This window comes from Schistocerca cancellata, chromosome 7 (genome assembly GCF_023864275.1).
Source record: "Schistocerca cancellata isolate TAMUIC-IGC-003103 chromosome 7, iqSchCanc2.1, whole genome shotgun sequence".
Lineage (NCBI taxonomy): Eukaryota > Metazoa > Arthropoda > Insecta > Orthoptera > Acrididae > Schistocerca > Schistocerca cancellata.
The window spans coordinates 253,003,303-253,075,391 of NC_064632.1; the positions used below are offsets into that span (position 1 = coordinate 253,003,303).

Genomic DNA, 72,089 nt, shown 5'->3' on the forward strand with positions numbered 1-72,089 from the left:
ATTGGTTATGAACTGTAGATTAAAACTGAAGAAACTGCAAAAAGGTGGGAATTTAAGGAGATGGGACCTGGATAAACTGACTAAACCAGAGGTTGTACAGAGTTTCAGGGAGAGCATAAGGGAACAATTGACAGGAATGGGGGAAAGAAATACAGTAGAAGAAGAATGGGTAGCTCTGAGGGATGAAGTAGTGAAGGCAGCAGAGGATCAAGTAGGTAAAAAGACGAGGGCTAGTAGAAATCCTTGGGTAACAGAAGAACTATTGAAATTAATTGATGAAAGTAGAAAATATAAAAACGCAGTAAATGAAGCAGGCAAAAGGGAATACAAAGGTCTCAAAAATATCAACAGGAAGTGCAAAATGGCTAAGCAGGGATGGCTAGAGGACAAATGTAAGGATGTAGAGGCTTATCTCACTAGGGCTAAGATAGATACTGCCTACAGGAAAATTAAAGAGATCTTTGGAGAAAAGAGAACCATTTGTATGAACATCAAGAGCTAGATGGAAACCCAGTTCTAAGCAAACAAAGGAAAGCAGAAAGGTGGAAGGAGTATATAGAGGGTCTATACAAGGGCGATGTACTTGAGGACAATATTATGGAAATGGAGTAGGATGTAGATGAAGATGAAATGGGAGATACGATACTGCGTGAAGAGTTTGACAGAGCACTGAAAGACCTGAGTCGAAACAAGGTCCTGGGAGTAGACAACATACCATGAACACGTGAGGCAATACTGACCCTACGACTTATCGTAGAAAATAGATTAAGGAAAGGCAAACCTACATTTCTAGCATTTGTGGACTTAGAGAAAGCTTTTGACAATGTTGACTGGAATACTCTCTTTCAAATTCTAAAGGTGGCAGGGTAAAATACAGGGAGCGAAAGGCTATTTACAATTTGTACAGAAACCAGATGGCAGTTATAAGAGTCGAGGGGCATGAAAGGGAAGCAGCGGTTGGGAAGGGAGTGAGACAGGGTTGTAGCCTGTCCCCGATGTTATTCAATCTGTATATTGAGCAAGCAGTAAAGGAAACAAAAGAAAAATTCAGAGTAGGTATTAAAGTCCATGGAGAATAAATAAAAACGTTGAGGTTCGCCGATGACATTGTAATTCTGTCAGAGACAGCAAAGGCCTTGGAAGAGCAGTGGAACGGAATGGACAGTGTCTTGAAAGGAGGATATAAGATGAACATCAACAAAAGCAAAACGAGGATAATGGAATGTAGTCGAATTAAGTCTGATGATGCTGTGGGAACTAGATTAGGAAATGAGACACTTAAAGTAGTAAAGGAGTTTTGCAATTTGGGGAGCAAAATTGATGATGTTCGAAGTAGAGAGGATATAAAATGTAGATTGGCAATGGCAAGGAAAGAATTTCTGAAGAACACAAATTTGTTAACATCGAGTATAGATTTAAGTGTCAGGAAGTCGTTTCTGAAAGTATTTGTATGGAGTGTAGCCATGTATGGTAGTGAAACATGGATGATAACTAGTTTGGACAAGAAGAGAATAGAAGCTTTCGAAATGTGATGCTACAGAAGAATGCTGAAGATTAGATGGGTAGATCGCATAACTAATGAGGAGGTATTGAATAGAATTGGGGAGAAGAGGAGTTTGTGGCACAACTTGACAAGAAGAAGGGACCGGTTGGTAGGACATGTTCTGAGGCATCAAGGGATCACAAATTTAGCATTCGAGGGCAGCGTGGAGGGTAAAAATTGTAGAGGGAGACCAAGAGATGGATACACTAAGCAGATTCAGAAGGATGTAGGTTGCAGTAAGTACAGGGAGATGAAGAAGCTTGCACAGGATAGAGTAGCATGGAGAGCTGCATCAAACCAGTCTCAGGACTGAAGACAACAACAACAACATTCTAAACCCCGGACCCGCAGGGAGTAGAGACTGGGTAAAGGACTGGTCCTGGATAATGCGAGATGCCACACTGCTGTCAGTGTCACAAACACCTTGAAAAATGTATGGATCCTGGACTTACCTGCATGGTCGCCTGATTTGTCACCCAAAGAGCATGTAAGAAATGCGATGGAAAGACATATATTTTCATACCAGTCATGCCACCAATATTTGTGAGTTAATATGTCATACCTTTCAGGCATGGCAAGTACTTTCTCAATATGACATTCAGCGTCTGTCTGCTTCAGTGCCACAATAAATACAAGAGTACATTTGTGCTTGTGGGAGTCACGACTAACACGGATGCTGATGATGGACATTAGTTCCAAACAGAATTACATCTGATACAAACAGAATTACATCTGCTATGTGTTGAACATCTATAGGAAGTTTGGTACATGTTGTAATGATGGCTTGTGGTGTGTTTCCACTTCCATCAGTGTATTTTGATGTTTTAATTATCTTGCTTAGAATTTTACCATGAAATTTGTAAAGTGCTGATTCCTTTGATGCAAAAAGAAGTCCTCTCTTAGTTTTTCATACTACTCTGATTCCATATGTAACCCAGGATTTAGGAGTATTTAATCTACTTACATAAGTTAATTTAAGGCAAACAGCCTTTGACTATGATACAGAAACACTGTTTTCATCTACACTAGGCATGTTGTGTGCATCTTTCCAATCTGTATCTTTTAAACACTTTCTAGAAGTTATTTCTCATTTATTACCACTGTAGTTTACTACTTATTATTGATGGCATGCACCATGATATTAAATGTCTGGAGTACAGCAGCATTATTGGAGAGAATTCTAACTCAAGTGGTTGCGCCATGAGATGTCTACTGCCAAAGGGGCCACAGTAAGAGACAAGTTCGTCGAGTAGTGAAGTTCCAGTGCCAAATGTCGATCGCCTTATTGCTAAAAGTGCGCAACATTGGTGGTTCAGTCTGCAATGTATGTGCCAGCCAATGTGCTTACAAGCTGCTGCACCTTCTACTGGCAAGCATATAGTATTGGATTTACATTTTGAATTTTCAGCCTCAGTAATGTTTACATTTAATGACAGCTTTGAAAGCCATATGCATAGACAGATCAGTTATACTGCCATGTGAACAAGAATGCCACTTCCCTACACCAAGCTTTTCGTGAAGCAGAAAGATTAGGATCTGAAGTATATGATACCTCAACACAAGTGTTTACAGGTACTTAAGCTGTCTTATTTGGCTCACATATCAACTCATTCATAATGCATATAAGTGACAAAGTCTCAGACTTATCTGTGTAAAAAACTGCCTTATGACAAATGTGCCCACTAATATAGATGTGCTTTCGTATCCGCTGTTACAATCATATGTCGAATGGAAATTGTGGTCAATGCAGAAATGTTGTTGACACATATGTATATACAAGTATCACTTGAAAATGGCTTGAATGCTGAAACATGCGAATAGTAAATAAATTTGTAAGTCTGACACAATATTTACAGTCTCATTGGAATTGATTTTAACCTTCAATGAACTCTTAACTGTGGAACCCAGTGCAAAGACAATGGTTTACAGCTTTTATCTTCCTTCATTTTGATTTCACTTTTACTTTTGTGGCAAAACTTAAGTAATGTGACTTTCTGCTACAAAGGAAATACTTCAGTTCATGAAGGATGGATGCCAACAATGCAAAAAAAAAAAAAAAAGTTTTTTCCATGTAGAATATTATAGCTCACACAATAACATGCTTTGGCAAAGTCTGACTTATCTCTACCAAGACTTTAGATGTCCTAACAGAAAATCTATATCAAACAAAGACCCTTGAATTAATTCTGTGTAACCTTACTAATACTGCCCTGCCTCTCACTGATAAAACAGAAGATTTTTAACACTGTCATGCTGTTAAATGGTAGTAATCAGTACCAACAGGCTGTATGTCTCCAGATCTAGACTTGAAAGAGCTATTTAGAAGAATGTACATTAAATAGTAGCTCCTAGGACTTTGCTCAGATTTTTAGGTGAAGGGCCAACATGTCCCCTCAAAATCTTTTAATTACTGGATAATCATATATTAGCTTTGTACATCTGTTCAAAATTCACGGTTTTCAAGAAAAATCTGATAATTAGAATACTTCTATGGCATTCCATTTACTCTTCCATTCTGCAGAATTTATATTTCACATTCATTTTTTTTTCCATTTAGACAAATTATGTTCTGGTCAAATATACATAAGAAGGGTGTTTTCAACCTGCTGTTTTGTACAAGACACATGGTTGTGGTCTGCTAGTAACCATTTTATCTGAAATTACATTTTATTTGCAGTTTTGTCTTCCTCTAAAGCACAGACTACAAACAGTGAAGATCACTCTGGCTGGACAGACCCTTTTGATCAGGTTGACTACAGATATATCTGTCAGAACAATTCTAATGTCATTATCCTACATTTCATGTAAGGACTGCACCAACAAGGTAAGAGAAACTAGGGCTCATATGGGGGTAATCATACTTTTTTTAGATACTTAACACTTAGCAATATTTTCAAACTTGAATGCCTGTTGCTCCAGTTGATGCTGTTTTGTCAGATGGAAAGTAATCATTTCTCATTGTTGTAAATATTTTTAATGTTGTTTTTTAGTTTTCTTGTAAGTAAATTAAGAACATGAATTTTGCAAGTGCAACAGGAAAGCAGATGACAAGTCTTGGTACAAGGTACCCTCCACCATGTATCCCATCGTGGCTAGCAGGGTATGTATGTAAATTTAGTGGTGTCAAACTGCATATGGAAGTTTAATCTGAACTCATACAGGGCTCTTGCCAATTATCTAGTTTTGTTTATTTTAGTCCTTGATTTCTGACATACAACCTACATCCTCACATTTGCATGTTTACATTCAGCATATCTGCCTCTGTATTTTACCTTGCACTATCCAGTGCCACCACCAACAGTTCTTTTTTCCTTAAAAAATTATTTTTAAAGCTCTTCTTGCTCCACTCCAACCAATTTTTGATCATGTTGCTTTTGAGTTTGCTTTCACTTTGTCTGGATTTGCACTTTTATTTTTAATCTATTTCCAATCTAATCTATTTTTAATCTATTTCCAGCTCTAGAGATGGACTTCTGGAGAAGATCGGCAAGAATCTCCAGGAAAGAAAAGATAAGGAACACCGAAATAATAAGGAGAATGGAAATAAAAGAAAGAATATATGACATTATGGATAGGAAGAAATTACAGTGGTACAGGCATGTACGACGAATGGAGAAAACCAGAATACCAAAATTGATACTGGAGTGGGAACTGGAGGGGAGAAGAAGAAGAGGACGACCAATGACCGACCACCTAGCTCCAAAATGTACAGCATACAATGAGGAGAATGGGCGCAGAGGAAGAGGACACACAAGATCGAAACACCTGGAGGAATATTTTGAAAATATAGTTTAAGAACGTTTATTATTTGTATTGTAATTTCCAAGTAAATTATTATGTTGGAGAGAAGCCTCTGTACTGAGGAAAGCTCAAAATAATAATAATAATAATATTTCCAACTCATTAACTGTCCCAGGTATATAACCTGATACAGTGATTAACACAAGTTTTTGTTTCTTTAAATTAATGCTTTATTTTATCCTTTCCTAACGGAGATAATTTAAAAATTTAGATACTTAACACTTAGCAATATTTTCAAACTTGAATGCCTGTTGCTCCAGTTGATGCTGTTTTGTCAGATGGAAAGTAATCATTTCTCATTGTTGTAAATATTTTTAATGTTGTTTTTTAGTTTTCTTGTAAGTAAATTAAGAACATGAATTTTGCAAATTAGAAATTGAGATAACAACAAACAATACTACAAAGAGCAATGAAGCAGAATTAGGGAAATCTGAAACAAAAACACTTGTGTGAAGTGGCCTCAAAAGCTACAAGGCATAATACAGCATTCTTATGTTCATGAAGCACTGAATCGTGTAGTGAAACTGTGGAACTAAGGCTTCACAAAGGATTAGTGGCATGAATTTCAGAAATACACTCCTGGAAATTGAAATAAGAACACCGTGAATTCATTGTCCCAGGAAGGGGAAACTTTATTGACACATTCCTGGGGTCAGATACATCACATGATCACACTGACAGAACCACAGGCACATAGACACAGGCAACAGAGCATGCACAATGTCGGCACTAGTACAGTGTATATCCACCTTTCGCAGCAATGCAGGCTGCTATTCTCCCATGGAGACGATCGTAGAGATGCTGGATGTAGTCCTGTGGAACGGCTTGCCATGCCATTTCCACCTGGCGCCTCAGTTGGACCAGCGTTCGTGCTGGACGTGCAGACCGCGTGAGACGACGCTTCATCCAGTCCCAAACATGCTCAATGGGGGACAGATCCGGAGATCTTGCTGGCCAGGGTAGTTGACTTACACCTTCTAGAGCACGTTGGGTGGCACGGGATACATGCGGACGTGCATTGTCCTGTTGGAACAGCAAGTTCCCTTGCCGGTCTAGGAATGGTAGAACGATGGGTTCGATGACGGTTTGGATGTACCGTGCACTATTCAGTGTCCCCTCGACGATCACCAGTGGTGTACGGCCAGTGTAGGAGATCGCTCCCCACACCATGATGCCGAGTGTTGGCCCTGTGTGCCTCGGTCGTATGCAGTCCTGATTGTGGCGCTCACCTGCACGGCGCCAAACACGCATACGACCATCATTGGCACCAAGGCAGAAGCGACTCTCATCGCTGAAGACGACACGTCTCCATTCGTCCCTCCATTCACGCCTGTCGCGACACCACTGGAGGCGGGCTGCACGATGTTGGGGCGTGAGCGGAAGACGGCCTAACGGTGTGCGGGACCGTAGCCCAGCTTCATGGAGACGGTTGCGAATGGTCCTCGCCGATACCCCAGGAGCAACAGTGTCCCTAATTTGCTGGGAAGTGGCGGTGCGGTCCCCTACGGCACTGCGTAGGATCCTACGGTCTTGGCGTGCATCCGTGCGTCGCTGCGGTCCGGTCCCAGGTCGACGGGCACGTGCACCTTCCGCCGACCACTGGCGACAACATCGATGTACTGTGGAGACCTCACGCCCCACGTGTTGAGCAATTCGGCGGTACGTCCACCCGGCCTCCCGCATGCCCACTATACGCCCTCGCTCAAAGTCCGTCAACTGCACATACGGTTCACGTCCACGCTGTCGCGGCATGCTACCAGTGTTAAAGACTCCGATGGAGCTCCGTATGCCACGGCAAACTGGCTGACACTGACGGCGGCGGTGCACAAATGCTGCGCAGCTAGCGCCATTCGACGGCCAACACCGCGGTTCCTGGTGTGTCCGCTGTGCCGTGCGTGTGATCATTGCTTGTACAGCCCTCTCGCAGTGTCCGGAGCAAGTATGGTGGGTCTGACACACCGGTGTCAATGTGTTCTTTTTTCCATTTCCAGGAGTGTATTTCCAGAAAGAAAAACCATATGGTCACAAATGCTGCTGCTGATTATGAGTTGAAGAACGCTAAACATTTATCTCCTATCTGCTGCCCAGGATGGAATCAGTGCACCCCATTTGTCTGTGTCTAAAGTAAATTCCATATGCAAGTGTGAGAGAGTCTTATAAATGTTTGTATAGTGCGTTTCTGTAGAGGGAATGTGGGAAACCATCTTCAACTACATCCAGGCTGGCTGGCACACATCATTAATCCACAGGTGAATTTGAACAGGGGGCCTTGTGGCAGTGTGCCCCCGTCCTGAAAGCGGATTCTTTAAGGCATGCGGTTATCTGGGAATGGGTCACAAATACAAAACAGGATGGGCACACAGGTAATTTTGTTACAAAATATATCTGACAGTCAAAAGTTGCATTTTTTCTATTGCCTGACAAACCTATGGAAGAATTTTCCACATTTAATGCAATCAGACACACACACTACATACAGATATGTTACCAACTTTTTACGATCACATATTTACTTAACTCTTTGATAGTTCACCATTCTATTTGATTCAAAGATCATCACGTCTGTCAATTTTGACGAGCTCTACTTCAAAGATCAGAGTTGCATGCTTGGGTATTTTTGGAGGTGATCCACTGGCCCCATACCCTAGCTCTGGAGGTATTACAAGTTTCCGTTTCTCCCCTTCACACATCCCGATAAGTCCTTTGTCCCATCCTCTGATGACTTGCCCAGAGCCAAGAGTGAAAGTTAGGGGCTGTCCTCGACCATAGCTGCTGTCAAATTCATTTCCATCCTCCAATGAACCCTGAAATAAAAATTATGGTCAAACATTAGTAATGTTCATACACTTGCAAAATCCGCGAAGTCTATGTCTACAACTACACTCCAGTAGCCACCTTGCAGTGTGTGTCTCTTTTAGCTCTGCAGAAGAATGACTTACAGAAAACTTGGTTATCACTGAAACACATGTATTTGTGATGATTTAACGTCTCTTGCCACAATATTTTCAGTATCAAAAGCAAGTTTGAGAATTTGTGATTTATACAGTTCATGAACTCATATTACTCTTAACTCACTGCAAAAATACATGTACACTACACGCCATTAAAACTGCTACACCAAGAAGAAATGCAGATGATAATCAGGTATTCATTGGACAAATATATTATACTAGAACTGACATGTGATTACATTTTCCTGCAGTTTGGATGCATAGATCCTGAGAAATCGGTACCCAGAACAACCACCTCTGACCATAATAATGGCCTTGATACACCTAGGCATTGAGTCAAACAGAGCTTGGATGGCGTGTACAGATACAGCTGCCCATGCAGCTTCAACACGATACCACAGTTCATCAAGAGTAGTGACTGGCGTATTGTGACGAGCAGTTGCTCGGCCACCATTGACCAGACATTTTCAATTGGTGAGATATCTGGAGAATGTGCTGGCCAGGGCAGCAGTCGAACATTTTCTGTATCCAGAAAGACCCGTACAGGACCTGCAACATGCGGCCGTGCATTACCCTGCTGAAATGTAGGGTTTCGCAGGGATCGAATGAAGGGTAGAGCCACGGGTCATGACACATATGAAATGTAATGTCCAGTGTTCAAAGTGCCGTCAATGCGAACAAGAGGTGACAGAGACGTATAACCAATGGCACCCCATACCATCACGCCGGGTGATATGCCAGTATGGCGATGACGAATGCACGCTTCCAATGTGCGTTCACCGCGATGTCGCCAAACACGGATGCCACCATCAAGATGCTGTAAACAGAACTTGAATTCATCCAAAAAAATGACTTTTTGCCATTCTTGCACCCAGGTTTGTCGTTGAATACACCATCGCAGGTGCTCCTGTCCGTGATGCAGTGTCAAGGGTAATCGCACTCATGGTCTCCGAGCTGATAGTCCATGCTGCTGCAAACATCGTCGAACTGTTTGTGCAGATGGTTGTTGTCTTGCAAACGTCCCCATTTGTTGACTCAGGGATCGAAACGTGGCTGCACGATCCGTTGCAGCCATGTGGCTGTCATCTCGACTGCTAGTGATACGAGGCCGTTGGGATCCAGCACGGCGTTCCGTATTACCCTCCTGAACCCATCAATTCCATATTCTGCTAACAGTCATTGGATCTCGACCAACGCGAGCAGCAATGTCGTGATACGATAAACCGCAATCCTGATAGGCTACAATTCGACCTTTATCAAAGTCGGAAATGTGACGGTACGCATTTCTCCTCCTTACACGAGGCATTACAACAACATTTCACCAGGCAACACCGGTCAACTGCTGTTTGTGTACGAGAAATCAGTTGGAAACTTTCCTCACGTCAGCACGTTGTAGGAGTCGCCACTGGCGCCATCCTTGTGTGAATGCTGTGAAAAGCTAATCATTTGCATATCATAGCATCTTCTTCCTGTCAGTTAAATTTCACGTCTGTAGCACGTCACCTTCGTGGTGTAGCAATTTTAATGGCCAGTAGAGTACTACTCTAATGGCAGCTTGGGAAAAAGTCAACACTTCACCATATGACATGTCTCACAATAAGAACAAGCAGAACCTATTAGAGATCCGCTGAACTCACATTGGCTAACAACAGATTTGTGTAATCTACTTGGCCTAGATGGGTTTCATAATACATGGAGCAATGGGGTGGTTTTAATTTAACTAAACATTGTAGTGAAACACTAAAAAAACCTAAAATATGCAACTGTTGATATCCCAGTTTGATGCCACCTTCACTTGAGGTAAGACAATTTGCAGCACTAACTTCAGTTGAGAACTTTCCACTTCTAATACAAAAAACACTCAGAGGAAAAGACTATATACTGAAGTATTCCCTCAGGCACAGCATGTGAGGGATGTGGATAACTGCGGCACTGTTGGCACCATTAGATATAGGTATTTTATGTATTATGTGAATTGTTCATTGCAACCTTCCAGGGTGTACATAAAGTGTGGGAACACTTTCAATTATTTATTGCACAAGAACTAAACATTGCACAGATGTTATACATATTGCGTTTGATGAGAAACTCTGAAAGTTATTTTTACATACATTCGATATGCGAACCATGAGTGACCCGGCAGACATCAAATGGTAGTTGAATTCTTGCCATACCCGTCCCAGCATGGCATCGTTGACTGTGGCAGTCGCTTCCTGTATTCTCTCCCAGAGCTCTGCTACATCATGTGGTAGAGGCGGTACATACACCAGATCTTTAATGTGTTCCCACAGAAAAAAGTCACAGTGTGAGATCTGGTGATCGGGGAGGCCATTTCATGAAACAGCTGCCGTCTTCTGTAGCACAGCCAATCCATCGATGCGGCACTCTGGGTTCAAGTAACCACGAACTTCACAATGAAAATGAAGTTGACCCCCATCCTGCTGAAAGATGAACAGAGAGTCCGATTGCATTTGAGGCATCAGCCATTGCCGCAACATGTCCAAGTAGGTATGTCTCACATATGCATTCCACATTCACTTCACTGACACTGGGACGTCCGCTTCTCTTTGCCGGGCACAAGCAACCCATCATAACAAATTGTTGTACCAGTGGTAAATGGCCTGCCTTGGTGGCTTCTTACTGTAATTGGTTCAAAACATCCATTGAACAGCTGTAGCACACTTGTTTTTGTCAAACTTCAACACACAGAAAGCTCGCTCTGCACCTGAACTCACCATGTTTGCGACTAGCACTGACTATCAGAAAATTACCAAACTACGCTGTGGCGGTATGCATGAAAAAAACTTTCAGGGTTTCTCTTCAAAATGACATATGTATGATATCTGTACAATGTTTGGTTCTCATGTAATAAATAATTGAAAGTGTTCCTGGACTTTACGTACACCCTGTATTTCATACAGCATGAAAAGAAGGAGATGGGATTGCAGGTCGATTATTGTGACTGACAAGGCTGGATTGATTATTATTGTTCAATGTAAATGAGACAGATGAATGAAATCATCCCATTTTTGAGTCTGGACACACAACATACAGCCAGTCATGAAGAGTAAACAAACGAGAACTTAGCCCAGCCAAGGGGAGGCCAGAAGAGTGGGTCACAGAACGTACGTCTCCTCCTCACAGAGCTGGCAGCCTAAATCTATGTTCTGTGTTCTTGTGAAAGCCTGCCAATTCATTCTGGTGTTGTGAGAATCATACTTGAATGTCTTTGTGGATGAGGATAATTCTCTTCACTCATTTCAACACAAGAAAAGAAGATAATGAGCAACACACAACATAAAGCAAAGTGTGGTACACTATGCATTTAATAACTGCTGCAGCGCAATGTTTGCTGAGGTTTTCAGTGTCGTAAATGTGGAAGTTTAGGCCCGACCTCTAACGGTGTCTTACACAACCATACTTCAAAACACACTCCACCTAAAGCTGCCACATTAAAGATCCGCATAATACCATGTAGCTCAAATTGAGAAAATTGGAACAAGAATGCACTCTTAATTATTGTGAATGTCTGAACTGTTTTTCTTCAAAACTAATAAAAATTGGGGTAAACCAGAACTGAAGACAGATTAAAGATGACAGACTGGCCAATAAACTCCTGGCAAGAAAGATGGAAATGGCTAATCATCTGACTAATGAGGTGTACAACATGATATCTGTCTCATCTCATGCACTGTTAAGTTATCATGCATAATAGTGATAAAGTCACGATTTTTTTACACAGGCAATTGTCTGAATTGATTAAGATAGGAGAGAAAGAAAATATGGAAAAAAGAGAAAGAAGAAACTTGTCTGACAAATATTGTAGGTTCTTATACAGCCATTTGTCTAGAATGGATACAGGGAACCTAGACTCACTTCCAGTTAATATTTTATTTTTTGTTATGCAGTGCAACAATTTGTGTTGCTTGAGGCTTTCCCAATGGACTAGTCGTAGATATGGTTGTGAAATTCACACAATTCTTCATTGCTGCAGCTGACCGACATCTTTAAGTATGACAAAACACTGCTGAGTAATGACTTAAATCTTCTATTCATGCCAGTCTCAGTAGGAAATGCGCTAGCATTGAAGATGCCAAAACTGGTGGCCAATAGTTAAGATTTTGAACTATTGGTCATATGAAGGACGACGCATTGCTGGCAACATAGATATTCGGCTGACCACACCAAGAACAGTCACAAACCAGTGCGGGCACTTGGTATGTGACTCCTGACGGAGGGCGCTGGGGTGGCCGATGGCAGTGCACAGCGTGAATGACAGCCTTTGATCGTGTGCTGAAGCTCTTAGTTCATCGCCCAACAAGTGGCGTACATATCTTTCTTGCTTCCAGTCAAAGAATCTTTGCTATTAACCACTGATTTTGGCACCATCATGCCTGCATGTTTTCTACTTAGACTGGTATAAATAGGAGGCTCCACTCACAGCTCAGCAGTGTGTTTGTCACACCTGAAGATGTAGGAAAAATGCAGTGATGAAATATTGTGAGGATTTGATGACAATGTCAACAATTTGTTCCATCAATGCATCACTTGGCATTGAGCATTTTTCCTCTAACGATGGGACTATCTACTGCAGCTCAGCGTACTGTCTGCTCTAAAACCAATGATTTGTAATATCTGATTTGACTGACTGGCAGGCTGGGATAAATGCTGAAATTCATCTGCATGGTTATCAAACAATCCCTGACATCATTAAAACCCAGGCAGAGAGTGAAATTGTTAGGCAACAACAACCAATGTCATGTGATGCACTTTGTTACTTATAATTTTAAAACAATTATTGCTACATTTTTTCTTGTAGTGCAACATTACTGAAAGAAAATTCACAAAATTAGAGCTCTGGGTAGCACCAAGTCACCAAATGTAAAAACAGTAAGAAGAGCTTGATCAACAAATTTTCTTGGGCATCTATATACATAAATCCAACTTGCCACTGTAACAAACATTAATGATGCCAAACAATATTAAAATCTTTCAGTCACTATTATCACTTTTGCTTGCTTTTTACATTATTGTATCATATTGCTGTAAAAAATAACTTCAGTCTATCATTGAAGGTTTACTTTTATCCACAACTATTGATTTTTGTTGATAATACCTTGCCATGAGATGTGTACAATGGAACTTTGATTTTACATTCCCCAATTTTATGTTTTTTGTGATCCTACACCATAAATTCATAGCCCCTAAGATCAATGCTAAAAATTCCTAGTAAGGTTAACCTCGATTTTAATTTCTTATTCGACGTCTCACTTGCCTTTCTCCCGTTTTCTTCCTGTTGGCATCTGGTGTGATTGAACAAGTTATAAGTGGCTCAAAAGACAGACTGTTCACACCACAGTTGTTGGCAGAATTAAGGGAATATTTTAAGCCGTTTTGGAGACGGGAGATAGGAAATGCTGATGTAATCCACAATCAGTGTCACCAACACAACTTAGAACATTCACCACACAATTATGATACAACTACTGCTAGGTTGCAGCAGCACTGAAAAAACAAGACAGTCGACAGGAAGTGTTCTGGATCAAAACAATATGTGACGAAGGGGACCACTCACCACCTTCCTTGTTCCACTTATAATTCAGTTTCATGTTTTTACATGTATTTCCAATGTACTGTATTCAGCAGCAATATCAATCATCAGTCTTTTAAATTCAAACACTGAGCTCGAAGAACATCCTCGGTCATAAGCAAGGAAACACCATCAATTTCCAACTAGTGAACTCTTATTGGCTGGCGACATGTTCAGTCACCCAATAGCCAGCGCAGCCATCACCCCACACTAACACATGTTAAATGAGCTCACCTACTGGATGTGTGGAGGGAGGAGTGGCCCTTCAGCGACGGGAGTACAGGGGGGGGTACAGGGTAGCGACAGGAAGGGCATCCGGCACCCCTTAAATTAACATGCCAAATCTGGTTAGCCATAACAGCAGACCCCACAAGCTGGGATTAATGCTTGGAAAGAGATACTGTTTTTTCAGTGTTCAGCTTGAACGGTAGGGGTGAGAGACTACAACCCTGTCTTACACCCTTTTTAATCCAAGCAATTTCTTCTTGGTCTTCCACACTTATCGCTCCCTCTTGGTTCTTGTGCATATTGTATATTACCCTTCTTTCCCTACAACTTACCCCTATTTATTTTAGATATTGCACAAGTCAGATTAGACAAGCATAAAATTGCTGATGTACTTTAGTACATTAATGCAGGAATAAAGACCTGCTTCTTTGTAACTACTTCAGTGTCCATTACAGATGCATATTAATTTATACACGCTGCTTACACACTGAAGCGCCAAAGAAACTGGTATAGGCATGCGTATTCAAATACAAAGATATGTAAACTGGCAGAACACAGCCCTGAGGTTGGCAACACCTATATAAGCCAACAGGTGTCTGACGCAGTAGTTAGATTAGCTACTGCTGCTACAATGGCAAGTTATCAAGATTTTAAGTGAGTCTGAACGTGGAGTTATAGTCGGCACATGGGCACTGGGACACTGCATCTCTGAGGTAGCGATGACGTGGGGATTTTCCTGAAAGACCATTTCACGAATGTACGATGAATATCAGAAATCCGGTAACCATCAAATCTCCGCCATTGCTGTGGATGGAAAAAAAGATCTTGCAAGATCTGGACCAACAATGACTGAAAAGAATCATTCAATGTGACAGAAGTGCAACCGTTCTGCAGATTGCTGCAGATTTCAATGCTGGGCCATCAATGAGTGTCAGCGTGCGAACCATTCAATGAGACATCTTTGATAAGAGTTTTTGGAGCCGGAGACGCCCTCGTGTACCCTTGACAACTGCACAACACGCAGCTTCATGTCTCGCTTGGGCCTGTTAGTGCCAACATTGGACTGTTGTTGACTGAAAACATGTTGTCTGGTCGGAGTCTCATTCAAATTGTATTGAGCAGATGGACATGTATGGGTACTGAGACAACCTCATGAATCCATGGACCCTGTACATCAGAAGGGGACTGTTCAAGCTGGTGGAGGCTCTGTAATGGTGAGGGGCATGCACAGTTAGAGTGACTGGGACCCCTGATATGTCTAGATATGACTCTGGCAGGTAACACATACTTCACCATCCTGTCTGATCACCTGCATTCATCCATGTCCGCTGCATTCCAACGGACTTGGCCAATTCCAGCAGGACAATGCAACACCCCATACATCCAGAATTCCAACAGGTTGGCTCCAGCAACACTCTTCCAAGTTTAAACACTTCCACTGGCCACCAAACTCCCCAGACATGAACATTATGAGCATATCGGGAATGCCATGCAACATGCTGTTCAGAAGAGATCTCCGTCCCCTCATATGCTTACAGATTTATGGACATCCCTGCAGGATTCATCGTGTCAGTTCCCTCCAGCACTACTTCAAACATTAGTCCAGTCCATGCCATGTCTTGTTGCGGCACTTCTGTGTGCTCATGGGGGATATTAGGGAGGTGTACTAGTTTCTTTGGCTCTTCAGTGTATATTTTGCTAAATTTGCAGTAATGCATAGTTACACTTATTAGCAATTTAAAATTGAACAATATTCTGCACGGTCTGTTTCACTCATTAATTGCAAGGCCCTATTTTGAAGAAGTCTGACACTTTCACAACTATTCCACAATACATATATTCTTAAAATTTAATCTTTGTTGTCATTACCAATATCTGTCTTTTCTCATAAAAAATTTACTACAAATGACTTATGATATAAGGACCAAAATGAACTTGTGCCTGTAAAGACTTCAAGATTAAAATACAAACAAATCGGGTAAATGTATAGGCACTGCCCCAATATTATTCAACTACATACTATAGCATTTGAAATGTCTTCAAAGTAACGTAATTCAGTTAAAGGCCGAATTAAAGAGCTCTCGGCAGGAGTACTCTCTTTTCCTCCATGGAAGAGTATCACTATAGATTTCTTAAATAGGTCATATTATTATTATTATTATTATTATTATTATTATTATTATCATCATCATCATCATCATCTATTTTTGCACAATAACTTACGATAAAGAAAAGTCATTTCATTGTATCGTATTGTAATTAAGTAAAATACACATCCTTGACTTTTTCCACATCTCAGAGAACCCTCTATGTGAATCCATGGAAAACGATTCATCATTCACAGACCTTGCTGAGGCGGGGTGGCTTGCATGCCTCATCAATAGAGACAGCTGTACTATAGGTGCAACCACATGGAGAGGTATCAGTTGGGAGGCCAGACAAACGTGTGGCTCCTGAAAATAGGCAGCAGTCTATTTAATGGTTGTAGGGGAAACAGTCTGTACGATTGACTAATCTGGTCTTGTAACATCAGCCAAATGGCCTTGCTACGCTGGTACTGTGAATGGCTGAAAGCATGAGGAAACTACGGCCACCATTTTTTCTGAGGGTATGTAGCTGTACTACATAAATGGTTAAACGATGATGGCACCCCTTGAGTAAAATATTCTGGAGGTAAGACAGCCCCTATTTGAATCTCCAGGCAGGGACTACTCATGAGAACGTCCACATCAGGAAAAACAAAACTGGCACTCTATGGGTTGGAGCATGGAACATTAGATCCCTTAATAAACGGGTAGGTTAAAAAATTTAAAAATGGAAATTGGTAGGCTGAAGTTAGATGAAGTGGCCAATAGTAAAGTTTGGTGGCAGGATGAATATGACTTGTTGCCAGATGAGTGCAGAGGTATAAATACAAAATCAAATGGAGGTAATGCAGGAGTTGGTCTAATAATGAGTAAAAAATTGGAATACGGGTAAGCTACTATGAACAGCATGTTGTTGTTGTTGTGGTCTTCAGTCCTGAGACTGGTTTGATGCAGCTCTCCATGCTACTCTATCCTGTGCAAGCTTCTTCATCTCCCAGTATCTACTGCAACCTACATCCTTCTGAATCTGCTTAGTGTATTCATCTCTTGGTCTCCCTCTACGATTTTTACCCTCCACACTGCCCTCCAATGCTAAATTTGTGATCCCTTGATGCCTCAAAACATGTCCTACCAACCGATCCCTTCTTCTAGTCAAGTTGTGCCACAAACTTCTCTTCTCCCCAATCCTATTCAATACCTCCTCATTAGTTACGTGATCTACCCACCTTATCTTCAGCATTCTTCTGTAGCACCACATTTCGAAAGCTTCTATTCTCTTCTTGTCCAAACTAGTTATCGTCCATGTTTCACTTCCATACATGGCTACACTCCATACAAATACTTTCAGAAACGACTTCCTGACACTTAAATCTATACTCGATGTTAACAAATTCCTCTTCTTGAGAAACGCTTTCCTTGCCATTGCCAGTCTACATTTTATATCCTCTCTACTTCGACCATCATCGGTTATTTTACTCCCTAAATAGCAAAACTCCTTTACTACTTTAAGTGTCTCATTTCCTAATCTAATTCCCTCAGCATCACCCGACTTAATTTGACTACATTCCATTATCCTCGTTTTGCTTTTGTTGATGTTCATCTTATATCCTCCTTTCAAGACACTGTCCATTCCGTTCAACTGCTCTTCCAAGTCCTTTGCTGTCTCTGACAGAATTACAATGTCATCGGCGAACCTCAAAGTTTTTACTTCTTCTCCATGAATTTTAATACCTACTCCGAATTTTTCTTTTGTTTCCTTTACTGCTTGCTCAATATACAGATTGAATAACATCGGGGAGAGGCTACAACCCTGTCTTACTCCTTTCCCAACCACTGCTTCCCTTTCATGCCCCTCGACTCTTATAACTGCCATCTGGTTTATGTACAAACTGTAAATAGCCTTTCGTTCCCTGTATTTTACCCCTGCCACCTTCAGAATTTGAAAGAGAGTATTCCAGTTAACATTGTCAAAAGCTTTCTCTAAGTCTACAAATGCTAGAAACGTAGGTTTGCCTTTTCTTAATCTTTCTTCTAAGATAAGTCGTAAGGTCAGTATTGCCTCACGTGTTCCAACATTTCTACGGAATCCAAACTGATCTTCCCCGAGGTCGGCTTCTACCAGTTTTTCCATTCGTCTGTAAAGAATTCGCGTTAGTATTTTGCAGCTGTGACTTATTAAACTGATAGTTCGGTAATTTTCACATCTGTCAACACCTGCTTTCTTTGGGATTGGAATTATTATATTCTTCTTGAAGTCTGAGGGTATTTCGCCTGTCTCATACATCGTGCTCACCAGATGGTAGAGTTTTGTCATGACTGGCTCTCCCGAGGCCATCAGTAGTTCAAATGGAATGTTGTCTACTCCCGGGGCCTTGTTTCGACTCAGGTCTTTCAGTGCTCTGTCAAACTCTTCACGCAGTATCTTATCTCCCATTTCGTCTTCATCTACATCCTCTTCCATTTCCATAATATTGTCCTCAGGTACATCGCCCTTGTATAAACCCTCTATATACTCCTTCCACCTTTCTGCCTTCCCTTCTTTGCTTAGAACTGGGTTGCCATCTGAGCTCTTGATATTCATACAAGTGGTTCTCTTTTCTCCAAAGGTCTCTTTAATTTTCCTGTAGGCAGTATCTATTTTGCCCCTATTGAGATAAGTCTCTACATCCTTACATTTGGCCTCTAGCCATCCCTGCTTAGCCATTTTGCACTTCCTGTCGATATCATTTTTGAGACGTCTGTATTCCTTTTTGCCTGCTTCATTTACTGCATTTTTGTATTTTCTCCTTTCATCAATTAAATTCAATATTTCTTCTGTTACCCAAGGATTTCTATTAGCCCTCGTCTTTTTACCTACTTGATCCTCTGCTGCCTTCACTACTTCATCCCTCAGAGCTACCCATTCTTCTTCTACTGTATTTCTTTCCCCCATTCCTGTCAATTGTTCCCTTATGCTCTCCCTGAAACTCTCTACAACCTCTGGTTCTTTCAGTTTATCCAGGTCCCATCTCCTTAAATTCCCACCTTTTTGCAGTTTCTTCAGTTTCAATCTGCAGTTCATAACCAATAGATTGTGGTCAGAATCCACATCTGCCCCAGGAAATGTCTTACAATTTAAAACCTGGTTCCTAAATCTCTGTCTTACCATTATATAATCTATCTGATACCTACTAGTATCTCCAGGATTCTTCCAGGTATACAACCTTCTTTTATGATTCTTGAACCAAGTGTTGGCTATGATTAAGTTATGCTCTGTGCAAAATTCTACAAGGCGGCTTCCTCTTTCATTCCTTCCCCCCAATCCATATTCACCTACTATGTTTCCTTCTCTCCCTTTTCCTACTGACGAATTCCAGTCACCCATGACTATTAAATTTTCGTCTCCTTTCACTACCTGAATAATTTCTTTTATCTCGTCATACATTTCATCTATTTCTTCATCATCTGCAGAGGTAGTTGGCATATAAACTTGTACTACTGTAGTAGGCATGGGCTTTGTGTCTATCTTGGCCACAATAATGCGTTCACTATGCTGTTTGTAGTAGCTAACCCGCACTCCTATTTTTTTATTCATTATTAAACCTACTCCTGCATTACCCCTATTTGATTTTGTATTTATAACCCTGTAATCACCCGACCAAAAGTCTTGTTCCTCCTGCCACCGAACTTCACTAATTCCCACTATATCTAACTTTAACCTATCCATTTCCCTTTTTAAATTTTCTAACCTACCTGCCCGATTAAGGGATCTGACATTCCACGCTCCGATCCGTAGAACGCCAGTTTTCTTTCTCCTGATAACGACGTCCTCCTGAGTAGTCCCCGCCCGGAGATCCGAATGGGGGACTATTTTACCTCCGGAATATTTTACCCAAGAGGACGCCATCATCATTTAATCATACAGTAGAGCTGCATGTCCTCGGGAAAAATTACGGCTGTAGTTTCCCCTTGCTTTCAGCCGTTCGCAGTACCAGCACAGCAAGGCCGTTTTGGTTAATGTTACAAGGCCAGATCAGTCAATCATCCAGACTGTTGCCCCTGCAACTACTGAAAAGGCTGCTGCCCCTCTTCAGGAACCACATGTTTGTCTGGCCTCTCAACAGATACCCCTCCGTTGTGGTTGCACCTACGGTACGGCCATCTGTATCGCTGAGGCACGCAAGCCTCCCCACCAGCTGCAAGGTCCATGGTTCATGGGGCGGATGAACAGCATAGTGAATGATTATTGTAGGCAAGATAGACACAAAGTTAACACAGACCACAGTATTACAAGACAGTATGCCACCTAGTTCCACAGATGATGAAGAGATTGACAGAATGTATCATGAGACAAAAGAAATTATTCAGATAGATAAGGGAGTGGAGAATTTAACTATGAGGAAGGACTGGAATTCGATAGTTGGAAAAGGAAGAGAAGGAAAAATAATGGAATATGGACTGTGTGAAAGGAATAAAACTGGAAGACATCTTGTAGAATTTTGCACAGAGGGTAAATTAGTCATTGCTAACACTTGGTTTAAGAACCATGAAAGAAGGTTGTATATGTGGAAGAGAGATGGAGACATTGCAAGGTCTTAAATTTATTATGTAATGGTGAGACAATGTCAGAACTAGATTTTAAACTGTAGAACATTTTCAGTGGCAGATACGGATTCTGAGCATAATTCATAGGAGGAGGAGGAGAAAAGAGGAAGATATTGAATTTAATTGATGAAAGGAGAAAACATAGAGATGCACCTATTGAAGCAGGTAAATGGGAATAGAGTTATCTAAAAACTGAGACTGGCACAAAGTGCAAAGTGTCTAGACGGGAATGGCTAGACGACATATGCAGGGGAAAGACAGATATGACATATAGGAAAATTAAAGTGGGCTTTCCAGAAAACAGAAGCAGCTATATGAATTACTTAATCTTATTCACAGCTGTCACTGTTGCTTCCATAGCTGTACTACTTTCATAAAACAAAAAACAAACTGCCTTCAGACACAAATGGTGACTCTTATTTCGGTCCAAGATGCATTTCAAGCCCTGGGGTCTCATCTTTGAGTGCTTGTTCTGCCTACATCATTTTTCGGCTGTAGGTTAATACTTCTTGCCCTGCTAAGGTTACATAGGTATAGTTAGTTACATATTCCATAGATTATTTGAACATTTCTTTTATCAAAATGATGTGGTACGTGTCAGTTTACAAGATGTGTTTACATTATTAGTGTTAACATTAATGAGCACATTAGTATATTTAGCCCTACTTGTGTAACTACATTTTTACAATTTTTTTTTTCTCACAACCAGTTTTTAAGAAGAAATTCATCAATGGAATAGTAGTAGTTGTTCAGGAGAAATGGTTTTAAATAAGATTTAAAACTTGCTTTGTTACCTGTCAGCTTCCTGGCAGTTTTATGTTTTTGGGCAAATGATCAAAAATTTTTGTTGCTGCACATTGAACTCCTTTCTGAGCCACTGACAGCTTTCCTTTAGTGTTGTAGGTATGGAAATCACTGCTCTTCTCAAATTGTGATGGACTAATAACAACAAATTTCATTTGGGAATATATGTACTGTGATGGAGCAGTTAAAAATGCCCAGCTTCTTGAAGATATACTTGCATGACATCTGTGGGTGGACATCACATTGTTACTGCTTGTGTGTGTGTGTTTTTTTTTTCTTTTTTCAATCGATGAGTAATGAGTTACTGCAGAAAATTATTTCATGCAACATTACTGAGTGAAAATATGCAAAACATGTTAGGAGGCTGATATGTTTGTTTCCAAGATTAGCAACTATACGAAGAGCAAAACTAGCTGAACTTGCTGCTTGAGAATCTCAGTACTATGCTTCTTACAGTTCAGGTTTTCATCAATATGTACACCAAACATTTGGAGCATTCTACCCTATTTACTGACTGCCAATCAGGTGCGACATCAATTGCTGGTATGGCTATTTTTGTACTGAACTAAATGTAGTGTATTTTTTCAAAATTTAAGGAGTGTCCCCTCTCAGAGAACCACTTAATAGTTCGTTGGAAAACATCATTTACGAACTCTTTGGTTCTTTCTGTCTAATGGGATTTATTAGAAGACTATAAATGTCTGAAACAAAAATGCCAATTCTGTTTGTTGAATGTTAAGTGGAAGGTCATTCACACAAATACGTGGTGATTTAGGAGGAATGTCACATAATATGTGAGGTGATCTACATGTGAGAATAAAGCGAAAAAGTCCTATGAAAATGTGGCCCATTTTCGATCATTACAGAGCTGGAGCACATTGAAGACTACACATATCCATGAAAGATTATGACGACAAGTGTGAATATTACTTACTGAGGTGCTGTGTAGGCACTGTGATGGATAGAATAATGCTAGGACAGATAACTGATCCATCCTAAAAAAAAGTGTTCAAAGAGTCCTCCACTCATCTCAATGCCCCTATCAATGTGTTGGAGGGTGTGCTGTGTAGCATATTGATCATCATCTTGGTGGGCTTTAATGCTGGCAGCAGCATCAGTGATGTGAGCAACAAGTTCATGTGTATCCACCTTTATAGCATACACATTCACCTATAAGCAGCCACATAAACAGAAGTCTACTAGGATTAGATCGAGTGATATGGCACGCCAGTTAATGGGTCCACCACAACCAATCCACGGTCAAGGAAATGTGTTATTCAGATACTGGGATACTTGTCTGGTACAGTAAAGGTGAGCCATCATATGTTAAGTACATTTGCCATCATTGGTCTAATGTCACATCTTCTACCAGACAATGTGAATATGCTGCAGCTGTCATGTGATTCTGCAAGAACACAGGCCCTATCACCAGGTCATCAATCATACCACGCCAGATATTCACTGAGAACCTAACTTGAAATTTTCTTTCTCTAGTGTCGTGTGGGTTCTCCATCACCTGTGTATGAAAATTGTGGGCGTTCATGATACCATTGCATGTAAATGTAGCCTCATCTGTCAATAAAGTGTACTGCATGAGTTTTCTGTGTACATCTAACCATTCACAATATTGTTGTCTGCATAAAGAGTCACCTGAATGCAGATGTTGCATGTGGTGCACGTGGAATGGGAATAAGCTCTTATGTTTGCAGAATATTAAGCTGACGGCTAATGCGCTGTGTAGTTATGGTGAGACTCCATTGTACCATTGTGATAACATCGTCCCTTTCCTCAGCTGACTCGATGACCTCACATTCTGATGTTACAGGTATACTGGAGTGTTCTGGATTCATGTATTGTTTGAAAAATCCTGAGAAATACCCTAGCACAGGAGATCTGTCAATAAGGGAAATGTCTCTGGTATTCTGTCACAGCCACATGGGCACTGCCATTACAGTACCCATACACAAACAACATATCTGCATATTCTTCATTAGTGAATGTATGCAGCATGTGGGTATACTTGGACACAATGGACTTGCTCAGTTAAACAACACTTCAGCATGACATGCACACAGCCTCACAACTGCTCACTGATCCAGCCCATGATCGCACACTGGGTATGCTTGCAGCTGCGACATCACAGTGCTGTCGTCTGCTTGAGAATCCCCAGGATCCAAAACTGAACCCTTTGGGATTCCCTTTGTGACTTTTCCCCCCGTCGCTAAAATTTCTACCTTTTTGACATTGTCTGAATTATTCAGCACAATCTTTAGCATTCTGTTTGTGAGATATGAATTAAATCAGCTGTCACCAATTCCATATAACCTGGGTTTTTCTAAGAGACTAATCTGATCTACACACTGAAACACCTTGGAAACATTACAAAAGATATCAACTGGTCATATATTATTATTTAAGGCATGTACCACTTAATGAGTGAAGTATAAATAGCATTCTGTCAGGCAACCCTTCTGTAATCCAAAATGTGATATGCTAAGTACATTGTGTCCACTAGTGTGTGTTTGCTCTTGAGTTCATTACTTTTTCAAATGTTATGGAAAAAAGATGTCAGTAATGAAACTGGACAATAACTGTTTAAGCCTGTCTTGTTACCTTTCTTATGAAGTGTTTTAACAATTCCATATTTTAACCTGCACCAGGAAAAATTCGCTGTGCCAGCGTTACGCTGCACATATCACAAAGGACATTACTTACGAAGTTGGAACAACTTTCCAGAATTCTGTTTGAAATACCATCAACCTCATTTGAGCTTTAGTTTTTTAGATTTTTATAATTGTGATTTCAGTGAAGAATGTTGGTGTAACTTCTAGCTTCTTACCGTTTTGTAAAATGATATTTTAAATATATTTTTCAGATTCGTAAACTGCACCATTATTTTTATATTTGCTGCTATGATTAGAAATTGAGTGTTGCAAATACCCTGCAACTAGTAAATTATCAGTCACAACATTGTCATTTAGTGTAATTTGATGGAATCTTGTACACTGACTGGCTATCCGGTCTCCTGTTTGACAATGTACCATACAGTTTTCATCTTGTTATCTGCACTATTTATTTCTGCCAAGACATGCATAATTCTGGACATTTAATGACTTTCCTTAAAATACTACAGCACTTTTTGTGGTATGCAAGTAAGGATCTTGACTTTTGCTGGCCTTTAAATAATTCCATTAGTTATCCATGGCTTACCCCCCACCCCCCTTTTTCTATCTCCTGGATAATTTTTTTAGGAAAGCAACTTTCAAATATTGACAAATTTACTATGGAATAAACTGAATTTGACATTAGCATGTCTTTCTACATATACCTCATTCCAGTCCATCCTTTTTATCTTACTCTTACAATATTGTATCCTATTCTCATTAATAAGCCTCAATGCTTTGTGCAAACCTGCCTCAGGGTTCTAAAGTGCCATACTGCTTACTTCCATTAATTGTGCATTCAGCCTAGGAACTGTCTATAAAAATGTAATCAGACAGTAACCTACTATTTTGCTGAAAACAAAATTTTCGTCCTACAGCCACATGAAAGCACAATTCAACAAAAATGTGCTGTAGGACGAAATGTGTGTCGGTGTATAATAATGTGCAGATAGTTCTCAGCCTGCTGCATCTACAGTGATGAGAACTCTCTCACCCAGTATGCTGAAGGCCTCACAAAGGTTTTCACAGACAGGCAATGCCCTCCAGACTTAATACACAAACAGATCTCCTGTGGCATATCCACCCACACACCTGATCCTCACATCCATCCCAAGAACCAACCACAAAGGAGCAGCCCCCTTGTCACCCAATAACACCGGGGACAAGAACGACTGAACCATGAGCTTCGTCAGGGCTCTGATTATCTATCATCATGCCCTGAAAGGAGGGACATCCTGCTCAAGATACTTCCATCTACTTCCAAAGTGGTGTTCTGTTGCCCACCCAACCTCCACAACATCCTAGTCCATCCCTATGCCACTCCAACCCCCAATCCCCTGCCACAAGGATTATACCCTTGTGGAAGACCCACCAGTCCAATCCAGCACCACCTACTTCAGTCCCATCACAGAGTGGGCCACCTGTGAAATCAGCCATGTTGTATATCAGCTGTGCTGCAGCCACTGCACAGCATTTTACATTGGTATGACAACCAGCCAGCTGTTAACTTGAATGAATGGCCACTGACAACTATTGCCAAAAGCAAGGTGGACCACCCAGCCACCACCAGCTTTCCTGAGCTGTGCAGATGGGAGCTATCCTTACAGCACATCCTTTCTTTCACTCCCTAAACCTCAGGTAACTTGCTGTCCCCCCACCCAACGCAGTGTGAGTGTCTTTCACACACACACAAGCAGGCGCGCACGCACGCACACATACACATGCACACACACGCCATCTCGTGTCCCATACCATGCCCAATTCATGTCAACTAGTTTTGTGCTGCTATCTCATGCCCTAGTCTGTGAAATCGTGTGCTCAGCCATCTCTACCTGCACCCCTAACTAGCCCACAGACGGCTCCCTACTCTCCCACAAGCTGCTTCCCCATTCTGCCCCCCCCCCCCCCCCAACACCTCCCTGCTTCTCTCCATCCCTCACCCTACCCCACCCTGCACCCCCATCTTAATCCAGTACCGTCACTGTGGGCCAGGAAAGAGCTGGAAATCAACTGAGCACAATGTATGGAGACAGGCGTATACATGTTTTTCCTACAAGCTCAAAAAAGGAAGTTAATTCCAAAAGCTAGCAAAGTTCTGTACCTTTTGTTTGTGTACCTATTGATGATGCAGCGCTTATGCCTTTCGGTGAGTCATCTCCTTTATTCCAGCATGTATATTAATGTCCCTGCTCACACTATAGGCCTACTTAAAAACTAGGTAATCACCTATTGGCAGAAATAAAAGATTATTTACTGTTCTCTTAGTTTTTGTTAAAATGTGGCACTTTCTAATACAACCATATAATCTTAACACAGACAGTATTAACCTAAAAACAAAAAATCATCTAGACTGAACAAGCACCTTATGATGAGTCCGCAAGGCTTGAAATGTTCCGTTCATTGAAATAAAAATCACAATTTTCGAATTAAGGGAGTTTGTTTTTTACTTTACGAGCTGTATGAATATCAAGAGTTAATGGAAAACTAACAATAAGCAACAAAAGGAAAATTGAAAGGTGGAAGGAATATACAGAAGGGCTACACAAGAAAAACGAACTTAAAGGCAATGTTCCAGAAAAGGGAAGGGGAAGTAGGTAGGTGAAGATAAGATGAGAGATACAATGGTGTGAGAAGGATGTGAAAGAGCACTGAAATGCCTAAGTTGAAACAAAGGCCCCTGGAGTAGATGACAGTCACTCAACACTACTGATATCCTTGGAAGAGCCAGCCATGACACAACCATTCCACTTGGTGTGCAAGAAATACGAGACATGTGAAACACCCTCAGACTTCAAGAAGGATATCCTAATTCCAATTCCAAAGAAAGAAGGTGCTGAGAATATTACCAAACAATTCATTTAATACATCATGTTTACAGAATACTAATATAAATTATTTACATAATGGAAAAACTGCCTGAAGTGTGCCTCAGGAATCATCAATTTGGGTTTCAGAGAAATCTAGGAACATGCAAGCCAATACTTACCACACGACTTATCTTAGAAGATAAATTAAAGAAAGACTTCAGAGAAAGCTTCTGACAGGTTGGCTGGAATTCTCTCGTTGAAATCTGAAGGTTGCAGGCACAAAATTCGAGGAGTGAGAGGCTATTTACAACTTGAGCAGAAACCAAATGGCAGGTATGAGTTGATAATGGAGTGGGGCAGGAGTGAAGCTTGTCCTCAATGTTATTCAGTCTGTATATTGAGGAAGCAGTAAAGAAAAACAAGGAGAAATTTAAAAAGGGATTTATTATGAGTCTTACTCAGGATACAGTTGCACGGGGAGCTGCATCCAACCAGTCTTCATAGTGAAGACCACAACAGCACAACATAATGACTTTTTGTGTGGTTTAGATTTCGTGAATATTGAATAACTCATGTTGTTGTTGTTATGGTCTTCAGTCCTGAGACTGGTTTGATGCAGCTCTCCATGCTACTCTATCCTGTGCAAGCTTCTTCATCTCCCAGTACCTGCTGCAACCTACATCCTTCTGAATCTGCTTAGTGTATTCATCTCTTGGTCTCTCCCTACGATATTTACCCTCCACGCTGCCCTCCAATACTAAATTGGTGATCCCTTGATGCCTCAAAACATGTCCTACCAACCGATCCCTTCTTCTGGTCAAGTTGTGCCACAAACTTCTCTTCTCCCCAATTCTATTCAATACTTCCTCATTAGTTATGTGATCTACCCATCTAATCTTAAGCATTCTTCTGTAGCACCACATTTCGAAAGCTTCTATTCTCTTCTTGTCCAAACTATTTACTGTCCATGTTTCACTTCCATACATGGCTACACTCCATACAAATACTTTCAGAAATGACTTCCTGACACTTAAATCTATACTCGATGTTAACAAATTTCTCTTCTTCAAAAACGCTTTCCTTGCCATTGCCAGTCTACATTTTATATCCTCTCTACTTCGACCATCATCAGTTATTTTGCTCCCCAAATAGCAAAACTCCTTTACTACTTTAAGTGTCTCATTTCCTAATCTAATACCCTCAACATCACCCGACTTAATTCGACTACATTCCATTATCCTCGTTTTGCTTTTGTTGATGTTCATCTTATATCCTCCCTTCAAGACACCATCCATTCCATTCAACTGCTCTTCCAAGTCCTTTGCTGTCTGACAGAATTACAATGTCAGAATAACTCATATAGGGACGGAAAAATTTTAATTTTCACAATTACTGGCGCCAAACAATTGTAAAGTTACAAAGCTTTATGGTTCAATACTCCACATGAATGACTGTATTGGGTGACTTTTTTTTAATTTTTTTTTTACTCCCTGGGAAGCAAATGTGTACGATGCTTTGCTACCACATCATTAGCGTTGGAAATATGTAAACAGCCATCCAGAAACTATGTGAATTTTGTACTTCACGATACCATTAGCACTTAACAGTACAAACGCCACCGTTAACCAAAATGTAGTTTCTGTAAATGGCTGCACCTTATTTCAAATGAGCTATGCTTGAAGTATCATATAACACCAACTTTTGCCTTAAGTATATACGATAGGTGTTAGTTACGAAACCTTATAATGAACATGAAGGAAGTCTCCTTTCTTCGATTTGTATTCGCATTTATCTGGTCGTTTCTTTACACCAATTTGCAATTTCTTTTTCGTCTGTTGGTTCTCATTACTTTTCTCTGCACCTGATACTACAGCAGAACAAATTAACACGAAAACAACCAACACAACATCACACTTCATTTCGACTATAACAAGCACGTGTGTTTGTTGACATTCGAATCAATACGTTTCTCACATCTTTGGATTCCAAGCCACCAATAGATCTCTCGAATGTACATCCGAAGGAATCGATTTGCATTTTTATTTCTATTTGTAACTCGGAAGTTTTCAAATGCTTAGGTGACTGCAGCGTCCATTTTATTGAATGTTTGAGATACGTGCTATACAGAATTTAATAACACCATCTTATCTTCTTAAATTTCCGACTTTAATTAACTTAAACCGTATAATATGGGAGAAAATAGTGACTGAAGGTGCTCGATTATGCCCAGTGATACAACTGTGGGCTCATGTAACTTGCTGGGCGAAATTAAATACGATAAACCGTCACGTGAATGTGTTTTCTGCAACTGCCATAAAACTGTGAACAGGAGATTTAGTGCTGGGATGGAAGACTCCGTGGCAGAAGCATTCAGAAATGAGATTCCTACAACAGAAAATTGTTTTTGGAATTTTAAACCCATGTTCAACATAACTCAACGCTAGGGAATATATGTAGGACGAAAACTACCAGGACACATATATGAGGCCTAAAAATACAGTTCGATTATGCAAAGGAGAGAGCAATTTGTGTTGCATACAGAGAACAAATTCGATCTTGACCATGAAGACTCTGAATCCGAAGGAAAAATAACAACGAAAAAAATCTAATGATTGAGAAGACAGTGATGACTCTCAAACAAAAGTGAACGAAAACGTAAATCGTACATTTAACCATGTACCGTACGGAGGAAAATCGCAGAATATATTGTTTTGTAGATAGCCATGGAGGAGGAATCGCCGAAATTTTACGTAATACTCAACAATGACTTTGACGTAATTGGCACCGTCAAGCCAGAAGAACCTATATCTTAAGTTTTAAGAAAATGTGAAAGCTCTTTACAGACTGGGAGCAAGCGTTCTGTCATAGGAATCGGTCAACTCATACAAACACAGTATCTGCTTATAGCATGTTGCAGGGACACGAAATGGAATGAGCACATAAGATCAGTCGTGGGTAAAGCAGTTCGTAGACTTCAGTTTATTGGTAGAATACTGGGGACATGCAATCAGTCTACAATGGCGATTGCTTAAAAATCACTCCTGTGGCCCATTCTAGAATAATGCTCAGCTGTTTGGGACCTACGCCAAATAGCACTGACAGAGGGTATTGAATGTATAGAGAGAAGGGCAGCACGAATGGTCGCAGGTCACCTAAGGGAGAGTATCACAAAGAAGCTGAAGAAACTGAACTGGCAGACTTCTGAAGATGGATGTAAAGTATCTTGAGAATCCTACTTACAAAGTTTCAATGACTGGTCTTAAATGATGACTCTAGGAATATACTTCTACCCCCTGTGTATCGCTTCCATAGGGATCATGGGAACAAGATTAGGTTAGTTACTGCAAACACACAGAGGCATTTAAACAATCATTCTTCCTGCAGTCCATATGTGAACGGAACAGTAAGAAAATCCAATAACTGGTGCAATGGGATGTACACTCTGCCATGCACTTCACAGTGGTTTACAGAGAGTAGATGCAGATGTAGACAGCTGATTTGAAATTATGAAGGCAGAAACTTGCACAGAAAAGAAACAGTTTATAAGAGGCATAAATCACGAACATGAAAGGGAAGCAGTGGTTGAGAAAGAAGTGAAACACACTTGTAACCTACCTGCAATGTTATTCAATCTGTACACAAAGAAAACCGTAAATGAAACCAAGAGAAACTTGGAAAAGGAGAAGAAATAAAAACTTTGAGATTCACAGTGAACACTGTAGTTCTGTCAAAGACCATAAAGCAGTTGGAAGATCAGTTGTATGGAATGGATAACGTCTTCAAAGTAAGTTATAGGATAACATAAACAAACTTAAATGGGGGTAGTAGAACGTAGTTGAAAGTCATGTGATACTGGTAGAACTGGAGGGGTAGCTTAAATGGTTAAGCATGTCAAAGCACTGTTTACTTTCACGTATACGATGTACAAAGATGGTTGATACACGAAAAGATAGATACATTCACCAAGTTTCTGGTACATTCTACAAACGTTCAATTTATCTGCCCTTGGTCTCTGGTACATATCCAAATGGTAATCATGTCCCATCAGTACATTCACCAGCTGTTTCTGTTAATGTCTGCACAACAGCAGTGATGCAATTCTGCAGTTCTTGCAGTGTTGTTGGTGTTGGGGTACATAAACTTTGTCCTTAGCATAAACCCACAGGAAAAAATCACATGAGGTGAGCTCTGGCGACACAGACAACCAGTGTCACGAAACTGGCGAAAACAATGCAAAATGCTCTGGTAACTAGGTGCAAGTTTAACTGTGTTTGTGTGTGAATCAATGCCAAACCCACATAACCGATGAAAACTTCGCATATTCTAACACACGAAAACTCTCTTCTGTATTGCCACCATCTTGTAGAGCGCTGTCACATTTTATACAGAATGCACATGAGCCATGAGGCAGGCTTTTAAAACTTGGTGAGTACATCCATCATTCCATGCATCACCTGTCCTTGTACGTCATATACTTGTCAATAAACAGAGCCTTGAAACCCAGTGACTCATTAAGGCCAACCATATTTATTAGGAAATGAGACATCAAAAGTAGCAGATGGTGGTGGTGGTGGTTAGTGTTTAACGTTCTGTCGACAACGAGGTCATTAGAGATGGAGCGCAAGCTCGGGTTAGGGAAGGATTGGGAAGGAAATCAGCCATGCCCTTTCAAAGGAACCATCCTGCCTGAAACGATTTAGGGATATCACGGAAAACCTAAATCAGGATGGCTGGAGATGGGATTGAAGTAGCAGATGAGCTTCGATATTGCGAGAGCAAAATAACTGATGATAGCCGAAGTAGAGACGATATAAAATACCGATAGGCAAAAGGAAACAAGGACGATAGACAGTTCACCCTAGAAGAGAATAGATGCTTTTGAGTTGTGGTGGTAGTTACATCTACATCTACATAAATAACCTGCAAACCAAGAAGTGCATGGCAGAGAGTGTGACCCATTGTGTACCTGCTATTAGAACTAGGTGTTCAATGCTGCTTCTGGACACAAACTGACATTTGAACTTTGAGTTGTCTCCATGCAAGGGGAGGGGCAAGCAAATGACATCACATGCACACATTGTCTATATTCGAGGAATGGGATGCTTGACAGTAACCTCATATTCCATTTTGTCAGCAGAAATTCGCCTCTGCTGAGAATTAGCGGGGATTTGTGTTGATTGTAATCAAATTTTATTGGCTTACATGGGTGCAAACGTAACGTCCATCTACGACTTGTTCATGTCACTGGGTGACATTAGTATAGGTCCATAAGTACTAATAAAAGATAAACAGTTGATTCATCTGTGTTGTGACAGAGTTACAATTTTATATCTCATTTTTTTTAATTTAAAATTATTTCTTATGTATACATAGATCTGGTTAATTTCAGGGCTCTTTCATAGGGCATGTTAATCTTAATTTGACTGATTTAACCCCACCATAGTGAGTTCCATTTCTTCTCTTTTTAGTGTGTAAAGCATCACATAAAACAATATCAGTGATCATTATGTTAAGTTCTGTACAGATAGTATGTAGAAGGGTGTCACTCCGCAATGGAGGCCAGACCCATCACTGACTACACACATACAGAGAAAGAAAACATGTACATGTGAGGGGTTTAGTGGCCCCAACTCTCGCTCTTCCAATGGGATAACACAGAAGCGCCATGCCATCTGAATGGCAGGTCTCAAGTAGAAGATACCTGCTCAATGATGTGTCCCTTAGGGATCCGAAATGCGACAACTAGATCACCACTTGCGTAACATGACATCTCAGTTGGAGCAGATCATCATGCAGTTTTTGTTTAGCTGAGCCTACTGTACTGAAAAGCTTTGGAAACGCACTGTGGCATGTGTCAGAGCTCTACGTTGCTTGTCCTAACCTTCTATGACCACAGGGAGCAGGCAGACTAGCAGTTCCCTCATATGGTATGCAAGGTGGACATTTGCTGTCTCTAGAGTCACTCCAGCTAGTTTCTCTTGGCCAGACTATTGTTAATGAGTCTTTCACCGATGATTAATTGATTGCAGAAGCATTTCCTCTTCTGAGGACACACTTTGGTATGGTCTACCACACTTAACAGAGCCATACCCCCACGTTTACTTTCCTCTTTTTAAGAACAAGCTCCAGAGCACTGACAAGAGCAACTTGCCTGAGATATGGATTTGATGATGCCGAATCCATTATTCTGTGGGAGTGGATGCCAGATGATAATGTGAGTCAGCCTCTTTGAACTCAACCTCATCACCAACCCATGTTCTTGTGTCTGTGTTTGTGAGAAATAGCATGCGCCAAAGCTCAGTGCATTTGATGAGAGATAGGTTGAGGAAGTGTTAAATGTGTGTAAAATTTCCTTTTCAGCAGGATTATAGCAGAAATTAATATAAAGAAGTATAATTGTAACCCCTACACATCACTCATCTTTTATTAGCTTTGTCTTAAATTTATTTTGTGTAGACTTAAACTTTGATATTATTTTTATTTATTACCTCTCACTAATATGCAATATTGCATTACAGTTACTGTAAATAAAGAACCTCTGTAAGAGAGCAATAATAAAAATATACTCTCAGCACAAGAACTTTCAATCATATGCTGAAGTTTATGAAAATGCTTTGTATACCATTTAATAATAATATTATGCATTTAGGTTTTAGATACAACTGTGAGAATATGTTTTGTGATTCCTTAAGAAAATCTGAATTATGTATGTTTACAAAAAGCTGATTCTTTCACATTAGTTGATGGACGAGTATATGTCAGTTATTCTGCCCCTTGTTGGAAACTTGAATATCTGTGATTAGTGTAACAGTAATGTTTTATTCTGTGTTAAAGTTGGAGTTGTTTCAGATAAGTGTGGTTGTGTGTGCAGTTGTTTGATAAATAAACCCAAATTGTATAACTAGTGTGTGAAGGCGACCTTCTGTCATTTGTTAAGAGAATGAATGGAATAAGCACAGAAGACAGAGGAGTCATCTTCAGGATGAGAGAGAAAGAGAGAGAGAGAGAGAGAGAGAGTGAATGTGGAACATCAGTACATGAAATGGAAAAATATAAAGGTATGGGTGATGGTTTGACTAACAACTGTTGTAACGTTTTCCTTAAACAAAGGAATGAGATGTGTAAGCTGGTTTTTTCCTTTTCTTTAATTTTGTATAAACTGAAATGAGGCCTTGAGCACATCTAATAGTCCTAAGTATGTGTGAGTACTGACGACTATAGAACTGAATGAGAGGGAATTAAGGTAAGCAAAGGTTGCCTTGGCAAAGACCCATTTCCCTGCTTCCTAATCGTCCTGTTCAATTGTGGTAGGGAAATCATCTAAACAGAACATTTACTTGGCAAGGTCATGTTGAGTGTGACACCCCCCATATAAATTTTTATGTGGTGTTGTAACGACCTGATATGACTCAGGCACTGGCCATCTGGTAGATGGTTACAGGACTCTATATTGTCCAGCACAGTACTGGCGTGAAATGAGCAATCAATACTGCAATGACTGTGTCCATGCACAGTGGAGTCCCAGAGTCTGGCTAAAAGGGTTTAGCATAACGAACCTGTCATGCATCTGACCAGCGAGTATTGAATTTAATTTCACAAGTCGGTCTCTCTGCTCGAAGAACACCTATTATAAATGTTGTTTTTTTACCACTAATGCTTTTCCTAGAAAATCGGAGGCTGCTAGACTGCTTGGGAGATATTCATCCCTGATTTCGCATGGGAATCTTGGTGGCTATTTATCGTTAAAAATAGTGGGGGAGAAAGTGCGAAAGCCACACACCACTCCACCTGGAGCAAGGACTTTTTTCTTTCACAAGGCGAGAAAGGAACCCATTGGACATTGTACAACAATAACTTTAGGTGGGAGTGCAGGATGCCATTTTCTATAAATTTAGAGCTTTGTCTTTCCAGAATTGTATGTTCTGGAAATCAGTTCAGTGGATAACTTATAACCGTTTGCCAGTTGCTAGGTTGGGCATTGGATCATTATTTTTTTCTTTTTTAATCTCTCATGACCAATGTTTAGTGGAGCCTTCTGATGGGTGGAGCATTCTTTTATGTGAGTTTTGTGCAGAGCAGAGAGAAACGACACTCAGCACTCTGAACGAAGACACAACAGTATGTGCTCAAAGCTTGGAGGTGTGGAGAAGCAGACATTCTGACTTCAGGGGCACAGCAGAGGCTGCACTTGTATTTATGAAGACTGGGGGTGTAAGACCATTTCTGTGTGGTGGGATTATCATGGTTGGCAAGGTCGTGGGAGTAGACCATTGCTAGCTTAGACTGACAGTATCAAAATTCAAAGCATTTTATTATCACTCATTCGATTACACTGGTAGTGTCCTGCTGGAGGCAGCAGCCGTGCCCCTTCACTGCATGTGGTGAGGACAGTGCGTGGTGTTGGTGAATTGACTGACTGTGTGTGGTGACCAGTCTCCTGAATCAGTATATAGGAGTGTTTTGAGCTGCTGCCCTCCAGAGCAGGAACCTGGCAGTAGCTGAAGTGAGCCTTGAGGCCGCCCAGTGGTAGAATAATACCACATCTAAAGAGGGGCACTGGACACTGGGCACTGGCAGATGGTATGTCAGCACAGGCCTGAACTTGTAGTGGCTGTGTGCTGTACAATGCCAACAGGTCGTTCAGCAAGCCCTCCCATCTCTGTAGTTACTGCCGGATTGCTGACTCTGTGCTCAAATTAACGGTTATTTATACTCATGCTTGGTCTGCTTGTTGTGTTGAAAAGCTACTTCCAGCCTCAGTAGATGCAACAAATCCATGGGCTGGGACAGTGGTAATGGCTGCATTGTCCTACACGAGTTCCATTTACTACCACGGTTGCAAAATTGCTGTGCTTGTCCTGGTCTGCCTCGCACCACCCAAACAGCTGACAATGCTGCCTTACATTGCTGGGGTCGAACTGCCAGTGGTAATGCCCAAAGAATAGTGTCGGCATTACATGTCCTTCATAAAGGAGTGTTTAGAGGAACTGCACCAGATTAACTCTTATAGCGCTTAGATATGGATGATAGAGATATTAGTGTCAGTGATATAGAGAAACAGTTGAAATCGCTAAAATGAAACAAGACTCCATGTTCAGAGTGAATCCCTATCTGATTCTATGCCAAATTTGTAGCTAACTTAGCTCCTAACAGTAATTTACCATAGATCCATTGATCAAAGAACTGTGCTCAATGGTTGACAGAAAGCAGAAATCACATATGTCTATGAGGAGGATAGCAGAGGTCAGCAACAAAATTATTTACTTCCATTTATTGTAGAATCTCAGAAAATGGTCTGAGCTAAAACCTAAGATGCATTTCGAATGGAATGACCTCCTCCATCCCAACCAACATGGATACCAAAGACATCAGTCAAGGGAAACCCAGCTGATGCTTTTCTCATACGACATATTGATAGTCATGGGTCAAGGTAATCAGGAAGATGCAGTATTGCTAGAATTCCGAAAAGCATTTTACTTAGTAGCACGCAAACATTTATTAACAAAAGTAGGTTCGTGGACATTATCAAACGAAATATGTGACTGCCTTGAAAACTTCGTGATAGTGAGGACACAGCATGAGATGTTGGCTGGAGAGCCATCTACAGAAGTAAGATCCTGATGTGGATCAAACATTGGCAAGCTAATTTAAAAGTACAGAAATTTGAAACAATATATTCCGTAAAATGCGAAAAATAGGATCCTATGGCTAAAATATCGATGTGTTAAAACTGGAATCAATCAACTCATTCAAATACTTGGGTATAGCAGCTTAAGAGGATATGAAATGGAATGATCACATAGGCTCGATCCTAGCTAAAGCAAGTGGCATATTTTGGTTCATTGTAGGATACTGTAAAATAGCATCAGTCTACAAAGGAGACTGCTTACAAAATATTCGTGTGCCCCATCTTAGAAAACTGCACAAGCGTGTGGAACTAATACCAATAGTGCTAACAGGGGAGACTGAACCTATATAAAGAAGAGCAGTACCAATCGTCACTGTTTTGTGTTCCTAAAGCGAGAGTGTTACAGAGGAGATGAGACACATGAACTGGCAAGCGACTGAAGATGGACACCAGCTGCATTACGAAAGCCTACTGACCAGGTTTCAAGAAGTGGTACTAATTGAAGAAACTATAGATACACTACACCTCTATTTATATTTTTTGTGGGAATCGCAAAGGCAAGATTAGACTAGTTACACTGTACACAGAGGCATTTAAGCCCTCCAGACCTGAGCTGTTGTAAGCTAGAAAAATTATTTTTCATCAGAATATGAATTGATATAAAGAAAGAAAATATCTAGAAAGGTTTTTAGTTTTTCACTTTTCTTCACTAAAAAATTATGTGCATAACTGTGCACAAAACGTCGCAAAGGTAAGAAAACATAAGTGTAGCCACATGCTGCTACCATTAAAGTCCCAGCTGCAGTACGAGCTGGCTATCCAGTGCTGGGAGACCATTACTATTTATGGTCAGTGAATAATGACATTAATGGGCCTCCTTGCCCCATCGTTTTACAGTGTCTTTTATTGATGTATTCAGCCACTTTATCAAGGTCAGAGTCTTTTGTATATCTTTTGAAACATGAAAAAGGATTTAGTAGCTCAGCATCATCATCCATAGCTGCATTTTGGTGAATTGTCATGTCTGGTCTGATAATCACACCTTTCTTCCATTTAACTTTTTTCTTCATAGTGTTATCGCCATCTTCTCCAGTTACATAATGAACTCCAATCACATGATGACCTTCTACAACAACGTGATAGTTTCCTCCAAGCACATGATGGTCAGAACTACAATTTTCAGTGACCTGGGTATCAACATCTTCAAAAATACCTGCCACATCATCAGGCCCAATTTCTTCAGTGCCTACTCGTTAGATGGACTGGGATCCACTTGCTGTAGATGTTCATATTCTTCTTCATTACTCAGCTCTAACTCAGAACTAACACCAAATTTTAATAGTTGAAGCACAGCCTGAACGTCCTCTTCCTTATTCAGATCGAAATATATTATGTAAAGATGTTGATAAATTTCAGTTCTATACATTACATAGTGTTATAATTATTTGCCTTACAAATTAGTAATCTAGAGTATTTACATTCATTATTATGAACTTATGTCAATCTGCACATTTCAACTAAAATATGTAATAAACAAACAGCTGTCTATAACTTGTCTGTATCTTCCATAAATTCAACATAACCTCAAAATTATTTCAGCACTAAACAATCATTGACATAATTTTTGCATAATAGCGCACATAGACTTTTAATCGTTTGCTACAGCATTTATACACCATGCGTAGCTGCTATTTTGCTACCTATGAGTTATTTCAACATTGAATTTAACATATAAACTGAAGAAGCCATTACATCATTCATAAATTCTTCTTGGGAAGAAATATAATAGGATATACACTTCTGAGTTAAATTTTTTTCTACCATGGTTGCACAGAGTTGCAGTTAGTTCCTCTGTATGACCACAGCATGCACTGAAAGCGGCCACAATCGATTCAAAATAGTTAAAGCTTCACAGGAAGTATGCATACACACTTTCAATGCTTAACAACGTGTTTGTCACATGTAAAGATAACTGAAATTCATCATAATTCTGCATAATTATGCACACACTGTGTGAAACGGTTAAGTAGTTATCATTTCCATGTTCCATATGTGTTTGGAATAGAAATAAACTCCACTATGCAGAAAATGAGAGTTACAGAATTACTTTCTACCATGCACTTCACAGGGGATTGCAGAGTATGTGTGTATTTGGAGATGTTGATAACCATGTTTAATGCTGTAATTTTGTTTTGTATTTGTAATTCATACATGTAAGCCAACGAAATCCATTCAGAGTAAATTGTCAAAAAATTGTTAAGTAAATGTCATAGTGTTGTGCAGCAAAGTGCCGCACTTTTGCTGTTACAAAATCAAATAAACAGTAACCTATCATCTAATATAGGCATTGCACGGAAAGGACAATGTCAACAGCACAACGTTCAAATTGTTATGATACCACGTTATATTTATTTTTTAATGGGCCACACAGTGATGAACGTTGTAGGATGAATTAAGGTTTCTGAAATAGAGGCCAAGTTCATATTTGACAGAACTCTGTTCACAAAGGTTAATCAAAAGTTATAAGTGAACAATAATAGTTGAGTTACGAAATTATATTAGCAAAAGTGATGGTAACACTATAGGAGGCGCCAAATGTAAGGAGTATTGCTTGGAGAATAAATCGCAAAAACATTTTCATATGTGTGGCTCATTAACTCAAGATTAAAGACACAAAATAGAAATTGGAATTAAATCAGCAACTCAGGTTGTATACCCAAAAAAATATGAGAAGCAAGCTACTTAGATTACAGATTGTGCTCCTGCAGACTGTAAGAACTTACATCTCCTCCATATCAGCAAAGTGTGCCAAACAACCACAGATAGGAGTCTGCTATCAACTCCTCTGATACCAAAAAACTAGGTCCTCCTTGTCAACTCCCAAACTTTCAGAAATTTAGCGTAGAGTGGTCACCTCCAAGCTATTGCCAATGTGGTGGACAAGAAGTGAGATGAAATTGTCGAAAACTCTGGAAAAGGCCAGAAAACTTCCCACTTTTTACATAAACGGCGCACATTTCACCATCACAGGGTTGGCATTGGACTGTAGCAGTATTATCTTGGTTGGTTGGTCCATGCATTCCATACTCTAGGTGACACAAAATTTTTGGAGTGAAATAAAACTGACACTCACATACTAGGCGAGTGGCACCATGGTGTGCAGAAAAGTAAGAAAATGTCATGGGCAAATTATCCCAAGGGGATGGCAAGGCAGGCGCAATATTCACTGTCCATTTTATGGGTACATGCTGGCTGCATTAAGACAAAAGTAGCCTTGCTTCCTTGAAGGTTGTTCAACATCCTAGGCAGGTGTGCTTCACCTAATGAGTAATGAGACTCACAGACTGCCCTCTGCTGATGAAGAAGAGCTGAATCCACAGTGCAGCACACCTCAGCTGCTAGGAGGGCGTGCAGCTTTCTTTCAATGTATGCATGTCCAACGCCCAGAAATGTAATCACAGAATAGTGGCTGAAAAATGAAATGATACTGCATACCGATATGTGACAGTAACTTTGCAAAATAAGTAAATGAATCAAATCATGTTTGTAGTATTCATAATCTAGAATAAATTTGGTATTGGAGGGAGAAATTTACACAACTGAAATTTGTTCATTTAGTTCACAGACACTTCACACACACACATACACACACACACACACACACACACACACACACACACACATTTCTTGGAAGAATGACACTTAAAATCATGTTGGAGCTTTCAGAGTAGAACTTTAGATGGCCTTTTATGGAGCCTTTCACAATCCATAAGAAACGATTTACTGCGCTATAGTCTGAATGTCAATGTTACTTTCGCAGTTTTATTTGCTTTGTCGCATTTTTCACTCAAAATGCACAGTGAAGGTTATAGTTCAGTTGTTTGAGGTTACAGGGCTTCAACAACTTATGATTGCCTGGAAACGATGGACATCATACCAAATTCCCATATGATCTTTCAAAGCAATCACCTGCCCAGGGCATGAAATATCATAATCCAACACGTTTCAGAAACATTAAAACGTTTTTACAAAAATAATGTTTCTCATTCATTGTTTTTGGATGTAAAAAGTTGGTCCCATAACGTGGTGCTGACAGTGTGGTAGGTATCCATCACTCACTCTAAGAAGATACTTGTCACAGTGGCTAAAATGAGGTGGTATTTTGATAGAAGTTGGTAGATGTATGGTCGATATTCAAGTGAACCTTTGATTCTTTTTAAGATTAGAACTCTCATAATTAAAGCCACTATAAACATTGGATTACGTTACAAATGAATTAATGTGTTTAACATATGGCATTTAGCAAACAAGCGAGGAAAAAACTGGAAAATGTCTGCAATTATGTATAAGGGAACAGGCTAGAATACATTCTGAAAAATTGCATTTTGGAATTTGAATGTCAAAAAATTCTCCATTCTTTCCTGTGGTAGATATTGTCCACTTTACTATGGCTGTTTACGTAATTAGCAACGAAATAGCTCAAATAAGCTGGTGTCCCTTTTAAATCACTCATTTAGCAGATCCCTCTCCTTAAAATGGAACATCTCCAATACTTTTTAATATATAAATTCAAGAGAGAAATTTGGTTTTTCGTGTTACATGGGTGGCTAATCTGTTTTATGCATCATGACATGCACTTGATTTAATGAGTCCTCTGTGCATTTTTTTTTCAGCTTGTAAAGGGTTGTTTGTTGTATTTGAAATTGTGCTGTGACCTATAACTTCTGTGTGGATATATTTTGGCTTCCACAATGCCACAGGCTAAGAAAGTGTTTAATAAAAGAAAATTTCTAGGTAATATGTACACAAGAGCAAAAGAACACACAGCAGCTAGCCAACATAATGAAAATAAAAATACTTTTGTTACAAGAAAGAGTTCCATGTGATCTAGATTCTCCACTAAGCACTCTGAGAAAACAACTTTGTAATCTGAATGAAAATGTAAATAAGCCCACTATGGATGCCTGTTCTGTAAATAGTGGTAATGTCATTTTTAGCATAGATATTGTTCTAAATAATAAAACTGGTTGTGAATATTGTTCAAGTTCAGGTTCTTTGTACACAGTAGAGGATAAAAGTGTTAGGTTTGGATTGTGTAGCAATTTGGTCATTACGTGTAAAAATTTGCAATGAATCTAATTCAACAAGAGCTGCAGAGCCTAAAAGACACCATAATTATGATACAGATTTAAGATGGTTCATATCATGAGGTACATTTGCAAAGGACAGCGTAGTGTTTAATTATTGCATGGAATGCTGGACTTGTCATCACAACCATCCAAGTTTTCAACTAGTGTGATGTAATTTTAAGAAAACTGAAAGACATAAGCGAAGGGATTATGAAAAATACTGCACAAGAAGTTGCATTGACAAACGATGGAGTGAAAGACATTTGTGGAGCTGTCATGGGACTTAGCCAAAATATGGACTCACCTCTCAACATGATGTTGTTGCTTTCACATCACTTCAAACTTGTCAAGTTACTGATGTAGAGGTTCTCACAAATTGCTGTTGAGTGTGTAGTAATGAAGTGCCTAATCCTAAACATGACAAAAACTATATTGGGTGCAGTGGAGGTGCGAAGGTTCAAGGTGCTGAAGAAATTTTCGGACGATCAGTACATGTTTGTAGTGTGATTATTTGCAATGGTGACTGTAAGGCTTACACCGAGGTTAATAAGTCAAAGGCCTATGGTGAAAGAGATGAAATTGTAAGAATGGAGTATGTCAGGTACATACCAAAAAAGGGACGTTTTATTTTAAATGACAGTGACTTGATGGATAAGTCTTAATCGGTTTTGACCACTACAGGAGTTGTTTCAGTCGGATTTTGGCTGCTCAGTAACGCTCTATTCAAGGAAAAGGGCTTTGTATTAATTCATTAAGTCACAAAAAGTTTGCGCAAAGTAAAGTTATGAATTTTCGTTAAAAACAAATGGAGACAGTCACTACAATTGTCATATATTTTTATTCATAGCGTAGCTCGACACACATAAAATATATTGAAATATCGTCACACGCTGTTGTAATAATCCACACACGCTATCATCGCTGCAAGCAGCTGGCTGGTGTGGTAGACATGAATGTGTAGTATTAGCACTCCATATTTACAAACACTTTGCGGTAAAAACACTTTGTCACTAGCCAATATAATTCGGTTTTCTGGGGGATCAATCCATGACGTAATGATGTTACCCTTCCTGCTTTGCCATTAAAACCACACACACTACTTGCTCAGCTGCATGTCACAGCAGTAATGCTAGATAGGTACACTTGGCTCTTGACCATCGATTATTGACCTACCCTCAACCAGTGCAAGTAAAATATACTTATCTTTAAATAAGAGATCGTGCATCCTCTGCAACGTCGCCCTAAAACAACTTTTGGAGCCACAGGCGAAAAAGAAAAATAGAAAAATTTGTTAAGGGATACAAAAAAGAAGATAAAAAACATTAAATTCAAGAACAAGCAATAAAAATTACAATGTATCACAGGTAAATTCCCTTTAAGTCTTTTAGAGAACTGCATTTACAAATTATCATACAAACATTCAACATATCTTAGTGAAAAATAATAAATTTTTTCCCAGGGTGTGATTTACTTTTCATTACAATGAAAGTTTGGTTTTGACAGTTTGACTGGCCCATCAAATGCATAACTATTGCTGGTTATCTTTTTTGGATCACAGCTCAACAACACTCATTTAACTGATTTTTGTTACCCCTATATTCTGCTGTTCATTCAGCATAGCTTTTACTGTGCATACTACATTTCAGCTAACTCAATTATGACAAATGAAAAGTAGAGAAAAAATACCATAAATTAATAACAAGTCCCTTCTTATCTCTACCATACTATTAATATGAAATGTAAGGAACAAAACATGATTCTAATACCTAACCTAACCTAACCTAACCTAACCATTAATGTAATTAATTGACAATTATTTACTTTCTATTAGCTCAGTCAAAAAATTTGAATGTAAAGCGAACTCTCTAAACATATCCTATATAACTAAAAACAGTTATAACTAATGTACCCTGAAATAAATTTATCAAGAAATGGCCATTTTACTTTGCCATTGTGGATAATTAATTACTATCATTGCGAATAGGATTGGTACTTTCTTGTTAAATCAGTATATGATTCAATATTTGAAGTGTTTGTATTCGTTATTCAATATTTATTACATGGTGTCAGAACTCTATTCCCTATACCCAGCACAAAGATATGCATTCTCAACCTAGACAGCTAACTATGTCATTAAATCATTGTTTCTTGCCATTCATGAGTGGTACTTTACTGTTATCAGCATACTCTCTTCATTACCACTAGTGTATAAATACATACAGATACAAATAGGACATGTTAACTGAAGACAAATGACATTATTCGAATATGAGCACTTAAAATACTTCAGGTTCAGTATCTACATCTACATAGGTACTCCGCGAGCCAAGTATAGTGGATGGTGGAGGGTACCCTGTACCACAACTTGTCATTTCCCCTCCTGTTCTACTCGCAAATAGAGTGAGGGAAAAACGAATGTCTGTATGCCTCCATATGAGACCTAATTTCTTATATGTTAACTTCATGGTCCTTGTGTGTGATGCATGTTGGTGGCAGTAGAATCGTTTGGCAGTCAGCTTCAAATGCTGGTTCTCTAAATCTGCTCAGTAGTGTTTCTCGAAAAGAACGTCACCTTCCCTCCAGGGATTCTCATTTGAGCTCCTGAAGCTTCTCCATAACACTTACATGTTGATTGAACCTATCGGTAACAAATCTAGCAGCCTGTCTCTGAATTACTTCGATGTCTTCCTTCAATCCAACGTGGTACGGATCCCAAACACTCAATCAGTACTCAAGAATAGGTCGCACCAGTGTCATATATGCGGTAACTTTTACAGATCAACCACTCTTTCCTAAAATTCTCCCAATAAACCGAAGTCGACCATTTGTCTTCCATACCACAGCTTTCACGTGCTTGTTCCCCCTCACATCGCTTTGTAACATTACGCCCAGATATTTAAACCACTTGGCTGTGTCGAGCAGTACACTATGTAATGTGACAACGTGCCGTCTAGTGACTGCCAAGCATAGTCAAGGTGCAACGGTAGAGAAAGTGGACGCTTATGCCATCTGTGGACCAGAATCGAAGGCAAAGCGGAAGTGCTTCCGCCTGGTGGCAGCTAAATTAAAGAATGCAATGTGGGAGACAGTGTCTGGCTTGTGCTGCACTCTGACAGAGAAATAACAAAAGAATTAAACTAAATAATATTGTAACGTGTAGTAAAAATATAAACGTAATATTACTTTAATATATGAAAATGAGTGTAATTGAATATTGTAATGCTATGGTATATTTAATTGTAAATAGAGAACTTGGCGTAATGTAAAATAATGTTTAGGTGTGGGGGGAATCCCCGAGAATGTGAACAGTGTACAGGTTGGCGCGTAATATTGGCGGTATAAGTAAGTTGGTGTAGCTCTGAGGCAGAACAAGTGTTAAGTGACCTAAAAGTGACTGCTGGTGTGTGCTACAGTAACGTTGGTAACAGACCATTAACAAGTGAGCTGAAAACAGATATGGACTTCGTTTATCGTATGGCTAGAAGCTAAATGGACACTAAGGCTTGTAAGACGCGGTATTTCGACGAAGATGGGCTGTGAGCGGCAAAATATTACGGTTTCCCGCTCTGAGGTACATGGCACTGCATGGTGCAATGCTGTGTTAATTGCGACGAGTTGCTTGTGCCAACGGCGAGGTGTGAAGGGACCAGTAGCCGCACCCAACGGCGTATTGTGATCTCAGTAACTGATGAGGTCCATTGGTGAGCTCACTTCGGTAGCAACGAACTAGAATTTATCTTACAAGAGTATTATTATGAACAGTGGTTGTTATACCGACGCCATTACCAGTACATTTATATTTTGTGAATCAGTTTGTGTAATAGTCAAACCAAGTTCTCTACAGTGTGCAAAGTTTGGACGCAATAATATTTTAAATTGCATGCCCCGAGTGTAATCAATTATTTAAAGGAAATAGCTCATTATTACCCCATATCCAGTGATATCTATGTGCTGCAACATCAGTGAAAAGTTATGGTGCATGAGTATCGGCGTAGCTATCTTACAAGAGAAAATAGTCGGAATTAACGCCGAAATTGCCAGCAGACGCCGCTTCGTGCAACGGATGGAAGATGCCAGATACTGTGCCACCTTAATTACTATCCAGCTCGATGTGCTGGCTTTTCAGTACATTGCCGTAGTCAAAAATTACTCGGTTCGGTCCGAGCAACGTGATTCGTAATTAGTGTTTTCAGTAACTATATTGACGAGCAGATCTATATTGTTCTTTAATTAAGCGTTCAAGGAAATTGCTGCCACCACAGTACACATTGTGCCTTCAGCACAATGCAAGCTCACTAACATTAAATTCAGTAATTACAATTTGTGTAATTTACATTAACCTAAAACAAGTTCAAGTGTTTATCATGTGTGTTTATGTATTGTGAAACGATTTTAGGCCATGGTATTGTTTTAAATGAATAATGTCCTCCTGCTAGGCAATATCAAACATACAGAATTAAGTGCTCCCTGTTCAGTCACTTCAAAGAGATTATCAGTGCTTCTAATAATCAAATATAGACGTACAAATATGTTTGTTACGCACCACTATCATTATTTATTCCAAAAATTCCGTGTAGTTGTTGGATCACCACAGGGTGTCTATTCAAACCTATTACACGCGAGAGCCGCTTTCCGGAAGTTCGATGCCGCATGGTCTAATAATAATATAGTAAATTCGGGTTGTGGCGTCGCAACTAGTAAGACTGTATCCAAACATTACAGGTTTGTTCTTCCTACTCATCCACATTAATTTACATTTTTCCATATTTAGAGCTAGCTGCCATTCATCACACCAGCTGGAAATTTTGTCTAACTCGTATCCTCCTCAACTTCGACACGCCACAGATCATCAGCGAACAACTGCTGATTGCTGTCCTCCCTGTCAACCAATTCAATTATGTATATAGGGAACAAGAGCAGTCCTGTCACACTTCTCTTGGGCACTCCTGACAACACTCTTGTCTCTAATGTACACCCGCTGTCAAGGACAATATTGTTGAAGAAGACATCGAGCCACTCACATATCTGTGAACATATTCCATATGCCTGTACCTTCGTTAACAGCCTGCAATGGGGGACTGGGTCAAATGCTTTCCTGAAATCTAGAAACACGGGATCTGCCTGTTGCCCTTCATCCATGGTTCTCAGTATATCATGTGAGAAAAGGGCAAGCTGAGTTTTGTATGAGTGATGCTTTCTAAAACCATGATGATTCGTGGACATAAGCTTCTCAGTCTGAAGAAAGTTTATTACATTTGAACTGAGGATTCTGCAGCAAATGGAAGCTATTGATCTGTAATTTTGTGGGTCCATTCATCTTTCTTACACACTGAAATCATGTGCGCTTTTTTTCAGTCGCTTGGGACTTTGTGCTGGGCCAGAGATTCATGATGAATGCAAGCTAGGTCAGGGGCCAATGCCCTAGAGCACTGTTTGTAAAATCGAATCGGGATTCCATCTGAACCTAGAGATTTTTTTTGTTTTCAAATGTTTCAGTTGTTCCCCTACGTCAGGTATGCAGTTTTCTATGTCGTTCATACGGGAGTCTGTCTGATGGGCAATTTTGTATGGTTCTCCTGTGTGATCGATTTTTTGAACATGAAATTTAAAACTTCCGTTTTCGTTTTGCTACCTTCAACTGCCACACCAGACTGGTCAACACGGGACTGAATGGAAGCCTTAGACCCACTTAGCTATTTTGCATATGACCAGAATTTTCTCGAGTTCTGTGCCAGACCTTTTGCTAAGGTATGACGGTGGTAGTTGCTGTATGTTTCACACATAGATCTTGTCACGGATGTACGAATTCCTACTGACCTTCGCTTGTCGTCATTTGTGCCTCTTTTTTTTAACCAAGGGTGCAATAACCTCTGCTTCCTCAATATCTTTGTGGCAGGTAACTCTCCAGATCACTGTTTACAGTCTGCTTGAACTTGACCCATAATCTCTCTAGGTCCATCTCAGTGGAACTAAATGATGTCAGTTCACTCTCTAAGCGACGTGCTAATAACAGCTTATCTGCTATATCCAGGAGAAACACTCTCCTAGTCTTCCTGACTGATTTATTAACTTTTGTATCCATAGTGGCTATAATGAATCATGATCGCTAATCGCCGTTTCTTTGCTGACATTGTCAATAACATATGCCCTATTTGTAGCTATAAGGTCTAAGATACTACCTTTGTGTATGGGGTGCCTGAGCTGTCTGCTCAAGACAGCTTTCAAAGAACATGTTCAACAGTATTTCAAAAATCTGTCTGTCTGTACTCCCCACAATGGATCCATAGACATCCCAGTCTATACTCGGTAGGGTAAAGTCGCCTCCAACTACTATTGCATGATCTGGGTATTTACACATACTGACCGTAGACATTCTTTGAATGACTTTAGAATTATCACAGCAGGAACGGATGGGCAGTAAAAACACCCAACAGTTAACTTGGTTTCACCTACACCTGTTACACGCGACCAGATGACTTCACTGTCACACTCAACTTCGACTTAACTAGAGACAATATTTTTGTCAACTGCAATGAACGCTGCCCCTCAATCTGTCACTCCAATACACATCCCACGACTCGCTAAATATCTCAGGGCCACTTCAGGTTTCAGCCAGCTCTCGGGCCCAAGAATAATTTGAGCATGAGAAGTTTCCTGGAGGGCAGTAAATTTGGGAACGTTATTACGAATACTTCAACAACCTACCGATAAAATGGTGACTGTCTAAGCGTCTTTATCAGTATTATCTTCACTTCTTCAATATCCATTAATTCTCCTTCTCCGTCTCAATAAATACATAGATATTCCTCCATGCTCCTTAATTTCTCCAGACTATGTCAGTCTCATTACATTAATCATCTTTAAGTTACGTTGTGCAAGACGCGACAGTTGGCTGCGACTGCGACGCTGCCCCCTCCTCTTCTCCCACCCTGGTAGATGGCGACACGGCCGCAACGCGACTGGAGTCGCGCCGTTTCCCAAGCTCCGGTCGGCGGCGGCGGATTCAAATACATAAGAAAAATTAGAATTCCGATTTTCTTTCTGTAAAAAATACTGTATGTTAACGCAGTTACATCGGCTCCCAGAGTTAGTTTTTCGATACAGATTCTCCTTTTACTTTAAAAAATTGAAAAGTATCTCTTCCGGTTTTGCGTGTTTTTTTCGCTGTATATTACTTCTCTATCAATTGTGAGGAAAGTAAAAGGCACAAAAAATTGATGTTTGCGTATCTTACAGTTTCACATCACAGCTTGATAATGAGGTGTCTATTTTTCCGATATTCGTCACAGTTATTCCGATACTTAATTTACAAGTAACCTACTGCATAAAATTTGAATTGTGTACAGTGAAAAATGTGGTCGCTGGCTACTTTAGGTATGGTTCACGTTAGGTCATACATCGTTGCCGATGAAAAGAAGCTAACATATCGAAATTATTTTTAAAGTTGAGATCAGAATGATATCGATCTCCGTTTCCGAGATTTGGGCTCATATATCTCCGGGAGCGTCGCGACTAGCCGCCAGTTCTGTCGACGCGCAACGAGAATCGTGTGATCATCACACGATAGAGAATGCATTTGTTTTGTTTCGCTGACACATTTGGACCTAATGAAACCATTTTATGTCATATATTTCTCCGGTATGAGTTACTAATATTTCTCCATATGCTCTTGACAATTTCATTTAAAATGCCACGAAATGTAGGTTTCTTAAAGCCAAGTGATCAAGCAGAACCCATTTTCTTGGTTTTGCTGAGGCATCTGAACCTGTTCCAAGCTTTCTTTCTCGTTTATTTCTCTGATACGAGTCCCGAATATTCCTCCATCTGTTTTTGCACACTTCACCTAAAATTCCAATGAAAGATAAGTTTATTAACAATAAGCGCGCGCTAGCGTCATTTCATTGTTTCAAGTTCTTGACAACAAGATAGGGTTACACCTTAAAGATCTCTAGAATTTTCATTCTGAACGTCTACAATATACACTGGCAGAAATGTGGAAGAAATAATGTCCATGCTTGTTCACAAAATTTCCCCAAATTATACTTGTCAGTTTCTCCCATGCAGAAACTTTTGGAACAACTTTCATAGCCAACTGACTCTTTATTCCCATCCAAATGAACTTCCATATTCTTATATTCTGACAGCATACATCGTTATGGATGACATGAACATTTAATCTTGCCAAGCTGCACTCAAAAGATGACTCCAGGATTTATAAAAGACGAATTTCAATTGTGAACTGTGTCAGACCAGAAGGGCCTTGTAAAACAGTAGTGCACTTTTGGCACAAGTTTTTTGAGCACCATCTTCTACCAATGAATTGAAGTGAATGTGACAAATTACTTATTGCAGCATACTGTTTGCGCAATCTGTAGAGAAACGCCTTCCTCAAAAACGAACGTCTATTGATTACAGAAAGCTGTACAACAATCTGGTGGTGGTTTTTCACAACTAGAAGGTATCATCAAGACACCAATCTACCGTTTACTTTCAAAGTGAAGGTATTGTAAAATGTAACTTTCTCGTTGTACTTTAGATTGTTCATTTTATAATGTACTTGCCGTTTTCAATTTTTATCGTCACAAAAAAGAGTAATGCGAAAATTGACCTTCAAGTTCATTTTCATCATTCTAATTCTACATCTGCATGGATTATACTGATTTTCAGGCCTGAAAAATTTGCATTAATGGGAAAATATTATATATTTCACTCACCTGCCAGTTTCAACTGTGCACCAATTTCTTCCCAAATTCTGTCTCTGAACATAGTGTCTCTATATTTAAGGTTATTCATGGTAAACGCAAGGATGTTGCGAGACCAGCTCACAGAGCAACACATCATATGAGTGGCTCATTTCAGTTTTCCTTGAGTGGCTCGACATCTTTCTGGCAGCCGTACGTCTTTGTGTCGTCCGACTTCCGTCGCAACACTGCTCACTGGTGCAGTGCTGCGGCAGCTGCCGCAACAGTCGTGCGTCGCATCCCAAACTCGAACTGCACATGCGCCAGCAGGCAACTTCTGACGTCACGTAGCGACCCGTCGCAGTCGCTAGTGTGCATCGCGTCTTGGACAACGTACCTTTATGCTTCATGTTGTTCATCTAACCAAGTAACTCTTCATCTACACGTCATTTTACAGAATTCTCCCCATTTATCACAACCATCAGCTGTTCTGTCATTCCAATTCTTTACAGTTGTCCTGCTGTCTCATGACTCATGAACAAACCTACAAGAATACATGGAATTCTTTACTTATGCTAATTAGCTTCACATGGTATTCAGATGGATGTTTGCTTCAGATCTGGCATTCATCTTCATTCTTTTGGCAGAAGTAGTTCTGTAGTTGTGACATAGTTGTGACTTTGAACACATACTCATATTATAGTTTTTTGACATCTCAATTACCACTTTGATATTGACTTCATATCATCATTATGAATCTACCACAGGTATTATACTGGTAATAACTGGAATATTTGGACAACAACTGAGTGATCTGCTTCATAGTTTATATAGTTTTCTTAATGTAGGGATATGAGAGATGAGACAGGAATGGAATTTGAAAAGTTTCACATATGATATATGTTAAAATATTTGCAATGTAGTAAATCTTCAAGTGTTGCACATTGACAATTCTTGGAAAAGTACTCCTTTAGAAATTCCCATTCCAATTAATTGTAATTATTAATTTATTATTTCTTCACAACTCTCCAGATGAAAACTTCGCCTTCCAATCTGTCTATTGCAAACTGGATTTTGTATTCATCTTGAAAATGTGCTGTAAAAACTCCTTCTAAGCACTTATAAATATCATTGGGTACAATTTCCTTTTCGGTTTGTACTTCTGCTCTGTATTAGCCTGTACATATTGTTCTTATCACTATTCATTAGTGCACTATCTTGCCCCAGTGCCTAGGTTTCACTATCAATGCCTTTTGTTTTGTCTGTAGCTATTTCTGATTGAGTAGATTTCTCTTTGCTGCAAACATCCTCTGATATGTCTTTGTCTCTTTCTTCTGGTTGTGGAATGTTAGTCATAGTTTCCTCTGAAACAATGTTCTCTTCTTTCTTCTTTACCTCAAGCATCACCTTTGAAGTGGTTTCATCTTTCTCCTTTATTTTAATTTCAGGAACTTCTTTTGGTGAAAGTTTCTTTATACTAACTAGGTCTCCAATAGTGCTGTGCATCCTTGTGAGATCTCTGTCACAATCTTTTTGTGCTCTTCTGTTCCATTAACTCATTCCTTTACATATCATCAACAAGTTTATCTAAATTCTGCTGCAGTCTGACATCTATTTCTCCATAAGCTTTGTACGTTCTTTCTTCACTTTCCCACCACTATTTCTGCCAGTTTTATTTTCTTTATTCAAATACTTCCATCACATTCTTTTTGTTTTCTTGTAATATCTTCTCTATATACTCTGTTTTCTTGTGTCTGTTCTCTTTACTTCCTTGGTATACCCTTAAGTTTTCTTGGGGCATGTTTTCTAAGTACTTGTTGCTTTCTTCATTTCCTTTAGCTAAGTTCGAGTTTTCTTGGGATATTTTCTCTATACACTCTTTGATCTCCTGGGATCTCTTCTACTCCTTTCCATATGATGTTCTTAAGACTGCTGCAAACATTTATTGTATTCTTTCCCAGACTAGACTTGGTCTATCTCTCACTGCTTTTACTAATGTCTCTGAGCACTCAGTTGAATAACCTAAAGAGCTGACTGTCCACAGCCACTGATCCCTAAATCATCTTCTATTCACACTAACTCCATTTTCCCAGCTACTACGTCTTCAGTCTCATATTTTGGTTGTGAAGACGTCCAGACTATCCATAGTCCACTGTAAAGTATTACCAAACAACCTTTGGTAATCCAAAACTCCTACCAGTTAATAACCATCAAGTAAAAGTTCACTGTTCCACTTCAGTTAATCCAAAATTAGCAAAATAGCTGTCATCATTGAATGCAATAATAATCGCAAGCCCACCAAAATCAAACAACAATTTAATGTTCACTATTTTACATAAAGCATTTAAAGAAGATGTTCATTATAAATTAATAAGCTTATAAACCTGTATTTGACAATAAATAGCACATTTAAATGTTAGCTACAGTCACTGCTTAGCTGCGTTAATATGCACACTTAAGTACACAATATTTCAGAGCAAACGTACGAAAAGTATTGAAACTACTGTGTACAAACCTCTACATTAATGCCTTACCCTTTGAAATCAGTTATATACTCTTAAGACTGCCTAATGTTGGTTACTGTAGCACCAGAAAATAGTCTTTACTGACCTCGATGTTGGAACACGTCACAATGATTTGACATTTGATGTGGGCGTGCCTTTGGTTACATTACTCTGTTCACACATGTGTTTTGGCTGGCTGTGTCACGCTGCAGGGCTGTCTGATTGGTGCGCTGATGTCGTCATTGTCCAGCAACTCGTCACATGATGCAGCTGTCGTTTCGCGTCGAGTTTGTCGTCTATTGGTAGGCCACTCGATATTTCGGAGGTCGTGTTTTATGTGACATTGCTGCTAGTTAGGTGTTTCACCACTAGATGTTGAGTTTGGTGTTCGTTTCTGGCTTTGCCACTTGAAGTCGCTGCTATTGCAAGGTGTGGTGTAATTTGCCTGCTACGTCCAAATTCCTGGCATGCATTTGGTCTAGCATAGTGTAGAGTCACTCTGCAGTTCCTTATTCTTTTGGCAACTTCCCTGCTGATACCATTCAACAATTACGCCGCCATTGCCGTAAACATTATAGTTTACAGTTCTATGTGAAATCAAGCTATTTCAGCCGTCGAAAAAGCAATTTCAGGCATAAAAATCCCTAGAAAACACTCCTCCTCTATGGTCGTGACGAATATCTGACCTTCGTAGCAACAATGTCAAAGTATGTCCTTTAACGTCTGAATTTCAGTTTCCTTGGTACGTTCACACTTTGAGACACTGTTTGTTTACAATTTTTCTGCTGTCTGATTTTGTGAAAACAGCTTTATTTGCTATATACAAGATATTAATTCCGATATGTATTCCAGATGATATCGTTTCCTCCCGCGATTTTGGAAGTTCAAAATTACATTGTATTACACTCTCCAGAGTTTAATATTCCTTATTGTTCGACCCTAAGAACAGGTCCTGTCATGGTCACCAAAATTAAATGTAACTGTCTCTGTTAAGGGAAAAAAAGTGAAATACGCATGATCAAATTTGTGGTATTGTTAGTGGTCGAACAATGTAGCAGCATAACTTTTATTTCAAATGATCGTGACGTAATGGATAATCACCAATCAGTTTTGACTGTTACGAGAGTTGTTTGAATTGGACTGGCTATACTCAAAGAATCCAGACTTTGTATCAATTCAAGTTCACGGAAAGCTTGCACAAAGTAAATATATATATTCCAGTTAACCACAACTGGAGATAGTACGAGTACAACTGTCATACGTTTCTATTCACAAGCTAAGATTGACACAGGTCAAATACATTGAAATATCATCATATGCTGCTGTAATAATCTGCACACGTTATCCGTATTGTAATCCCTTGGCCAGCACGGTAGACGCAAACACGCATAATATCGGCACTCTGTTTTCTGGTAAAAGCACTGTGTCACTAGCCAGTATAATTCGATATGCTGGGGGAGGGGGGGGGGGGGGGTCAGCCCACAACGACTGGGAATGCCCATTCAGATGATATCCTCTTGCCACTATGCCATTACAACCACACACACTACTAACTGAAATGCACCTGAGAACAATTACACTTGGTGGGACATGCTATCCATTATACATCTATCCTCGAACTGTGTGCGGAAAACATGCTTTTCCTTAAGTAATGGGCTGTGGATATCTTACAATGGGAACAAGGCTACGAAAACTGAGGCCAGAACTAACTGGGCAAAAATTGAGTGTCAACAAGGGACTTGGTGATGCTGACTGACTTACAGACAAAGACATAGACCTTTTGCAAATATATTAATGTCATTATAAGTAATGTAAATGATGTAGAAGCTATGAAAGTTGAAGTATGGGCTTTCTCGTTCCATAAAACTTCAAAAGATGCAAAAGCTCAACATACTCTGTGCGCTAAAGGAAGTGAATCTTGCTAAGGTACTTAGCGGGCTGTTGTTACTGGCGAAGTGTAGAAGTATAATCACTCACTTCCTGATCCTGTGAGTCAGACAACAAAACCTGTGGACAAGCAATTGAGTGATGAGGAGTTGCTGAAAAAATTTCTTCACGGTCGAGCCCAGAACCTGAATGAAAGCTTCAAAAACTGTGCACAGGAGAACAATTACACTTGGTGGGACATGCTATCCATTATACATCTACCCTTGAACTGTATGCGGAAAACATGCTTTTCCTTAAGTAATGGGCTGTGGTCGAGCCCAGAACCTGAATGAAAGCTTCAACAACTGTGCACAGGAGAGTCTACCAAAAACTGTATTTGTTCAACTAAAAGATATGCAAACTGGAGCGTATGCCGCAGTTTTGTGCTTCAACAGTGGTGGCATAACAAGGACAAAAGTATTCTATGAACTCGGAATGAAGTCAGGGATGAACACTACCGAAGATCCTTGGCAGAATGCCACCCTTCTATGCAGATCTGCAGAAATGAATGTGGCGCTAGGGAACCCTGTCAGCACCAAAACAACACAAAGGGAGCTCCAGAAGCAAGCAGTAGCAGGGCGAGTTTGACTCTTAAAACCACTCGTCAGTAATGCAAATGTCCATAAGAGGAAAACGTGGTGCTGAAGTCATGAAACATGGACTGTGGTGCAAGAGAAGAATGTCTTTTGGTCGGAGGAATCTTGTTTCACTCTGTTTCCAACTTTTGGGCGAGTTTACGTCCCAGGAATGAAACGTGGTTACTCAGCAAGGTAACATTACTGCCAAGGATTGTGCGATCAGTTTGGCTAATCAGATGCAGCCCATGGTACAACGTTTGTTCCCCAATGGGGATGCTGTGTTCTATGATGACAGGTCCCCTGTTCACACAGCTCGCATCGAACAGGACTGGTTTCGTGAGTACCAGGATGTCGCATCTGCCCTGGCCACAATAGCCACCAGATTTTAACACTATTGACCATTTGTGGTCAACTTTGGAGAGAAGGGTGCGCTGTCGCTATCTGCCTACATCATCCACCTCCATCATCGTTTACTAAACTAGTCTCTATTTTGCGGGAAAAAATGGTATAAGGCTCCCTTGAAAACCATGCAGGGCTAATATTGATCCATTCCTAAACTAATAGTAGGTGGTTTGAATCTAATAGTTTTGCAACACCGTATTAGGCACGCTAATGTGTCGTTTCTGTGGTGTTTCCATATTTTTGTTTGCTATCTGTATAGTTTCTAGTCATTATTAATGTCTGTACAAGAATTTTGGTAGCCTTAATGTAAAAAGTATCTCTCCACACAGGCATAAGTTTATATTAGTTTTGAAAATATCTCTGTACAAAAATTTTGCTCATAGTTTGTGTAGTTTGTGCTCCGTTTTAAGCAAGGCTATCTTTCAGTCATCCCAACCTTTATGAGGTTATATCTCTCAACTACGTGTCATGGAATTATATAACTTTTCAGGTAAATTTATTGCTGTATATGGATACTGTACGTAAAATTTGTTGCTGCTGGATCTGGTAGGAAAGAACTAATAAATTAAAAGGTCCTGCATGATGTGACAGTTTTATTGGATGAGCAGCAAAAAGTTGGTAATCGATAACATTTTTTTCTTTTATCATTTTGTGGAGGCTACCAGTGAGAAAAAGTTTTATCGGAGTTTGAAATTTCGTATAAAGTCCGTTGGAAGTCACTAACTGCTCTCATTCCCAAATACTGGATGAATAAAAACCGACTCATCTATACGCTGTGAATTAGGCTGCCATACGGCACATAGAGTTTCTAACTGCAATACTTGTATTGCTGTGTTAAACCTATACCCTAAGTTTTCACCTCTTATTACATTATGCCAGTATATTAATTTTTTAAATTCTGCCTGTAATTACACTCCTGGAAATGGAAAAAAGAACACATTGACACCGGTGTGTCAGACCCACCATACTTGCTCCGGACACTGCGAGAGGGCTGTACAAGCAATGATCACACGCACGGCACAGCGGACACACCAGGAACCGCGGTGTTGGCCGTCGAATGGCACTAGCTGCGCAGCATTTGTGCACCGCCGCCGTCAGTGTCAGCCAGTTTGCCGTGGCATACGGAGCTCCATCGCAGTCTTTAACACTGGTAGCATGCCGCGACAGCGTGGACGTGAACCGTATGTGCAGTTGACGGACTTTGACCGAGGGCGTATAGTGGGCATGCGGGAGGCCGGGTGGACGTACCGCCGAATTGCTCAACACGTGGGGCGTGAGGTCTCCACAGTACATCGATGTTGTCGCCAGTGGTTGGCGGAAGGTGCACGTGCCCGTCGACCTGGGACCGGACCGCAGCGACGCACGGATGCACGCCAAAACCGTAGGATCCTACGCAGTGCCGTAGGGGACCGCACCGCCACTTCCCAGCAAATTAGGGACACTGTTGCTCCTGGGGTATCGGCGAGGACCATTCGCAACCGTCTCCATGAAGCTGGGCTACGGTCCCGCACACCGTTAGGCCGTCTTCCGCTCACGCCCCAACATCGTGCAGCCCGCCTCCAGTGGTGTCGCGACAGGCGTGAATGGAGGGACGAATGGAGACGTGTCGTCTTCAGCGATGAGAGTCGCTTCTGCCTTGGTGCCAATGATGGTCGTATGCGTGTTTGGCGCCGTGCAGGTGAGCGCCACAATCAGGACTGCATACGACCGAGGCACACAGGGCCAACACCCGGCATCATGGTGTGGGGAGCGATCTCCTACACTGGCCGTACACCACTGGTGATCGTCGAGGGAACACTGAATAGTGCACGGAACATCCAAACCGTCATCGAACCCATCGTTCTACCATTCCTAGACCGGCAAGGGAACTTGCTGTTCCAACAGGACAATGCACGTCCGCATGTATCCCGTGCCACCCAACGTGCTCTAGAAGGTGTAAGTCAACTACCCTGGCCAGCAAGATCTCCGGATCTGTCCCCCATTGAGCATGTTTGGGACTGGATGAAGCGTCGTCTCACGCGGTCTGCACGTCCAGCACGAACGCTGGTCCAACTGAGGCGCCAGGTGGAAATGGCATGGCAAGCCGTTCCACAGGACTACATCCAGCATCTCTACGATCGTCTCCATGGGAGAATAGCAGCCTGCATTGCTGCGAAAGGTGGATATACACTGTACTAGTGCCGAGATTGTGCATGCTCTGTTGCCTGTGTCTATGTGCCTGTGGTTCTGTCAGTGTGATCATGTGATGTATCTGACCCTAGGAATGTGTCAATAAAGTTTCCCCTTCCTGGGACAATGAATTCACGGTGTTCTTATTTCAATTTCCAGGAGTGTATATGAAGTACTGAAAATCAAATTTTGTTGTCCCTTTAACCTGTCCGATCGGCAGTCTGCAAATGGGAATGTGCACCATGAACATGCACCATGAACCTGTTTAGCTGTTCAGTCGCGCAAGTGTCAGGTGGCTGCGCCGACAAAATCGTCAGTGCTGGCCAGTAGACGTCTATCGATGTACCGAGAGTGATGGAGCGGTGTTTAACACACTGAACTCCGAATTGGGAGGACGACGGTTCCAATCCTTGCCCAGCCGTCCTGACTTAGGCTTTCCGTGATTTCCCTAAACCGCCACAGGCAAATGCCGAGATGGTTCTTTTGAAAAGAATACGCTCGATGTTCCTCCCCATCCTTTCGTAAACTGAGTCTATGCTACGTTTCTAACCACAGTGCCGTCTACGGCACTTAAAACTTTAGTCTTGCTTCATTCTTTCTAACGAAGTAGCTACTTCCGTTGGCATTTTTGCAGTGAACAATTAGTACACGAAACACCAATAAAATTAAATAAAAGAAGTCCACCTGACTGCGATATCCGTTTCACGAACCTGTGGCGCGGGCCCTGAAGAGGAAATTGTGTCGTAACTCACGCGCAAAAAAAAAAAAGTAATTTTTGAGTCATGTTCTGCTTCTCCTTCTTTTCATCCTAGGCTACATCCTGGTTCCTTCAATAACTCTCAGTCGACCCCGAGGTTGGACGGCCAATATTTTTTCTTTTTACCATTTGGTAATTTATTTCTTACAATTTTCACAATCTTCAGGTCACCCACGCTGTCTATGTGTTCGTTTCATTTATGCTTTCTCTTATGTACCCACTCATTACCTTACATCCATTCCTAATGTTTTCACTTTTCCATCTCGCAGTGTCTTCCCTGTTGTAATCTACCCTCTCGTTCCTAATTTCGTCTATTGTCCACATTAAAGTCTTTCATGGAGATTTGAGCGGAGCGAAGATTACAATAAACTTTCTAGTTTACTTAGCTTGTCAGGTGAACATGGCTCCAGTTCTTCTTGTCTAGGGGTCTCATTCTTGAAGATTAAAGTGCCACATCAGGCCCTCACCGTTGATTTGAACTAAATAAGTCTGAAGATTGTTGTTCCAGCAGTTTTTTGCGTAAATATATTTTGTCACATTTTAGTATATGATACAGTATCTTGATTTTCCACATTAAAGAAGCCGAAATTACATAGTTCGCACAAATATACAAAAATACGTCCGATCACATCAGAGGGATGCTTACGACTCCCGCACTCTGCGGAAATAACAATATTCCAAAGGGTTTACGATTCTTCTTAAAAATGAATTTTTACTAGCTTTAATTTCCATTATTATTTCATAAAGGAAGCCAGAAATAAACATAATAAACTGTACAGGATTGCGTAAATCATAATAGAAATTTTAAGTCTGCCAGTAATTCGTAATTTCAAATGTTTCCATAAAAATAATTTTAACTGTAATTCAGAACTACTACTTATCGATTGTTCGAGTATAGTACTGAAACTAAAGTATTTTACAAAGTAATTCCTTTTCATAAGTTTTAGCTTGAAATATAGCACAGTGTGTATCAAATTATATGAAACTTTTCAGCAAAGCAACTGAGATAATATTGATCTATCCAAAATTCGAAAAATAATACTGGTATCGGCAGCTATTGTTGAGGGAAAGTAATGCTAGAGGAGGACGTCCCGTTACACTGTCATCCTTCGCAGAATTTTAATTTCCGTGGTTTCCAAAAGTCTTTTTCTTTTTTAGGTTTCCGGGAATCGTCTCGGGTACCTACGTCACAATTGGTCACACTATTATTTTGTATATTGTTGCCTTTGCGTCTTTTATGTATGATTGTTTTAACAAATTGTACCATTTAAACGTCATACCACTTTCTTTGCTTTTGCTACTTGTTATCTAACTTCCTTTTCGACATTTCCACAGGTGGGCAATTCAGTACCAATATATTTAAAAGTCACGAATAATTTTACCATCTATGTACTTCCAGTTTGCATCTACTTCGTTCCACAGGTGTTGTCATACATTCGGTTTTTTGAGTGCATACTACCATAGTTATGTGTTTGGCTGTTACGATAAATATATCTAACATTTTCTGCAGGTTATCTTCACTGTTCGCCAGGAGAACTGCATCGTCAGCATAACAAATGACTTTTTTTTTCGTGCCCCGTTCTATAACCACTACCAGCCAATACCTTCTTTATCATCTCGTCCATCAAGGGTCAAAGAGTCACATCGCCTAATACCATTATTAACTACTATGCAGCTAGTTAACCTGGAACTAATTTTCGTCTGGCTGTGGTTGTTGGAATAAATATCTCCAACAATTACTATTAAGTTTGAAGGAATCATCTGATTGTAGAGCAGGTTTACAAAATCTGTTACCCGATTCCTCTTGAAAGCCTCCTGTGAATCAATAAAACAAAGATAAGCTGGTTTGTTGTATTCAGTGGACTTCTCTATGACATCTCTAGCAAAGAATATTGCATCTGTGCATGACCTACCGGATCTAAAAGGATACTGCTGCTGTTCAAGGGTTGTATTGATTTCTGTTTTGCTTACTATTATACTTGATATGAGTCTAAGAACTGAATTCAGGAGATTATCACTCTGTAGTTGGATCGGTCATTCTTGTCTCCTTTTTTTTGGAGTAATTTTCAAATTAATATTCAATAACGCAGGACACGAAGGGCATTAGGCTACCCTCTACCAGTAACAATGCCAAATACAATAATATTAACTACAGATAGGGAATAAGGGCCAGGAAAAAGAAAGACGAAATAAAAGAAAAATATGAAAAGCACTGTAATTATTAAAATATTTAGCATAATTTACTAAGATAGCTATGAACAACTACGCGTTTAAAAAATAAAAAAAGTAAAAATTGAGCTTGGTGTCCACGTAAAAATCTTTAAAAAAATAACCTATTCTAACTAGAAGGAAATGTGTTACTCAGGAAAATGCAAGTAAGTACATTTTACCTATATTTAATCAAGATATAAAATTTTTCCAAACAATTAACCTTAAAATGAGGGTTTTAAATAATCTTATTGGCTAAATGGGTTTCGCCTGAACTTCGTAGTATTTATATTTTCATAACTAAATTGTCTTAAAGTGTCGCTTTGTATACTGAACGAAGGTAAAACGTTGATTCTATCTTCTAACATAGGGGTACGAAACTGCTTTTGACCAACTTCAATTTTGAAAAATTCGTATGAAATGAGGTATGGGAAAACTCGGATTTCTGTTAAAAAGATTGCAAATCACCAAAATTACGATAGCCATTTTTTTTAAAGTCTTACGGGTTGTAATAACTGAAGTGCCACTGCGAATTGGAAGCGAGGAAGCGCTGCATTTGAGAGGTGGATGCTGACTTCTTTCATATCAGCTGTCCACTGCAAGAATTCAGCCAAATAAGCCCATTAAAATATCTGGATTTACAATGCCTGGCAAAAACAGTAAAGCACCCAAAAGGGGAGAGGGAAACGTAATGACCTTTTGCAGTTGAGTGGGTATGTGATGTTATGCCAGTGATTACAAAATCGAGACAAATTTACAAAAAACTTGGTACTATGAACGCAATTATCAGTATGACATTGCACTCCTTCTGGTCTTGATGCATGCACTGATCTACATCTACATCTACATACATACCCCGCTGGCCACCAAGCGGTGTGTGGCGAAGGGCGCAATTCGCGCCAAAGTCATATTGCCCGCCCCTCTGTTCCACTCGCGGATCACGCGAGGGAAAAACGACTGTCTGAACGCCTCAGTACGAGCTCTAATTTCCCTTATCTTTGAATGGTGATCATTGCGCGATCTGAAAGTTGGTAGTAATAATAAATGCTCTACATCCTCGGTGAAAATGGGATTTCGGAATCTAGTGAGAAACCCCTTCTGTTTAGCGCGCCGTCTGTCTGCAAGTGTGCCCCACTTTCTATGAGATTTGTAACGCTATCGCGATGGCTAAATGTACCAGTCACGAATCTTGCCGCTCTTCTTTGGACCTTCTCAATCTCTTGAATCAGACCCAACTGGTAAGGATCCCATACAGACGAACAATACTCCAAGACTGGACGAACTAACGTATTGGAAGCTATTTCCTTTGTTGAAGGACTGCATCGCTTCAGGATTCTACCAATAAACCGCAATCTAGAGTTCGACTTACCCGTTACTTGTGTAATCTGATCATACCATTTGGGATCATTTTGAATAGTCACACGCAGATACTTGACGGACGTTACCGCTTCCAAAGACTGGGCATTTATTTTGTACTCATTCATTAATGGGGATTTTCGCCTTGTTATACGCAGTAGGTTACACTTGCTAATATTGAGAGATAACTGCCAGTCATTACACCACTCATTTATTTTCTGCAAATCCTCATTGATATGTTCACAACTTTCGTGTGATACTACTTTCCTGTAGACTACAGCGTCATCGGCAAACAGTCTAAGGCCGCTGTCAATACCATCAACCAGATCGTTTATGTAAATCGTAAAAAGCAGAGGACCTATTACGCTGCCCTGGGGCACACCTGAAGTTACGGTTGTTTCTGTTGAATTCACCCCGTTCAGGACGACATACTGCTCCCTGTCTGTTAGAAAACTTTCTATCCAACCGCATATGCCATCGGATAGACCGTAAACGCGCACTTTTTGTAGCAAGCGACAGTGCGGAACTAAGTCGAACGCCTTTCGAAAGTCGAGAAATATGGCATCAACCTGGGAGCCGGTATCTAGAGCCTGTTATATATCATGCACAAAGAGGGGCAGCTGTGTCTCGCATGACCGCTGTTTCCTAAAACCGTCCTGGTTTCTGCAGATGAGCTTCTCAGAGTCTAGAAAGGTCATTGTGTGATTCGGTTGGGAAGGACGTCATAAGGCCCTTGTATCCTCTCCTAGAGCAAGCTGGCCTGGAACTGTTGTAAATGCTCTTGGACATGCTTGATATTTGCGCTGGGATGGAACTGATTTCCAAGCTGGTCCCACACGTGTCCTAATTGGGACAATTCTGGGGACCATGGTGCCCACAGGACTACATCAACATCACGTGACAGTTCACAGAGACACGTGTCATGGGCAGACGAGCGTTGTCCTGTTGAAAAATGGCACCATGACGTTGTTGCATGAGAGATAACTAACACATGAAGATGCACGATGTGCATGACATAACGTTGTCCCTTGAGCTTTCCCTCAGTCACTGTCAGCCACAACCAGAAGTCATAACCGGTGGTTTCCCCAGCACGACGCCAGAAGTAACACTACTGAGGTTCCCCAAAACGTTAGAAAATGTTAACTCTCTCCAGGAGGCCAGCATGCTAGCCCATGATGGTCATTTGGCGCAGTGTAGACACGCGTAATTCAGCTCTTAACACAATACAATGTCATTCATCAGTTGTCCATTCTCCCCAGTAACAGCACCACTCCAAACGTAGCTGTATGTGTTGTGTTAATGGGGGCCTATGCATGGGACAGAAATTCCCTTGTCGGGCTGTTGCTAGGCTCCGACCAACGGTATGGGATGACACAGAACGTTGCAGGGAAACCTTTACTCCTTTTCGGAGGGCAGGTTCACTTGTGAAGAGGTAATGATGTGCTGGGTGGACACCACAGCGATCCTCCCTTATGGGGACAGATGTTGTAAACTGGTATGTTGACTACTGCCCTCACGTTTTGATGCAGTCCAACATCGGGCCGCTGTCACTTCTGAATGCCTCCAAAAATGTGGATATTGCAAGAATCGACCAGCCGACCAAATGGAAAGCCATTCTGAGACGCCTTTAAAACTCTGCCAGGTACTGATAACACTATCTCACACAGGTACGCAGCATCTCCATGTCCTTCACAGCGACCACTCAACATCTAATGCTGTTCACACCTCTTATACAGAGTGGTCCATTGATCGTGACTGGGCCAAATATCTCACGAAATAAGCGTCAAACGAAAAAAACTACAAAGAACGAAACTTATCTAGCTTGAAGGGGGAAACCAGATGGCGCTATGGTTGGCCCGCTAGATGGCGCTGCCATAGGTCAAACGGATATCAACTGCGGTTTTTTAAATAGGAACCTCCATTTTTTATTAGTACGTAAAGAAATATGAATGTTTTAGTTGGACCAAGTTTTTCGCTTTGTGATAGATGGCGCTGTAATAGTCAGAAACATATGGCTCACAATTTTAGGCGAACAGTTGGTAACAGGTAGGTTTTTTAAATTAAAATACAGAACGTAGGTACGTTTGAATATTTTATTTCGGTTGTTCCAATGTGATACATGTACCTTTGTGAACTTATCATTTCTGAGAACGCATGCTGTTAGAGCGTGTTTACCTGTAAATACCACATTAGTGCAATAAATGCTCAAAATGATGTCCGTAAATCTCAATGCATTTGGCAATACGTGTAACGACATTCCTCTCAACAGCGAGTAGTTCGCCTTCCGTAATGTCCGCACATGCATTGACAATGCGCTGACGCATGTTGTCAGGCGTTGTCGGTGGATCACGATAGCAAATATCCTTCAACTTTCCCCACAGAAAGAAATCCGGGGACGTCAGATCCGGTGAACGTGCTTCGACGACCAGTCCACCTGTCATGTAACATGCTATTCAATACCGCTTCAACCGCACGCGAGCTATGTGCCGGACATCTATCATGTTGGAAGTACATCGCCATTCTGTTATGCAGTGAAACATCTTGTAGTAACATCGGTAGAACATTACGTAGGAAATCAGCATACATTGCACGATTTAGATTGCCATCGATAAAATGGGGGCAATTATCCTTCCTCCCATACTGCCGCACCGTACTTTAACCCGCCAAGGTCGCTGATGTTGCACTTGTCGCAGCCATCGTGGATTTTCTGTTGTCCAATAGCGCATATTATGCCGGTTTACGTTCCGCTGTTGGTGAATGACGCTTCGTCACTAAATAGAACGCGTGCAAAAAATCTGTCATCGTCCTCTTTTGTGCCCAGTGGCAGAACTGTACACGACGTTCAAAGTCGTCGCCATGCACTTCCTGGTGCATAGAAATATGGTACGGGTGCAATGGATGTTGATGTAGCATTCTCAACACCGACTTTTTTAAGATTCCCGATTCTCGCGCAGTTTGTCTGCTACTGATGTGCGGATTAGCCGCGACAGGAGCTAAAACACCTACTTGGGCATCATCATAGTGGTTGACGTTTCGCATGTGGCTGAACACTTCCTGTTTCCTTAAATAACGTAACTATCCGGCGAACGGTCCGGACACTTGGATGATGTCGTCCAGGATACCGAGCAGCATACATAGCACTCGCCCGTTGGGCATTTTGATCACAATAGCCGTACATAAACACGATGTCGACCTTTTGCGCAATTGATAAACGGTCCATTTTAACACAGGTAATGTATTACGAAGCAAATACCGTCCGCACTGTCGGAATGTTACGTGATACCACGTACTTATACGTTTGTGACTATTACAGCACCATCAATCACAAAGCGAAAAAAGTAGTCCAACTAAAACATTCATATTTCTTTACGTACTACACGAATATGTAATAAAAATGAGGGTTCCTATATAAAAAACGCAGTTGATATCCGTTTGATCTATGGCAGCGCCATTTAGCAGGCCAACCATAGCGCCATCTGGTTTCCCCCTTCAAGCTAGACGAGTTTCGTTCTTTGTAGTTTTTTCGTTTGATGCTTATTTTGTGAGATATTTGGGCCGGTCACTATCAATGGACCACCCTGTATATTGCACCAGACCTGGTGACAACACTAATCACGAGCAACACTGATGCACCCTGGTCACTATTTTTTCTGTCACAGAGAAATTCAGTTGTAACAGATTACATTCCTGCTGATGTTAATGCACGTACACGACGTTACATTGACATCCGTCCATGTTTTATGGGTGCTTCACTGATTTGGGCAGGCAGTGTAAATACGTGTAGACCTTTTAGGACAATAAGATGACCCGAACAACACTGTTAATATAAAAGATTTTAATTGTTGTGGAGTGGGCACCTAGGTTGCAGAGTCTTGACAGATTGCGCGCAGATGCGTCACTACGTGTCAGGCACTGGCCGACTCGCTGACATATCATCGGGCCAGCAGGGAATTGCGACTTGCAAGGCAACCGACAGGGGACATCTATGGACACGTGCAACTGCAAGGACCGTCGTGGGCGGTGAAGAGTCGGGAAAGGTGAAGACGCGCTATCGGGAGAGTGGAGCTGGACCACGCCCAGGCTTGTAATTGGCAATTTGTCAGTGTCGGCTAATTCCTCCGCGGCCGCTACCTGCGTCGATGATAAATTAGGCCGCTGGCGGCGCACTAAAAATACGCCTCGGCTGCGGCGCGTGCCCTGTGTGGTGGGTGGGGGTGGGGGTGGGTTTGGGGGGGGGGGGTTGGGCTCGCGGGGTTGCGCTGCGTGAGAGGCGCTAATTCCCAGCCGCGGCGAGCGGGCTTTCTTTTTCTTCGTCGCACCCTCTCCCCCCTCTCATCCCCCGCTCTCTCTCTATCTCCGCCTTCTTTTTTCCCTTTTCCGGCTTTCTCTCCCCCTTGACGTAATGCCCTGTGGCACGCAACACGAGCGAGGCACGTGCGGCGTATCGCGCTATCGGCCCCCGTCAAACAGACGAAAATTTTTGCTTTCGGTGGTACACGTGCGAGGTCCTTAACGGCCGTGTTCGTTTTAACGACTCAACTTGAAACTGCAAGCACCTTATCGGCACGAGTCTATTACTTCCGGCAACTTTCAGGAAATCGACGTAAGCTGGGCATCTCTTGAGCGTGACGAGCTGAAAATCGCATTCACTCCATACTGAAGTCATCTATGTCAGAACAGTTTCTTAAAATGACGGGACCTACAACAATTATATCTCGCAGGACATAGAAGTTTAGTTTTGTGCACTACTATACATCAATCGTATTTTGTGCAGGTGGTCCCCACAGCACGTAAAAAAAAAAAAAGGAAAAAGAAGCTGCGGATGAAATAAATCTTGATGAACTACCGGCCTCGATCATGCGTACGCTATTGAACTTCTCTACTTTGCGTTACCTTCAAGAAAATTTTGGCAACGTAAATTATTAGCAATTATCAAGAACAACTTTTCCTGCCGGCCGAAGTGGCCGCGCGGTTCTGGCGCTGCAGTCTGGAACCGCGAGACTGCTACGGTCGCAGGTTCGAATCCTGCCTCGGGCATGGATGTGTGTGATGTCCTTAGGTTAGTTAGGTTTAACTAGTTCTAAGTTCTAGGGGACTAATGACCTCAGCAGTTGAGTCCCATAGTGCTCAGAGCCATTTGAACCATTTTTGAACAACTTTTCCTCACTTGCATATCTGGAGGTTCTCTCTCTATCTCTCTCTGACACACTCACACACACACACACACACACACACACACACGTTTGCTCTCTCGTCTACCCTTCCTCTCTCCCCCTCTAGTCGCTTCGTCGATTCCGAGCCTCCGTGACCCCATAAAGTAGAGTACACTGATGTCTTTTCTCTCCCGAAGACTATCCTGTTCGGAGTCCGCCTGCTTAGCTGATTGGAAACGTGTTTGTCAACCATGCAGCGGGCGTGGGTTCTCTTTCCGGCCGGGTTAGAGATTTTGTTCGCTCGTGGACTGATTGTTGTGTCGTCCCCACCTTCACCGACACGCCAGTCGCCTAATGTACTGTCGCCTGAAATAAGACTTGCAACCCTGCGGCCGAACGTCCCCAGGTGGGACCTCCCGGCCATCAATCGTTTCTTTTTTAATCCTCTTTGGAATCCATTACTTCTGTGATTCCATCGCTGCCCTCTTCTCCTTGTTCCTTCAATTTTCCTCAGCGTCAAAATCTTTTCCAGCGAATCATGTTTCCCACCATGACCTTCCAATGAGAACTATGGTTACATTTTTTTGCTGTAATACTGACCTATTGGTTCTTTTCGTGGTCTGTGGGACACTAAGGAGGTTTCTCCAACCCCACAGTTCAAAGGAGTCTGTTCCACGCCATTCAGATCCGTGCATCACAAATGGAGAGACCATCAGCAGAAGTCTTTCATCTACATCTACATCTACATCCATGCTCCGCAAGCCACCTGACGGCTTGTGGCGGAGCGTACCTTGAGTACCTCTATCGGTTCTCCCTTCTATTCCAGTCTCTATTGTTCGTGGAAAGAAAGATTGTCGGTATGCCCCTGTGTGGGCTCTAATCTCCCTGATTTTTACCTCATTGTCTCTTCGCGAGATATACGTAGGAGGGAGCAATATAGTGCTAGACTCCTCGGTGAAGGTATGTTCTCGTAACTTCAACAAAAGCCCGTACCGAGCTACTGAGTGTCTCTCTTGCAGAGTCTTCCACTGGAGTTTATCTACCATTTCCGTAACGCTTTCGCGATTACTAAGTGATCCTGTAACGAAGCGCGCTGTTCTCCGTTGAATCTTCTCTATCTCTTCTATCAACCCTACCTGATACGGATCCCACACCGGTGAGCAGTTTTCAAGCAGCGGGCGAAGAAATGTACTGTAACCTACTTCCTTTGCTTTCGGACTGCATTTCCTTAGGATTATTCCAATGAATCTCAGTCTGGCATCTGCATTACCGACGATCAACTTTATATGATCATTCCATTTTAAATCACTCCTAATGCGTACTCCCAGATAATTTATGGAATTAACTGCTTCCAGTTGCTATTTTGTAGCTAAATGATAAGGGATCTATCTTTCTATGTATTCGCAGCACATCACACTTGTCTACATTGAGATTCAGTTGCCATTCCCTGCACCCTGCGTCAATTCGTTGCCGATCCTCCTGCATTTCAGTACAATTTTCCATTGTTACAACCTCTCGATATACTACAGCATCATCCGCAAAAAGCCTCAGTGAACTTCGATGTTATCCACAATGTCATTTATATATATTGTGAATAGCAACGGTCCTACGACGCTCCCCTGCGGCACACCTGAAATCACTCTTACTTCGAAAGACTTCTCTTGATTGAGAATGACATGCTGCGTTCTGTTATCTAGGAACTCTTCAATCCAAGCACACAATTGGTCTGATAGTCCATATGCTCTTACTTTTTTCATTAAACGAATGCGGGGAACTGTATCGAACGCCTTGCGGAAGTCAAGAAACGCGGATCTACCTGGAAACCCGTGTCTATGACCCTCTGAGTCTCGTGGACGAATAGCGCGAGCTGGGTTTCACAGTATCGTCTTTTTCGAAACCCATGCTGATTCCTACAGAGTAGATTTCTAGTCTCCAGAAAAGTCATTATACTCGAAGAGGTGAGATAAATGAACATGGAAGCTGTCTCCATTGTTCCTCCTCCTACATGCCATGAAATGATAGGTGTAGTTACCATGATTTTCGTTTCCTTGGTATTCATCATTAGTCCAGTCTTTGTCGTTTCTTCTTTCATCTTCAGTAAGACGATCATTACCTCTTCTTCAGTTTCTGCCACCAGGCTGGTATCACCTGCATGTGTAAGGCTACTTATATTTATACCAGCTATTTTAATTCGAGTTTCTTCTTCAACTAATCTGGCTTTTCTCATACTGTGCTGCGCGTATATTTTGAATAAATAAGGAGATGATATGCAGCCTTACCGTACTCCTTTGTGGATCTTGGCCTATTTACTAGTAGTTCCTTCATATGGGGTTCTCACGGTGGGTCCTTGGTCAGAGCATAAACTCCATATGAGATAGATGTGGTAATTTGATGCTCCCATTCTTGAGTACTTCCCATGGTTTATTGTGGTCGACACTGAGTGATTACAATAGCTCAGAAAGAGAGTTCTCTCTGCCTCTCTCGCCTTTATTTTCCGACTTCTTCCCTGCAGGTGGTGGCACTATTAAGCCGAGTAACTCAGTGAGAGGTTGGATAACCAACCCCAGCGGGAAACTGAGACGGTGAGCAGACCAGATTTGGAGGTCAGCGGAAGGCAACAGGAAACCAGCACTGAAATTATTCCAGGGAACCCCATGACTTTACTCAATTCACCATTCAAAATGTGGAGACCTTAGCTCTCAATATTTAAGGTTGCACGGATGCACTCTGCATACCGACGACGTCTCCACATAGGGTAGAATCTGAGTGTGACACTGTATGAATATCAGTTAACTACAACAATGCAATTTACTGTTGACTGTATAATGAATTTTTCTATTGGCAGCGATGACGCAGAACGTTTTTATTTTTAAAAAAATCCCAGGAGAACATCTGTGATGTTTGGAAGGTATGATGGGAGGTACTGGCGTAAGTAAGGCTGTGAGGAAGGGTCCTGAGTCGTGCTTGGATAGCTCAGTTCGTAGAGCACTTGCCCTCGAAAGGCAAATGTCCCGAGTTCGAGTTTCGGTCCGACGCACAGTCTTAATCTGCCAGGAAGTTTCATATTAACTCACACTCCGTTGCAGAGTGAAAACTTCATTCAGTTTTCATTTTATTTGACACCACAATAAAAACGTCGGCGTGTAGGCTACTGTGAACAATTGTACGATACCTGCTGATGGCCACCCGTAGGAAAACGATAGTTAATAAAGACTAAGTCTATCAGCGACTCAGGTCTGTTCTGAAAATAACATTTTTGCACGCTTGGTATTTCTGTATATCTTTCCAGTTAGGTAGTTTGCCAGACAGCCTTTTATAATCAGAGGCAAGACATTCACTCAGGCGAGTTGTAAGATAATGAAGCAGGTGACTGCAAATAATAAATCGACATTCATATGCTTCCTGGAAGAGAAAGTGTGGAAAAAAAACTTCTTACAAAATGTAGCTCAAAACTACGGAAAAACTGTGTTTATTAATCATAAAACAAACTATTGTGTCACTTTATAATAGGTACCCACTCTACAGAACATATTTGTTGAGGGAATATAAAAAATATGAAACGATTGTGTGGCGCTGTTGGCCGGGAGGCCCCATCCAGGGAAGTTCGGCCGCCGGATTGCAAGTCTTATTTCAGGTGACGCCACATTGAGCTACTTGCTTGTCGGTTATCAGGAAGTGATGATGAGGACAACAAGACAACGTGGTCCACGAGCAATGAAAATCTCCAACCCTGTCAGAAATTGATCCCGAGCTCGCTGCATGGTAGGCAAACAGCAAACTCTTTACCATTCAGCTAAGTAGGTGGACTTTAGGGAGCATAGTTTGTGTAAGATTTGTTCATAATACTTCGCTGTGAGGCAGCCAAAATTCAGAGAGATTCGAATAATTTCCATTATCCCATTTTTACTGAGGATTTTTTTTCCACTTTGACTGAACTGAAGATACAGCACTACTTCAAACTATCACAATTCGAAACCGTCTGGCTGTTTCTGGGAAACAAACGATTACGATTTCAGAAAAATTCAATGATTTATTCAGGAGTCAGACACAGCAAAGGACCTGGAAGAGCAGCTGAACGGAATGGACAGTGTCTTGAAAGGAGGAAATAAGATGAACATCTTCAAAAGCAAAACGAGGATAATGGAATGTAGTCGAATTAAATCGGGTGATGCTGAGGGAATTAGATGAGGAAATGAGACACTGAAAGTAGTAAAGGAGTTTTGCTATTTGGGGAGCAAAATAACTGATGATGGTCGAAGTAGAGAGGATATAAAATGTAGACTTGCAATGGCAAGGAAAGCGTTTCTGAAGAAGAGGAATTTGTTAACATCGAGTTAAGATTTAAGTGTCAGGAAGTCGTTTCTGAAAGTATTTGTGTGGACTGTAGCCATGTGTGGAAGTGAAACATGGACGATAAATAGTTTGGTCAAGAAGAGCATAGAAGCTTTCGAAATGTGGTGCTACAGAAGGATGCTAAAGATTAGATGGGTAGATCACATAACTAATGAGGAGGTACTGAATAGGATTGGGGAGAAGAGGA

General features: G+C 40.8%; 1 protein-coding gene across 1 annotated transcript; it reads right to left on the reverse strand.

The window, feature by feature from the left end:
- Positions 1-7,730: 7,730 nt before the first annotated feature.
- LOC126092040 (peptidyl-prolyl cis-trans isomerase FKBP2) lies at positions 7,731-29,047 on the reverse strand. The gene is made up of 2 exons (XM_049907443.1): positions 28,798-29,047; positions 7,731-8,148 (listed from the first exon to the last, which is right to left on the reverse strand). The coding sequence occupies exons 1-2, from the start codon at positions 28,975-28,977 to the stop codon at positions 7,891-7,893; spliced, it is 438 nt and encodes a 145-aa protein (XP_049763400.1). The 5' UTR covers positions 28,978-29,047; the 3' UTR covers positions 7,731-7,890.
- Positions 29,048-72,089: the final 43,042 nt, after the last annotated feature.

Excerpts from the sequence above, each read along its gene's own strand:
- LOC126092040 (XM_049907443.1), bottom strand. The coding sequence starts at position 28,977 with ATGAAGTGTGATGTTGTGTTGGTTGTTTTCGTGTTAATTTGTTCTGCT. Across the intron at positions 8,149-28,797 it reads TCCTTCATGTTCATTATAAG|GGTTCATTGGAGGATGGAAA; the intron begins GTTTCGTAACTA and ends TTTTTATTTCAG.